The sequence below is a fragment of the Anomaloglossus baeobatrachus genome, chromosome 4 (assembly GCF_048569485.1).
Source record: "Anomaloglossus baeobatrachus isolate aAnoBae1 chromosome 4, aAnoBae1.hap1, whole genome shotgun sequence".
NCBI lineage: Eukaryota > Metazoa > Chordata > Amphibia > Anura > Aromobatidae > Anomaloglossus > Anomaloglossus baeobatrachus.
In genome coordinates, this window is record NC_134356.1 from 571,433,836 (window position 1) to 571,505,924 (window position 72,089).

Genomic DNA, 72,089 nt, shown 5'->3' on the forward strand with positions numbered 1-72,089 from the left:
TAATAAACACCCCTTATAATCTATAGAATTATACATTTTACACTGACTGACATTAATATTCAGAGAAAATACACAATTGTTAGCATTGGGCTGAGAAAAGAAGATGTAAGGTATTTGCTTTATCTTGTGATATTACACTTTAGTACAGTGAAGAAATACAGTGAGATAGAGAGATGGATAGATAGTTATATAGCTATTAAATATACATATTTAGATGATATATTAGATAGATAATAGATATTAAATATACATAGTAAATATATATATGTATATATATATATATATATATATATATATATACTATGTATATCTAATATCTATCTATTATCTATATATTATTATTTATTATATTATATATATTATTTAATATATGTTAAAAAGATATTATATAAATCGATAGATTTCAGATAGAGGAAGAGATACAGATAGACAGATAGATAGATAATAGATAGATAGATAATAGATAGATAGATGGATGGATAGATAATAGATAGATAGAGAGAAAGAAAGAAAAAAAAAGAAAGATAAAACATAGGAACAGATTATTATTATTATTATTATTATTATTATTATTAATAAATTATATGGTGGGTGCAAAGGCCTCCAGTTAACCAATATCCAGCAGCAAATAGTTAAAAACAAACACAACAATAAACAAACAAACAGTAGACTTTAATAGCCACCCACATGGGATATTAAAGTCCACTTTTTTTTTGCTTATTTTGGAATTCTTTTTTTTTTTTGCTTTAGATACGCTTATAGATAGATTAATAGCTTCATAGATAGATAGATAGATAGATAGATAGATAGTGGATAGATAGATAGATAGATAGATAGATAGTGGATAGATAGATATAGATAGTGATAGTTCTGTACTCTATCACACTATACTGCCATGTGTTACTGTATCACGCCATCCTGTCATTATATACTGTGCTGGAACATTTTCTGCCCCATTAAAATAAAATAAAGTGATGTTACAAAGCAAGCTTTCCAGACATCTCAGGTCCCTTCTGGAAAGCTTGCTTTGTAACATCACTTTATACCATGCCTGATGAAGGGACCTGAGAAGCTCGAAAGCTTGCTTTGTAACATCACTTTATTTTATTTTAGTTAACCATTAAAAGGTATCACAAGATTATAATTTTGTTTCTCTCACTGAGAACATTCAAGAATTTTTCAACTGGCTAACACGGTACCAAGCCCTTTTCACTTGTAATTTCCTGCCCTGCACATTGCTGTGATTTCCTGGCATGTTCTCCATATCTGCTCTCGGGCCTCCATTCTTCTCTCGGCTCCTGTTCTCGGGGCTGGGGAGCAGCAGCAGTGCTGCCCGAGGCTCTGCTGTGACCGATATTAACTTGTGTTTGATTAGTGTAATTGTTCGCATTTACTCCGGACAGTATGATTAATTACAGTTTAATTAACGTGTCCATTAAGAGCTGTTAATGCCACAGTGTTGTATAAAACGCCTGGGGGGCAACTCTGAGAAACCTCAAGCTGGACAGCCAGTGATGACTAGGGGGGGATCATATATAACACAATGTACAACTGGAAGACAAAAGTAAATATCTGCCAGATATGTATAGAGGATTATACATGACAAGGCTTGGAGAGCTGTGATCATCCCAGGTAGCAAATGTGCATCACATGGATCACAACTGTACACAATAACTAGATTGGATTATATATACTAGAGAGAAAGAGAAATAAGTATACAACTAAATAAATAAGTGAATAGATATACAACGATGATAGATAAATTATGTTATTGATATAGAAATATAGTTACATATAGTAATTAAATAGATACATAAGTAGCAACGTCTGGATGTGCTCAATCTATATATTAAATGCGTTCAGTGTAATAGAATGTATACTTATTGTAAATAGTTACTTTACAGTCATTGTCCTTGTTGTTCCCCATGGAGCACACCTTTGCTCTGGAGTACTCCATGTATCTGGTTATATATGAGGGCAGTTTACCATCTCTTAGACAATTGTATAAATCCAAGAGACAGATTTGGAGCAGTTTGTGGGGATTGTGCAGGCACTACCCTTGTATGATCCGGGACCCTCAGCCATAATATGCAGGGAGTATATTACAGGGGCACTGGGGCTTGATTATTATTTAGTAGTTTTTTTTACAGCCTCAGTAAGCTGCCCCTTGATATAACACCACTTGCCGCAAGAAAAAGACACCGAGAGCCTATAAATGCATTATGGCTGCACTACTGTTACAATGTGCCACCAGGCTCCACTTTCTAGCTGCCACTCTTAAATATGAAACTAATTTCCCTCACTGCTAAACTCTGGGAGAAATCCTGGGAAATGGATCGAATCCTCTTATGTTTATCCAGCAATTAATTAGTAATAATTATCATCTTCATGATTACACTTTTCTCACACATCAGATTTAAAGGGTCCCCCCCCCCTACAACACACAGAGCAGAGAGGAGGTGGTGGGAGGAGGAGGGGAGGGGAAGGATGAGGGTGGTATCTGCTAGTAGTAATAGTAATAAACACTCACAGGTGAAGAGTAATCCCCCCACTTACCTCTGGTATCTTCTACACATCTCACTCTCTGGGAGGAAGGAGCCCACCAGCCAGTGCTGTGCAGCACACAAGGGGTTAAAGGGAACATGTCAGTGCTAAGTGGAGTCGCCTCCCTATTATTGTAGCTGTCACTGGATCACTGGGAGCACTCAGATCAGCCGCATCCTCAGTGATTGTGGACCCCAAGCCCATGGTGCCAGCCTCAGCCTCCATGTCCTGCCACCCTCTGAGCCCATAAGGAGGGTACAGAAGAAGAGCAAGCTCCTAAACTGGAGGAGAGAGCAGCAGCCCACAGCACACGAGGGTAAGTAACACCCAGCCTTGTATGTAATGTATTATCTATCTATTATCTATCTATCCATCTATCTATCTATCTATCTATCTATCCCTCTATCTATCTATCTATCTATCTATCTATCTATCTATCATCTATCTATCTATCTATCTATCTATCTATCTATCCCTCGAATCTATCTATCCATCTATCCCTCTATCTATCTATCTATCCCTCTATCTATCATCTATCTATCTATCTATCTATCTATCTATCTATCTATCTATCTATCTATCTATCTATCTATCTATCTATCCATCTATCTATCTATCTATCTATCTATCTATCTATCTATCTATCTATCCCTCTATCTATCTATCTATCCCTCTATCTATCTATCTATCTATCTATCTATCTTGCATTCAAACGGTTTTATATCATCAATATAGTCAATTATCAGAAATCACTACATCTATTTGGAATGAATAGTGCTTTCACCCCCCATGACACCCCTGGCAGGGTAGACAGAGGACACCCCATTTTTAGCGAGGTCTGCTCCTCGGCTTATTATTCTGTGTAATTACAATGCAATCCCTTCATTAGGTGATCTCTTTAGGATAAGCCGCTTTCCGGGGCTCCTTGTGCAGGACTTGTACAGTAAATAACCTAATCTGCTCCAGGATTATCCAATGTCAAGACTTTACCCAAAGACCAAGAGCTGGATTTGGAAAAGCACAAAAAGGATTATTAGTAGAGAGAGAAAATAAATATGTACAGGGGAATAAGAATTCACACGAAATCCTCCCCGGTATATGGATGACACAATATACACGTCACCTGCTAAAAACTAATATAGAGATAAACACTGGTACGAATAAAAGCAAAGGGTTAAAACTTCAAAGCAGAATAATTAACACACACAAAGACAAAGGGTAAAGTGAATATATATTTAATTACAGATAATCAAGAATATATATGTATTTACATATAATCATATATGGATAATATAAACATAACACAATGCATTTATAGTATAGTAAATACTATTGTGCAATATTTAAATAGATAAAGTAAAAAAAAACTGGAACAGTAAAAAACAAATATGATATAGTGATCGTAAAACCCCTCAAAACAGCTTTATCCGAGGCAAATTGATGACAAAGGTTGGTTAACAACTGAAACGTTGCGCATGGGCTAATAAAGACCACATTGTTTTCCTTTTTGTTACTTTTGTAACGCTGTTTTTTTTTTTTTCTCAGTTAGATAGATAGAATGTTTTGGGACTTCATAGCAGTGGAGAACATTTTGCAGGAATAATTCCCATGTCTTCCTAGTCCTGTGAGGACCCCACACATGGTCCTGGGGCAGCCTGAGCCTGTGGTGTTTGTGGTCCAGGCTCTGCCCTACACTGTAAGCAGGGTATAGATAGGAGAATGAAGGAAGATGATGGTCTGTTTGCTGTGTATCCAGGTCATGTATCTGTACTGACAAGTAGTGAAGAGATCCCAACATTCAGCTCTGAGAAACAGTGGGGCAGGACGGTGTAGCCCTCAGAAGGCTCAGAACTTTATTCTGTGTAGCTAGTCCAGTGTAGCCTGAAAGGTTACCAGCAATCTGTACATAAGTCTGTATCACACCCTGATAAACACACACTAATGTTTTATTTATTTTATATGGATTAAAGCATGGATATTCTATGTTTGGACCTAACTGTGTTAAGGTTTTTTTTATTCTGCCTGAAATTAATATAATATTTATTCAGCTTACAAGTCAAATGAGTGATTGAATCAATAAATACATAAAATAAAAAAAACCCAAACAAACAACAAATTAAATAATTTAGGAATTTGTACATGTTTTAAACATTGTATAAAGTGTATTCCTACTTTGAAAAACCTTAAAATAAAATCCACAGAACTAGTGCACAGACTAATCCACAGACAATACAAACAAGAGAACCGCACACAACTTCACGAGCTTCCATATAGCAGATATTTAATTATTTATACACACATAACATATCGGGTGATACCTACATGAGAATATTATGTACACAGAATATACTTGTGATGCATACATGAAAATATTATATACACAGAACATACCTGGTGATACATACATGAAAATATAATATACTCAGAATATACCTGGTGATACATACATGAAAATATTGTGTGTATCTATCTATATATATATATATATATATATATGTATCTATATATATATATATTTATATATATATATATATATATATATATATATATATATATATATATACACCCAGAATATAACTGGTGCCACATACATGAGAATATTAGAATATTATTTACACAGAATAAACCTGGTGACACATGCTATTTACACAGAATATACCTGGTGATACATACATGAAAATATAATGTACACAGAATATACCTGGTGATATATACATGAAAATATAATATACACAGAATATACCTGGTGATACATACATGAAAGTATATACACAGAATATACTTGGTGAGGCATACATACTTGACAATATTACATACACAAAATATACCTGGTGATACATACATAAGAATATTATATATACCGAATATACTTGGTGAGGGTACATGAGAACAACTGATGAGACATACATGAAGATATATATACACACAATACATGACCTTATTATACACAAAGCAGAAACATTTCTTACACGCAATGACATTATCGTGCACGATGTCTCACACAAACCAACTGCTGTCTATATATTCAGAAAATATATAACCTAACACACAACACTCGGGAATATTAAACCAAACACAGCATAGAAGCTTTAAATTCATACATACTGTAATCTGTAAATTAACGTTATAATATATATATATATATATATATATATATATATATATATATATATATATATATATATATATATATATATATATTTTACAGTATCTGTGACTTTAACAAATAGAAACTTGTTGACACTGGACACCTATCTGCCAATTTCTGCCCTTCACTTTCTCCGCCTTTCAATCAATGTGTAGGGACAGACATGAAAGCTGATCACACAGATGTTTTTAATAATAAGTTTCCTACAAATACACCTTTGCATCAGATATAACGCCCGACATTTTTTCCAACTAATAGGGGGGCAATCAGTGATCATCTGTATTTCTGTAGCTGTCGGGATGTGTTTATGTGTTTAGGCAGAGCACAGCACAGTGTCAGCAGCAGCCGCTCCTCCAGCGCCGGAGGTGGTTCTGCGCTGTCCAGTCCTGCCGTGTGTGCATATTACATGTATATTATATACACCTGCTCCATATTGTGACCCGTGGTGTGCAGATTCCTCTAGGAGTGTCCCGGCCCCCATACATTATGAGGCAGTGATGTCTGCGCTGTCTCCTCCAGTCATTTATTATTGAACACATCCGGACTGTTCTCTGCAGGAAGAGGGGAGAGAAAACTACAAGAAATCCCTACAGTGGATATTGGGGATGGGGCCTGGTCCTACAAGCTTACACTCTAACATCAGAAATGATGACGGCTCAGGCGGTAAAGTAGGAAAGCGGCCATTAAGGAACAGAACAGAGCAGCACAGACTGATTTTTCCCGATAGATAGATTAGATAGATAGATAGATAGATAGATTCTATCATTCCATGTATCTATCTATCTATCTATCTATCTATCTATCTATCTATCTATCTATCTATCTATCATTCCATCTATCTATCTATCTATCTATCTATCATTCCATGTATCTATCTATCTATCTATCTATCTATCATTCCATCTATCTATCTATCTATCTATCTATTTATCTATCTATCTATCATTCCATCTATCTATCTATCTATCTATCTATCATTCCATCTATCTATTATCTATCTATCATTCCATCTATCTATCTATCTATCTATCTATCATTCCATCTATCTATTATCTATCTATCATTCCATCTATCTATCTATCTATCTATCTATCTATCTATCTATCTGTCATTCCATCTATCTATCTATCTATCATTCCATCTATCTATCTATTATCTATCTATCTATCATTCCATCTATCTATCTATCTATCTATCTATCTATCTATCTATCTATCTATCATTCCATCTGTCTATCTATCTAATCTATCTATCTATCTATCAATCCCTCTATCTATCTATCTATCTATCATCTATCTATCTATCTATCTATCTATCCATCCATCCATCTATCTATGTGTCTATCTATATCTATCTTTATGATAAAACAACTGTAAACAATGATAAATGTGGGTATATTGGTAACACAGGAATCATATTTGTATAAACAACTTTTTCGAATACAATATGCGGAAATCTGAAATTCCACTAAAAATGACGTCACGACACTAAATCTCCTGACCTGTTAAATAATGACTGTAATAATACCGGACACGGTGACGGTATAATGATCACCGATCATACAACAACTGATACCAAGAGAACTGAGGAAATGAGACCTCATCAATGGCCCCTACAAGCAACATTAATTGAACTTTTCCTTTTAGATTACAAACACAAATCCCAAACTTACAGAAAATATTTATCATATTTTTTATTTACTCATAATATACATATGTATACTGTGATGTCAGAAGTGATGAATATCCGCGGGATATATATATATATATATATATATATATATATATATTTACTATGAGTTTAGATCCTGTGACATTAGAAAGAGAATTGTCTTCTGTTAAAAATTATATGGCACACTGGATATTCTATAATTCTATCCGTTCTATCCAATTCTATCCATCCAGTTATATCTATATATAGAACTATATATATATATATATATATATATATATACATACATATATATATATTAAATACATAAATATATGTTTTAATAATTATGTGTATAGTACTATACAATATACTTTGAAAGACATACAACTTGATGAATAGATTATCCGGTGCAGCATATCTGTATATATTTATTTACTACAGGTGCTTCTAGTTACTACTGTATATATTTATTACTGATGCTTGGTTATAATTATAATGTGTGCGTGTGTGTGTTTATATATATATATATATATATATATATATATATATATATATATATATATATATATATATATATATGTGCACACAAATATTGTACCTATACATATATACAACAGTTGCTTGGTTGTAATGATACTCTCTCTCTCTATATATATATATATATATATATATATACATATATGTACACACATACACGCATATAATACAGGACTGTGGCCACCTATATGTTATTATGGTATATATATATATATATATATATAAATATATATAAAAATATATGTATATATATATATATATATATATATATATATATATATATATATATATATATATATAAAATGTATCCATAGCTCTCTCTCTCTATATATACACCCACACGCATGATACAAGACTGTGGCCACATGTCTGTATACACACACACACACACACACACACACACACACACACACACACACACACACACACACACACATATATGATACACGAATGTGGCCCCCATGTGCTGACTTGTGACCTGTGCCCGTTTCTCTCCCAGGGGAGCCACCATGGAGGCCGTCAGCGCCCAGAGGGAGCCCGGCTCGTCGCCCAGCACCAAGGCCCCGGGCCCGGACAGCCAGCCCTTCTCGTCCCTGAAGCCCAACCAGGTGGGGGAGACGTCCCTGTACGGCGTGCCCATCGTGTCGCTGGTGATAGACGGCCAGGAGCGCTTGTGCCTGGCGCAGATCTCCAACACTCTGCTGAAGAGCTACAGCTACAACGAGATCCACAACCGGCGGGTGGCGCTGGGCATCACGTGCGTGCAGTGCACCCCGGTGCAGCTGGAGATCCTGCGCCGGGCGGGGGCCATGCCCATCTCGTCCCGCCGCTGCGGAATGATCACTAAGCGGGAGGCCGAGCGCCTGTGTAAGTCGTTCCTGGGGGAGCACCGCCCGCCCAAGCTGCCCGAGAACTTCGCCTTCGATGTGGTGCACGAGTGCGCCTGGGGCTGCCGGGGCAGCTTCATCCCCGCCCGGTACAACAGCTCGCGGGCCAAGTGCATCAAGTGCGGCTACTGCGGCCTCTACTTCTCCCCCAACAAGTTCATCTTCCACTCGCACCGCGCCCCGGACTCTAAGTACACGCAGCCCGACGCCGCCAACTTCAACAGCTGGAGGCGGCACCTGCGGCTCAGCGACCCCACCGCCTCCGACGACCTGGCGCACTCCTGGGAGGACGTCAAGGCCATGTTCAACGGCGGCACCCGCAAGAGAGCCTTCCCCTCCCCGGCCTCCAGCAGCAGCAGCTCCCGCCAGCACCTGGAGCTCCCGCCGCCGCCGCCGCCCCCGGCCAAGAGCCTGCGGGGGGACGAGGAGCAGGCGGCCCGCAGCTTCCCGCTCATCCCCGTGCCCAGCAAGAGCTTCTCCGGTGTGCTGCACAAGATGACGCCGCCGCTCTTCCCTCCGCCGCCCTATGGCTTCCCGGCCTTCGGTCTATGCGCCAAGAAGGATGACGGCGGCCTGGGGGACAAGGGGGCGCTGCCCGGCGTCTTCTGGCCGGCCGCCCCGGCCTCCAAGGACTCCGTATACCCACCTTTCCCGGTTTTCTGGCCGGCAGCCGGAGCGCTTCCAGTCCCCTCTTACCCCGCTTTGACCCAGCAGGCTGCGGCGGCAAAGACCGCGGGGGAGGCGGAAGAGCCGGAGAGCAGCGGGGAAGCCCAGGAGGAGCAGTCCGCCAACCGGGAGGAAGAGCGCTCCGGGGATGAAGGGAGGCCCGGGGAGCCGCTCACGCCCAGAAAGCTCCGCTACATCTCCGCCTTCAGGCCGGTGGTGAAGGCTGCGGAGAGCCTGGCCAAACTGTACGGGAGCAGAGAGGTGTACGGGCCCAGCCGGCCGCCGGGATACAGCTCCCCCGACCTGCTGAGCGACACGTCCAGCTACCGCTCCGCCTCCCCCGGCCCCGACACCGCGGATGAGCCCGAAGTAGACGTGGAGTCCAGCCGCTTCCCCGAGGAGGACAGAGGAGCCAGCGGAGGGCCGGGGCCGGGCTCCAGCGCCTCCTCCCCGGCATCAGCCCGGGACACGGACGACAGGAGGGAGCACAGCCCCAGGGAGGACAGTCCGAGGAGCAGCGGCGGGTACGAGGTGAGGAGGGGCCAGACGGTGTATATGCACATAGACCGCATGGTATATAGACCACTGGTGTAAGATATATTAGACCACAGGTATAAGATATACATATAGTCCACGGGTGTAAGATATACATAGACCACAGGTATAAGATATACATATAGTCCACGGGTGTAAGATATACATAGACCATGGGTGTAAGATATACATAGACCACAGGTATAAGATATACATATAGTCCACGGGTGTAAGATATATATATATATATATATATATATAAAAAAATATATATATATATATATAGTCCACAAGTGCAAGATATACATAGACCATGGGTGTAAGATATACATAGACCACAGGTATAAGATATACATATAGTCCACGGGTGTAAGAGATATATATATATATATATATATATATATATATATAAAAATATATATATATATATATATATAGTCCACAAGTGCAAGATATACATAGACCATGGGTATAAGATATACATATAGACCATGGGTGTAAGATATACATATAGACCACGGGTGTAAGATATACATATAGACCACGGGTGTAAGATATACATATAGACCACGGGTATAAGATATACATATAGATCACAGGTATAAGATATATATATAGACCACGGGTGTGAGATATACATATAGACCACGGGTGTAAGATATACATATAGACCACGGGTGTAAGATATACATATAGACCACGGGTATAAGATATACATATAGACCACGGGTATAAGATATACATATAGATCACAGGTATAAGATATATATATAGACCACGGGTGTGAGATATACATATAGACCACAGGTATAAGATATATATATAGACCACGGGTGTGAGATATACATATAGACCACAGGTATAAGATAAACGTAGACCACAGGTATAAGTTATACATATAGTCCACGGGTGTAAGATATATATATATATATATATATATATAGTCCACAAGTGCAAGATATACCTAGACCATGGGTGTAAGATATACATAGACCACAGGTATAAGATATACATATAGACCACGGGTGTAAGATATACATATAGACCACGGGTGTAAGATATACATATAGACCACGGGTGTAAGATATACATATAGACCACGGGTTTAAGATATACATATAGACCACGGATGTAAGATATACATATAGACCACGGGTTTAAGATATACATATAGACCACAGGTGTAAGACAAACATAGACCACAGGTATAAGATATACATATAGTCCACGGGTGTAAGATATATATAGTCCACAGGTGCAAGATATACATAGAACATGGGTGTAAGATATACATAGAACATGGGTGTAAGATATACATAGACCATGGGTGTAAGATATACATACCGTATTCTATGGGTTTAGGATATACATATAGACCACGGGTGTAAGATATATATAGACCACGGGTGTAAGATATACATATAGTCCACAGGTGCAAGATATACATAGACCATGGGTGTAAGATATACATAGACCATGGGTGTAAGATATACATAGATGTAAGATATACATAGACTATGGGTGTAAGATATACATAGACCAGAGTATAAGATATACATAGACCACAGGTGTAAGATATACATAGACCACGGGTGTAAGATATACATAGTCCAGGGTATAAGATATACATAGACCACGGGTGTAAGATATACATAGACCATGGGTGTGACATAATCATGTAGAGAACATGCTGTAGAATATACTTATAGATAGAGCACATAAAGCATACATATAAAAGATACGTGTAGTTCACAGACACACAGAGTACAACCACTGAGGATATAGATGTGGAACAGACATTTAGGTTAGTAATAAATATAATTTCACTGATAATATGTGTACACATAACGTACATAGATCCCACATACACACACAGTGAGAACATGTGTAATGTAGTATAAGTATAAATATATATATATATATATATATATATATATATATATCCCGCACACCGTGCACACAAGTTATCCATGTACCATGCACTTATAAATGCATAATATATATGTGAAGGAAAAACAAGTGATCTAGCTCAACTGGGGCAAAGTCCGGCATGCATATATATGTACAGCACATAGATCACATACACAGTATTCATATACAACACATGGTGTACATGTACCATACACACATGATATACATGTACCATACACATAGCATACACACATGATGTACATATACCATACACATAGCATACACACATCCAATACACATGATATACATGTACAGCACACATACCATACACACATGATATACATGTACAGCACAAATACCATACACACATGATATATATGTACCATACACATACCATACACACATGATATACATGTACCATACACATAGCATACACACATGATGTACAGCACACATAGCATGCACACACATAGCATACACACATGATATACATGTAAAGCACACATACCATACACACATGATGTACATGTACAGCACACATACTATGCACACATGATGTACATGTACAGCACACATACCATACACACATGATGTACATGTACAGCACACATAGCATGCACACACATAGCATACACACATGATATACATGTAAAGCACACATACCATACACACATGATGTACATGTACAGCACACATATCATACACACATGATGTACATGTACAGCACACATACTATGCACACATGATGTACATGTACAGCACACATACCATACACACATGACATACATGTACAGCACACACCATACACACATGATGTACATGTACATCACACATAGCATACACACATGATGTACATGTACAGCACACATAGCCTACACACATGATGTACATGTACAGCACACACCATACACACATGATGTACATGTACAGCACACATAGCATACACACATGATGTACATGTACAGCACACATAGCATACACACATGATGTATAGCACACATAGCAGGCACACACGTAGTACATGTACCACACACATACCATACACACATGATATACATGTACCACACACATACCATACACACATGATGTACAGCACACATACCATACACATATGATATACATGTACAGCACACATACCATACACACATGATATACATGTACAGCACACATACCATACACACATTATATACATGTACAGCACACATAGCATACACACATGATGTACATGTACAGCACACATAGCATACACACATGATGTATAGCACACATAGCAGGCACACACGTAGTACATGTACCACACACATACCATACACACATGATATACATGTACCACACACATAGCATACACACATGATGTACAGCACACATAGCATACACACATGATATACATGTACAGCACACATAGCATACACACATGATATACATGTACAGCACACATAACATACACACATGATATACATGTACAGCACACATACCATACACACATGATATACATGTACAGCACACATACCATACACACATGATATACATGTACCACACACATAGCTTACACACATGATATACATGTACCACACACATAGCATACACACATGATGTACCACACACATACCATACACATATGATATACATGTACAGCACACATAGCATACACACATGATATACATGCACAGCACACATAGCATACACACATGATATACATGTACCACACACATAGCATACACACATGATGTACCACACACATAGCATACACACATGATGTACAGCACACATACCATACACACATGATGTACAGCACACATACCATACACACATACTATGAATGTACACCACACTATTTGTGCTCTTGTGCTCCAGGACAGTCTGACACAATTATTCATGACAATGAACTGATAAATTCCATTATTATCTGTTATAGAGTGACAGCAGCGGTAAATAGGGCACAGGTTGCATCGGCCGTGCACGGCTCCCATGGATGTATCATGTATAGATTGTGCTGTGTATTCTGCGCTCACCAGTGTTATATAAGGGGCAGCTATAGTCTGATGATTTGTTGAGTTCACAGCCATCATTCCTTACACATTGGCTGAGCACACGTATATCTCAGTAGTTAGGGGAATAAGTCGTCATTCTACACCCCTGATTGCAGATATTGGGGCATGTTTGCTCCACCATGAAAAGAACAATTATGATCAACATTGATTCTATACGTATGCCGGCTATATGGCTATTACATGATTGTCTAGCTGATCCTTCAAGAAGTGATGGAATTGGTCCCCAGTCCTTATGGCATAGGGGCTCAGTGCTGTAGTCTTAATTTAGGGTCCCCACAAATGAAGACAATTCTGGCCTGAATGTCTCAGCTTTAGTACTCCGCACCACAAAATCTTAACTTTAACCTATAAGGACCTGGTGCGAAAAAATTTACTGAGTTCCTATGTGATTTATAGTGCTATTCTCTGAGGTGGCAGAAGGGTTGTTGGGCATCTTAAGATTTCTGGGCCTGGATTCCATTCCATCCCCTGCCAACCATACTGCCGTGCTATGGATGACTTTGCACTGGTTTCTGTACTATGGCAGACAAATGGCCGTCTATACATTTAGTCTCTGCCTAGTGTCTCAAGCAGTGGGAACTGAATCTCCTGAGTACATTGGTGTTGTCAGATATGCTGTATGTACTGGATTGACATACTGGTACTGGGATGCTAATGGTCAGCATGTCCATAGTGGTTGCTATACACCATGAACCAAATTATTATGCAAACGATATTTTTCTCTGATTTTCCTAAATGGTCGGTGCAAATGACAGTCAGTCTAATAAAAGTCATCACTCGTTAGAGTATACATCGAATATTATTGAAGAAACCTCCCAATGATAACAGGATAATTTTCAAAATAAAAAACCCCTCAAAATGCACTGTTCCAAATTATTAGGCACAGTAGTTTCTAAACATTTTATATGTTTTAAAGAACTGAAAATGCTCATTTGTGTAATTTGCCTCATTAGGTCACATTCACTGAAATTAAAAGCAATTTAAATCCAAAACATCCTTACAGGCTAAGTTACATGTTAACATAGGAACCCTTCTTTGATATCATCTTCACAATTTTTGAAACAATTGAACTTGTGAGTTTTTGGAGAGTCTCTGCTTGACTTCTTTGCATGATGTCAAAATAGCCTACCAGAGCTGCTGTTTTGATGTAAACTGCATCCCACCCTCATAGATCTTTTGCTTGATGATACTCCAAAGGCTCTCTATAGGGTTGAGGTCAGGGGAAGATGGTGGCCACACCATAAGTTTATCTCCTCTTATGCCCATAGCAGCCAATGACACAGAGGTATTCTTTGCAGCATGAGATTGTGCATTGTCAGGCATGAAGATGATTTTGCTCCTGTAGGCACGTTCTGCTTTTTGTACCATGGAAGAATGTTGTCAGTCAGAAACTCTTTACTTTGCAGAGGTAATTTTCACACCTTCAGGAACCCTAAAGGGGCCTACCAGATGTCTCCCCATGATTCCGGCCCCAAACATGACTCCTCCACCTCCTTGCTGACGTCACAGCCTTGATAGGACATGGTGGCCATCCACCAGCCATCCAGTACTCCATCCATCTGGACCATCCAGGGTTGCTCGTCACTCATCAGTAAACAAGACTGTTTGAAAATTAGTCTTCCTGTATGTCTGGTCCCACTGCAACTGTTTCTGCTTGTGAGCACTGGTTAGGGGTGGCCGAATAGTAGGTTTATGCACCACAGCAAGCCTTTGAAGCAGCATCCTACACCTTGAAGTTCGAGGGACTCCAGAGGCACCAGCAGCTTCAAATATCTGTTTGCTGGTTTGTAATGGCTTTTTAGCAGCTGCTCTCTTAATCCGATGAACTTGCCTGGCAGAAACCTTCCTCATTCTGCCTTCATCAGCACCAACACATATGTGCTGTGAATCAGCCACAAATCTCTTCACAGTACGATGATCACGCTTAAGTTTTCGTGAAAAATCTAATGTTTTCATCCCTTGTCCAAGGCATTGCACTATTTGATGCTTTTCGGCAGCAGAGAGATCCTTTTTCTTCCCATGTTACTTCAAAACTGTGGCCTGCTTAATATTGTGGAACATCCGGTTTTCCTTTTATTGGGATCACCTGGCAAACTAATTATCACAGGTATCTGAGATTGATTTCAGTGATCCAAAGAACCCTGAGACACAATACCATCAATGAGTTTCATTGAAAAATAAATAATCAATCGCTATGACACTTAAATCCAATTTGCATAATAACTTGGAACATGGTGTAGATATCTAACAGTGCTAGTCCTGGATACAGGTCTTGGTGTTTACATCGGTGATGGTTATTTTATACAAATGGAAATCCGAATAAACAATTTGAGACTTGGCATAAGAGAGTCAGACAATAGTGTAGTGTCTAATAACCAACAATATAGGAGAATTAGACCGTAAACATTGTGTTACCATAGCAAAATATTTTTGTATGTATAATATCGTAATTCTAACTCTGCATATCTGATTATTTAGCCTTTTTGTTACCCATATCATGATAATATATTACCCACCAGTGAGTGCAGCATTAACAGATCTATCTAACCATATCTCATGTGCTGCGGTGATTGGTATATAACCCTCCATCAGGACTGTACTGTTATATGTACGAATATTGTGTATATCAGTACTCCAATTATGTATGTAATAATTACATTTCAATAATAATAGAAACCTACAGCAAACACCAGTATTGTGCAGATGTAGTAGTTTGTACCCTGTAAACACCAGTAATATGCGGGTGTAGTAGTCGCCTGTACCTAGTATACACCAGTATTATGCAGGTGTAGTAGCCTGTACCTAGTAAACAACAATATTGTCCAGATGTAGTAGTCTGTACTCAGTAAACATTAGTATTATGCAGGTGTAGTAACCTGCCTGTACCCAATAAACACTGGTGTTATGCAGGTGTAGTAGTCTGTACTCAGTAAATACCAGTTTTATGCAGGTGTAGTAGTCTGTACCCAGTAAACACCGGTATAATGCAAGTGCAGTAGTCTGTACCTAGTAAACAACAGTAATATGCAGGGGTAGTAGCTTGTACCCAGTAAAAACCAGTATTGTGAAGGTGTAGTAGCTTCTACCCAGTAAATACCAGTATTATGCAGGTGTATTATGCAATTGTATTAATCTGTATCCAGTAAACACCAATATTGTACAGATGTAGTAGTCTGTACTCAGTAAACACCAGTATTATGCAGGTGTAGTAGTCTGTACTCAGTAAACACCAGTATTATGCAGGTGTAGTAGTCTGTACTCAGTAAACACCAGTATTATGCAGGTGTAGTAGTCTGTACTCAGTAAACACCAGTATTATGCAGGTGTAGTAGTCTGTACTCAGTAAACACCAGTATTATGCAGGTGTAGTAGTCTGTACTCAGTAAACACCAGTATTATGCAGGTGTAGTAGTTTATACTCAGTAAACACCAGTATTATGCAGGTGTAGTAGTTTATACTCAGTAAATACCAGTATTATGCAGGTGTAGTAGTCTGTACTCAGTAAACACCAGTATTATGCAGGTGTGGTAGTCTGTACTCAGTAAACACCAGTATTGTGCAGGTGTAGTAGTTTGTACGCAGTAAACACCAGTATTGTGCAGGTGTAGTAGTTTGTACTCAGTAAACACCAGTATTGTGCAGGTGTAGTAGTTTGTACTCAGTAAACACCAGTATTGTGCAGGTGTAGTAGTTTGTACTCAGTAAACACCAGTATTGTGCAGGTGTAGTAGTTTGTACTCAGTAAACACCAGTATTGTGCAGGTGTAGTAGTCTATACTCAGTAAAGACTATTATTATGCAGGTGTAGACTGTACACTGTAAACACCAGTATTATGCAGGTGTAGTAGTCTGTACACTGTAAACACCAGTATTATGCAGGTGTAGTAGTCTGTACACTGTAAACACCAGTATTATGCAGGTGTAGTAGTCTGTACACTGTAAACACTAGTATTATGCAGGTGTAGTAGTCTGTACACTGTAAACACCAGTATTATGCAGGTGTAGTAGTCTGTACACTGTAAACACTAGTATTGTGCAGGTGTAGTAGTCTGTACTCAGTAAACACTAGTATTATGCAGGTCTAGCTTTTTGTACAAAGTAATAAAAACAGTAACAAATGTGCAAAAATGATTTGAGTGCCTGGGTAAGGCCCTTTGTGCAATTATCTGCCATGCTTTCTGACTGTAGTGTTCGCTTTCCCTAATACAATTGATGTTGCAGGGAGAATATATTGTAAATGTCACTTCCAATCCTGAAGCCTCTGTCATATACTCTGCATTAATAGTTATTGCTTTTTCATCACTGATGTTTTGTGTGTAATTGTATGTGTTCAGTTCTGAAGAGGGGATAATTACAGACCATAACATTTACCTTGGAAATACACAGCGAGACCCCAGGAGTTTAATTCTGCTTTGTGTTTCCCGCTCCCCCCTGTAGACTGAGAACACCTGTAAGGTTCCATGTAAGCACATTAACATAGAGTTAATTATCCTGATTAGAGAAAGTCCTTTCATGCTCGGAGGCTGCAGTGTACCATGGCGGCCCTTTGAAGAGACTGTGCATATTGGCCCTCTTCTAATGTGGGCAATTTTCTCTGAAGCACTGGTAATTCTATATAATAAAATGCTTGTCCTCTTTAAGATCTTGTATTATTTACATCTGCCTGATCATCCAACAAAGGTGCAGGATATGGACAGTACAGGAGGGGGAAAATAGGAGCCTTTTATGGACAATTTGGGGGTGTTTATGGAAACTACAGCTAAGTGGGAGTGGGGAAAACGTTCCCGATCGGAACCATTTTTGACGTACAGTTATGGCCGAAAGTGTTGGCACCCTTGAAATTATTCCAGATAATGAAGTATTTCTGCCATAAAATTATTGCAATTACACATGTTTTTTAAACACAAGTTTATCTCATTTGTTATTTCCCTTTTGATAAAAGGTATCAACCACTAGTTCTTTTAAACAACTCAAAAAATAGAAAAAAAGGCAAATTGAACATAATTTCACATAAACCCCTCAAAATGGGCCGGAAAATTGTTGCCACCCTAAACTTAAAGGGAACCAATCACCAGGATTTTCGTATATAACCTAAAGCCAGTGCTATACTGGCACTATCAGCCTGATTCTCTACATACATTTAGTGGTCAGCTCCGATGTATAGGATTTGAAATCCAAGAAAGTAAAGTTTATAAAATCATCAGCTTCTTGAGTGACAGCAGCTGAGGATGAGATAATATCTGGGGGATATTCATAGTTATCCCCTCCCCCTGTTAGAATCAGCATAAATATTATACAATCGATTTAACTTTTCACTTTTCGGACCTGTGTGAGGTCATACCCATGTGACCAGAAGGGGCGGGGCCTCAGCCAACAAAGCTAATACAGTACTAGGAAACAACATTTTTCTGTTTGTTGAGGCCCCACCCCTTCTGGTCACATGGGTATGACCTCACACAGGTCCTACAAGTGAAAAGTTAAATCGATTGTATAATATTTATGCTGATTCTAACAGGGGGAGGGGATAACTATGAATATCCCCCAGATATTATCTCATCCTCAGCTGCTGTCACTCAAGAAGCTGGTGATTTTATAAACTTTACCTGCTTCTGTTTCAAAACCTATACATCCGAGCTGACCACTAAAGCTATGTATAGAATCAGCCTGATAGTGCCAGTATAGCATTGGATTTAGGTTATATATGAAAATCCTGGTGATTGGTTCCCTTTAATATTTGTTTGCACATCCTTTGGAATAAATAATTGCAATCAATTGCTCCTATAACCATCATCAAGCTTCTTACATCTCTCACCTGGAATTTTGGACCACTCTTCTTTTGCAAACTGATCCAAGTCTCTCATATTTAAAGGCACCTTCTCCCAACAGGAATTTTAAGATCTCTCCACAGATGTTCAATGGGATGTACATCCGGACTGATTGCTACCACTTCAGCACAATCCAGTGCTTTGTTTCCATCAATTTCTGGGGGCTTCTTGAAGTATGTTTGGAGTCATTGTCCTTCTGAAAGTCCCATGACCTAGGATGCAAACCCAGCTTTCTGACACCAGGCATTAGATTGTGACCCAAAATCCTATGGTAATTTTCGGATTAGATTTCATGATACCTTGCATACTGCCAAGACACCCAGTGCCAGAGGCAGCAATACAGCCCCAAAACATCTTTGAACCTACACCATATTTGACTGTAGGTATTGTGTTCTTTTTTTTGTAGGCCTTGTTCTGTTTTTGGTAAATGGTAAAATGATGTGCTTTACCAAAAAGCTCTAACTTGGTCTCATCTGTCCACAAGACGCTTTACCAGAAAGATTGTGGCTTACGTACATTTTTACAAACAGCAGTCTAACTTTGTTTATGTCTCTCTGTCAGCAGTGAGGTCCTCCTAGGTCACATCCATAGCATTTCATTTAATTCAAATGTTGACGGATAGTTTGCACTGACACTGATGCACCCTGAGCCTGCAGGACAGCTTGAATTTCTTTGGAACTTGATTGGGGCTGCTAAGCCACCATCCAGATTTACCTTTCATCAATTTTTGTCTGTCGTCCATATCCAGGGATATTAACTACAGTGCCATGGGTTGTAAACGTCTTGATTATGTTGTTCATCGTGGACAAAGTAACATCAAGATCTCTGTAGACGGGCTTGTAACTTGAGATTGTTGATATTTTTCAGCAATTTTGGTTCTCAAGTTCTCAGACAATTCTCTTCTCCTCTTTTGGTTCTTCATGCTTAGTGTGGCAAACTCATCCACACAATGCAAAGATTGAGTTAGTCTCCCCTTTTTATTTGGTTTCAGGTGTGATTTTCATATTGCCCATGCCTGTCAATTCCCACAGCTGAGTTTGAAGTAGCATCATATGCTTGAAACAAAGTTGTTTACCCACAATTTTGGAAACATTCCAACAATTTTATCCAGCCCATTTTTGGGATTTTTTTGTTAAATTATGTCTAATTTGCCTTTTTGTCCTCTTTTATTTTGTGTTGATCTAACAGACACAAAGGAAATAAATGTCTATTAAAAAGCAATTGTACTTGCACTCATTTTCTGGGAGAAATACATATTTTTTCTGGAACAATTTGACGGGTGCTAACACCTTCGGCTATGCCTGTATCTTTGCAACATGACCTCTTATAATACCCACTTAGTATTACTAACGGAATCTGGAAGCCTTGATAGGGATCCGGTGTGCCAAAATATATTGTCAGATAGAAACATTCTACAAACACCTAAAATACCTCGATAGTCCTTTTCTCAGGATCCCCGTACTGAACCCTGTATACCACATTTCAACATCAACATACGATTGGGCTCATGTATCAATATTCCAGAAAAATGAAGCAGTAGAAAACACGTAATTTACTTCATAAATTATTTTATACCAATTTCAAATTAATTACCAATAGCTCAGATGATTTTCCTTTTCTATAAAATGGATAACAAGTTTAGAAACCTACCGTAGTTCAGCAGCTTTGCTAAAATCAAAGCATGTCTGGCAGGTTAGACCTTTTGTATATAAGTTTGCCTCCTCCCCTAAATCATATGGGTTTCCTTAGGGTCAGCACACATGGCAAGTAATACGGAGCGAGTGGAATGCGATAGAAAAAAAAAATCGCATTCCACTCGGACCAATATTACTCTATGGTGCAGCTCCCATGAGCGATTGTTTTTTCAGCCCTAATCGGACCGAGAAAATAGTCGCAGCATGCTGCTGGTGGAATGCGATCTTGTTCCACTCGCACCCATACAAGTCTATGGGGCAAAAGAAACATTGCATTGGTCTCACATTACACCGGTGTAACGAGAGAGCTGTGCAATTCTCGCATCAGCTGGCAACGGGGGAGATAGGGAGATAAATCCCTCTCCTCCGCAGCGCCGGCCCTCCCCTCCGCAGCGTCGGCTCTCCTTTCCGCAGCGTCGGCCCTCCCCTCCGCAATTGTGGTCTAATCACACGATCGGACCACAGTCGCATGACACTTGCATAACACTCTGCTCCCGCTGTGCTGCGAGTATGAGCCGAGTGTCATGCGAGCACTAACAGTAATCCCTGTGTGGCCTCAGCCTTAATGTCCTACTTAAGTGATGATAGACTGATTTCAATCTAAATTTACCCTTTTTTTGGTCAGTTTATCTGTCCTGTTCATTTTATAGATTCCTTTTGTAATAGTATAATAAATTTGCACTGACACTGATAGTACTGGAGAATGCACCTGTCAGAACCATTAAGAGATGATCACTTTTAGTCCTGGTTCTCCTAATTGGTCAGCTCTTGTGGCACCCTACAACAGATGCTCAGGCCCCTTCCCTTTCGTAACAAGTGTGAATGAGAATAGGTAATATGATGATTTTCATATAATGTTATGTTCTAATTTGCTCTCCCTTTTAGAAGGTTTTCTGGACAGTCAAAATGACACAATAAAAACTAGAAGTAAAGTGTTACAATATCTATTATCTTGTATTCTGCAGGTTTACACAAAGCAGATGGCAGATGTTCCTCAGACCCTGAAGACGAATGCCCCCCATCAAGGCCTACCGGCGTCTTATCTCTGCAGCCTAGACCCAAATGGTAAGAATTATAACTTGAGTTACTAAGTTCAGCTATGGAAATTGTCTCTTCAGGGAGGAAGAAGGCAGACTCTAGTGCCACCTATTGGAGGTAGCAATCCTAAAAGTCAAAAGTGACTCTTTAATGAGCCTTTTCATATGACTTAGGATTTATACCAGATCAGGATCTCAATTTACAGCCACCGTGTTTCAGGATGGTTCACCCTCGTCAGTGCAAAGTATGAGATCTGATTTGGCTGTCTAAGATGGGATCTAAAGGGAAAATTATTCTCCCTGCGGAGACAGTCACACCATTCCAGCATGCCAGTGGTGAGGAGACTTTAGGCCGCAATGTTCCTCTGGGAAATATGCAAATTGTCTCTTCAGGGAGGAAGAAGATGATTTCTTAAAAGTCAAAAGTAACTCTTTAACGAGCCTTGTCATATGATTTAGGATTTATGCCAGATCAGAACCTCAATTTGCAGACACAGTGTTTTGGGATGGTTGTGACAGCCTCCACAAGGAAAATAGTTTTCCCATTAGACACTAATCCCTCTCTCTCCCTCCCTGAAGAGACAATTTGCATATTTCCCCTATGCTCATTGCGGCTTAAAGTCTCCTCACCATTGGCATGCTGGAATGGTGTGACAGTCTCCGTAAGGAGAACAGTTTTCCCTTAAGTTCAACCAGGTTTTTGAATACCAGATCACTTCTGGCATCCACAGAGATTAATGTCCAGAAAGCTGTACAATCAAAATGTATAATCATAATTAAAATGAATGTAAAAAGGACAGAATATTGAAAACGGACCTCTGGTGCCTAGAACCTTCATAATCATCACTGTTGAGGATGAGGGGGGTACACATCCTGGCTAGCAATCTTACATTACATTACACACTGCTATGAAGGCGATGGAAGCCAGCTTTATTTGTCTTTCCATCAGTTGAGAGATACATTGGTTTAGTTTGAGGGTGCTCATACACAGAAGGTGAACGTCAGCATAACACCTCGAAGCTGACAATCTAATGTGTTTTGGAGTATCACATGTTTCCCAAATGGCTAATGTTATGCGGAAAAAGTCAGGCAGGCATGTTTCATTTCAACATGTTTGAACCTTTTTCATTGTTTTATTTCCTTCTCAACAACGTATGGATATGATGGGAAGAGTAGATGTGACGACTACCATTGAAGGTGTGATGGCATCTTAAAACAATTTAATCCCAGATGGTTGTTTTCAGTGGAGAAATTGGCTTATGATTTCCTATACTTGAAATTTTTTATTTATTTTATTCACTGCTATTAATTCTATACAGCTGTACAGATGTAATCATCGCTGTCCCTATTTGGGCTCACAATCTAAATTTCCTATCAGTATGTCTTTGGAGCGTGGGGGGAAAAGCAGAGAACCCGGAGGAAACCCACACAAACACGGGGAGAACATACAAACTCCTTGCAGATGTTGTCCTTGGGGGAATCTGAACCCAGGACCCCAGCACTGCAAAGCAACAGTGCTGACCACCGTGCCACCGTGCACATGGTACAGTTAGGGTATGTGCACAAAGTCAGCATTTACAGCAAAAAAATCTGTGGCAAACACTGGAGTGTTGCATGGAAAAACGCTGCGTAAACTCATCTTTTTGCATGCGTTTTTATGTTTTTGGATTTTTTTTGTCATTAATTTGACTGGGTGAAAAAGAATTAAAAAATGCTGAAAGAATTGACAATCTGCAAGAAAAAAATAGGAGCCATGTGCATGAGATTTAAGAAATTTAATTCACTTTGTTGGTAGAGTAAAAGGCTGTTTTTTTTAAGGGAACCTGTCAGCAGAAATTTTGCACAAAACCTAAAAGATTCCCCCTCTGCAGCTCCTGGGCTGCATTCTAGCAAGGTCCTGTTGTTATTGTGCCCCCTGTGAGACCAAAATAAAGACTTTATAAAGTCTTACCTTTTTGTATGGCAATCTTTTTTTATAGTCACGGGGGCGGGCTTTCTGGCGTCCGGTATTCTCCCTCTTGGTCCTTTATGCCGTCTCCCATCGCTCCTTTCAATAGCTGATGACGCTGCCCAGTGCTCCAGCGGTCCCCGCGCATGCCCAGTGCCAGTCTCACGGGACTGAGCACTGAGCACAGTGTGACCGCTGGTGACGTGTGCGCAGGCAAGAGATTATGGGCGGCGCTGTGATTGTCATCAGCAAGTACCCGCCCATAATCTCGTGCCCGCGCTTTCCCCTCTGCCTCCACCGTTCTGCGCAAGTGCTGGCCATTCTAATTCTGCACACAGTGTAGACACCATCCGTGAGCTGTATGTGTTTTTAACAGACACAAAGACATGTGAACAGCCCATTTGACTATAATGGTAATGGGTACGTGTTGTATGTGTGAAGAAAATGGATAGGACATGTGTGAAAGTCTGAATGAGGTCGAACGTGAGTCTTGAAGAATTCTTTACAATCAGACAAACATTCAGATATGTTTTTTCTGTTGTTCGGATGCTAGAGGATGTTTGCCAATGCAAAACTGTTTTTTTTCCCCATAGAGATGTGTTCAGATTAATGAAGCTTTTGTTCACCACACATTTCTCTCTCTTTCCTTCTCTCCCTTTCTCTCTTTCTTTTTCTCCCTCTCCCTCTTTTTTTTTATACTATTGAAGTTAGGATTAGGGAATTTTAAAGCACCCTTACATACAATGTACATTGCTGAACTAAAGTAATCTCCCCTCTTCCAGATGTGGTTGCATATTTGTCACTATGAATTGTCTCTTTGCATTATAGTGTAATATTAAAAATAAATCAAAACATTAAAATTTGCCAAAAAGAGGTAATATAATAATATCTGCACTCACTAAATAGGAATGCTGAATCTGGGTTAACATACATGTTATAATGTGTGTGACTTGAGGTATCCCTTGTGACGCTGCCTGAATGTAATTCCTAAGCAGCATGCAGATGATGAAGCGGAAAGTGGAGATTGTCCGTCTAGTGTCAGGAAATGTGACTAGCCCGATGTCTAATAATCTGCTGTAATGGATACATCCAGTGTCGAGTGTTGACTGTTGAGTTCCAGATCAGTGTGGTTATGGAGATCCAGGGGCTCTCCGGACGGTAACATTGCATGCTCGTGTTCCTGGAGGTCGCATGTGATGTCACCTAATCACAGAGTGGCCTATAAGAACCAAACGGCCTATGTGTTTTGGAAAAAATAACTTTTCTAAAATGCGTGGGATGTTTGGTTCTCACCAGTTACTTTACTCTGTGGTTAAGTGATGTCACACGCCAACACCAGAAACATGATCATGCTATCATCAGGAATGTTACCGTCCGTAATGTCTTAGGATCTCCATAGATCAAAAGAGAACGTGGCACACCCAAGATTTCTTTTTATGTAATGATGGGTTTGAAACCTTCTTGAGCACCCATATTTTCTAGTGTACCATAAACCCTATCCTTGATCTCCATAACTACACTGATCTGGGACTCCACACTCATTGACATTGGATGTACCCGTTACAGCGGATTATTGGACATCGGGCTAGTCACGTTTCATGTCACTAGATGGACAATCTCCACTTTCTGCTACATCATCTGCATGCTGCTTAGGAATTACATCTGTACAGCGTCACAAGTGACACCTAAAGTCACACACATGGTAACGTAGATTTTAGGGGCACTTTGCACACTACGACATCGCAAGCCGATGCTTGCGATGCCGTGCGCGATAGTCCCCGCTCCCGTCACAGCTGCGATATCATGGTGATAGCTGGTGTAGCGAACATTATCGTTACGCCAGCTTCACATGCACTCACCTGCCCTCCGACATTGCTCTGGCCGGCGACCCGCTTCCTTATTAAGGGGGCGGGTCGTGCGGCGTCATAGCGACGTCACACGGCAGGCGGCCAATAGAAGCGGAGGGGCGGAGATGAGCGGGACGTAAACATCCCGCCCACCTCCTTCCTTCCGCATAGCTGGTGTGAGCCGCAGGACGCGGGTAGGAGATGTTCCTCGCTCCTGCGGCTTCACACACAGCGATGTGTGCTGCCGCAGGAACGAGGAACAACATCGTAAGATCGGTCATTTCCAATTATGGAAATGACCGACGCTACACCGATGATACGATTACGACGATTTTGCGCTTGTTAATCATATCAAAAAGGCTTTACACACTACGATATCGCCTGCGACGCCGGATGTGCGTCACTTTCAATTTGACCCCACCGACATCGCACCTGCGATGTCGTAGTGTGCAAAGTACCCCTTAGTGTTAACTCAGATTGAGCTTTGCTATTTAGTGAGCGCAGAATTGATTATTTTCCCTCTTTTTGGCACTTTATCTCTCCTGATACGATCCATACAGAGGTTTCAATCTAATCTTCTGCAGCCACACTGTTAAGGGGGCTTTACATGCTACGATATCGTTAATGTTTTGTCGTCGGGGTCAAGTTGTTAGTGACGCACATCCGGCGTCATTAATGATATCGCAGCATGTGACACTGACCAGCGACCTTAAGCGACCTCAAAAATGGTGAAAATCGTTCACCATGGAGAGGTCATCCCAAACTCAAAAATCGGTAAGGGTTGTTTATCCAGGTGGTTCATCGCTCATGCGGCAGCACACATCGCTATGTGTGACACCGCAGGAGCGAGGAACGTCTCCTTACCTGCCGCCGGCCACAATGCGGAAGGAAGGAGGTGGGCGGGATGTTACGTCCTGCTCATCTCCGCCCCTCCGCTTTGATTGGCCGGCCGCTTAGTGACGTTGCGGTGACGTCGCTGTGATGCCGAACGTCCCTCCCCCTTGAAGGAGGGATTGTTCGGCAGTCACAGCGACGCCGCCGACCAGGAAAGTATGTGTGACGCTGCCGTAGCGATAATGTTCGCTACGACAGCGATCACAAACAATCGCATGCGCGACAGGGGCGGGTACTTACACGCTCGCTATCGCTACAAATTGCTAGCGATATCGCTACCGTGTAAAGCCCCCTATAGACTTCAGAGGAACTAGGGTATCCTCTTGCTTTATTGCTAATTTCTTAAAATTTCCTATAATCGTTCACAGTTTTATCTCCATGGCTTCTGTACATAACTAAGCCATAACAGGCAAACGGAGGCAATCAAATCCTCATTGACTTATAATAGAACCCTTAAGGTTTCCTTTAGGGTTGAGGTATTTTTTTTGTAGAACATTGCAGACTGCGCTTTTCTTGTCTTTATAAATATATATAGTTGTGTGTCTGTGAATACAGTTGTATGTTCGCAGAAGTACAAAATACACATAAGCTTGTCAGTTATACGTTGGTGGTGAAACGCTATATATATTCCGGGGATCTAGTGAGGAGCGCCGCAGTGTAGAGAAGCTCCTGGTAATTTTATGTGGGTCAGATGTATATTGTCTGCTCGCCTACAGTTGAAACCTTGTTTATTGCTTTTTTAAGAGCAAGATTCAGAAGACAGTCATTCAACCGCTGAAGATCTGGAAAGCAGGAAGTCATTCCAAGACCAAAGGAGTCATATATCTCACACGAGCCCCGTACACACTGACAGAGGTAGGTGCTATCTCTGGCCCCGCGCAGTATATCTTGCTAATGTACCATCCTCACACATTGTGAATGTTCCTTTCCCACTTGTCGAATAAATGAGCAGTTTGTGCTCTACCTACCAATCCCATAAAATGTGCGCATTACCCCATCTTCCCGTTTAATGCCCACATTAATAATACATCTTTGGCACTTCTTATTCACAATCGATTTAAATCAGCAGTAAAACAGCTTGTCCCCTCCAGCTTTCACTGGATAAATATTTAAATAAGTAACTCAATTGTTTAAAGAATAACCTTTCATGGGAATATGGATCTTACTTGAGCGTGCTGCTCCTGCAAGACGTTTTTGCACCCAAACTATTGGACTTTGCCTACAGTGGTATACTAGGTCTAGACCGCACGAATCCACCAGACAATTCTCTGTGATTCGCTATTAAACATTTACGATATCAAAAAACAATCGACTAACGAAGCAAGAATTTCCTTAAAAGAAAAGAAAGACTGATGAAAATATGCAGAAGTGTATTCTGAGCAAAGCTGATTGTCTAATACCTCATCTGATGTAATGTACTAATGTAATAAACCTAATGGTATTCAACATGTTTATTTTTTAATGAGTCTTTATTACAGACTTTATAGGGAGATCATTTGCATTTCATAAATAGTATTGCTGCTATAAAATAATTATTAGAAGATATTTGTAACTTCTCATATACTGGGAAGTTGGAACACTAGGCAAAGGTTTTTGCAAAACATCCTTGCAGAAATATGTTTATGGTATCGACTTATTTTATGAGCTAAAATTTTCATCGGACATTGATTCAACAGACACTTTGGAATTTGTGGCCACCGGACCATAAATTTACTTTCCCATGATCAGTTAAGTTTTTGAAGCTGCAGAATTTCTCAATCATCTCCGCTGTTTAGTTTACTTGCATTTCTTATATTGTGTTTTTGATGCTGCATTTTTTGTCTAGTTTTTGATGCTGTTTTTTTTTATCTAGTTTTTTACGCTGCTTTTTTTGTCTCTGTTTGGTGTGTCATCCTTTAAATAAAGCGTTTTTTGATGCTGCATTTTTTATCTAGTTTTTTTACGCTGCTTTTTTGTCTCTGTTTGGTGTGTCATTCTTTAAATAAAGCGGTTTTTGATGCTGCATTTTTTATCTAGTTTTTGATGCTGTTTTTTTTATCTATTTTTACGCTGCTTTTTTTGTCTCTGTTTGGTGTGTCATCCTGTAAATAAAGCGGTTTTTGATGCTGGATTTTTTGTCAAGTTTTTGATGCTGTTTTTTTTTATCTAGTTTTTTTACGCTGCCTTTTTTGTCTCTGTTTGGTGTGTCATCCTGTAAATAAAGCGGTTTTTGATGCTGCATTTTTTAATCTAGTTTTTGACACTTTTTTTAACTAGTTTTTTACGCTGCTTTTTTTGTCTGTTTGTTGTGTCATCCTTTAAATGAAGCGGTTTTGTTTTTGAAACGTCCTGGCATAGACATCATTAGGTGCGGATTACATGCGTCTTTAGTGCATTTGCGCCATCCAAAAACACATACCGTATATCTTTTACCTGTGGATTTTCCACATCTAATGCAAATCTGTGGGGAAAATCCGCACAGAAAATTGAGCTTTCCCACAAAAATAATTACAGGCTTTGGCTTGGAAAAATGCACCACAGGTTAGTTTACGAGGCGTAAAAAAAGAAGCAAAGTGTGCAGGAGAGTTTGATTAATCACATCCACTTTGCTGGAACTGTAAAACACAGCACCTTGGATGAAGCGAAAATACACAGTAAGGCTATGTGCGCACAGTGCGTTTTTCGCGGTGTTTTTTGCACGTTTTTTGGGTGCGTTTTTGGCCTCAAAACTGCATGACTTTGCTTCCCCAGCAAAGTCTATGAGTTTTCCATTTTTGCTGTCCTCACACAACTTTTTTTTTAAGCTGCGTTTTTGAGCTTGAAAAAAAAAATGGACATGTCAATTCTTTCCTGCGTTTTTCTGCGTTTTCCCCCCATGCAATGCATTGGAAAAACGCAGCAAAACGCAGACATCAAAAACGCAGCAAAACGCAGCCAAAAACGCACCAAGTCGCGGTAAAAACGCATGCGTTTTTTGACGGGTTTGTTCGACGCGGGTGCGTGTTTGTGCGTTTTTATCGGCCAAAAGCGCACAAAAACGCAGCATCAAAAAAACGCAGCGTGCGCACATAGCCTAAACGAGTAACACCAATCATAAGAAAGTACCCTAAAGGTATGTTCACACATTGCGTTTTTGCATTGTGTTATTGTCTGTACCAACAACCAGAGGGGTGTCAGAAAAAACACTGCATACAATATGTGCATTTTTATCACGTTTTTACCTGTATTTATTTTTTTTACAATCTTTTGAGTGGAAAGCATTGCAAAAACGCAGAGAGAATTGACATCCTGTGTCTTGGAAAAAACACATCAGAGCTCAAAATACGCTCAGAAAACCCCCCAGCATGTGCATGAGATTTCAAATATTTTATAAATTATTAAAAATGCTGCATAAAATAAGCTGCGTAAAAATTCCCCTTTAAAAACACGACATGTGAACATACGCTAAGGCTGAAGTCACACGATCATATGGTATCTGATGCGAGAGCATCGGATGCGATGTGCCAATGACCCCCAATTCAGGCTGTGCTGCGAGCGTGAGCCGAGTGTCATGCGATCCGATCCGATCTTGCAATCGGGTCACAGCTGTGAAGATGAGGGCGGGCGCTGTGGAGGAGAGGGAGGGGTTAATCTCCCCATCTCCTCCATTGTCAGCCTGTGCGTATATCGCACTGCACTGGGACAACAGCCGAGTGCAGTCTGATGTTTCTCTCACAGCCACAGACTTGAATGGGTGCCAGGGATACGGCTCTCACAGAAAACGCGCGATGCATCGTCGGGGTCACGGTTTTCGTGACGCACATCCGGCATCGCTTGCGACGTCGTTTCGTGTGACACCTCCGAGCGACGCAGAATCGCTCACAAATCGTGAGTCGTGTACTCGTCGCTTATTTTTAAAAAAATGTTTATTTTTAATGGCACCGGTTGTTCATCGTACCCGGGGCAGCGCACATCGCTCCGTGTGACACCCCCGGAACGGTGAACACAGCTTACCTGCGTCCCGCGGCTCCCGCCGGCAATGCGGAAGGAAGGAGGTGGGCGGGATGTTTATGTCCCGCTCATCTCCGCCCCTCCGCTTCTATTGGCCGGCCGCTGTGTGACGCCGAACGTCCCTCCCCCTTCAGGAAGTGGATGTTCGCCGCCCACAGCGAGGTCGCTCTGCAGGTAAGTACGTGTGACGGGGTTTAACGTTTTTGTGCGCCACGGGCAACTAATTGCCCGTGACGCACAAACGACGGGGGTGGGTACGATCGCTCGTGCAATCGCACGATAGATCGTACCGTATGAAGCCCGCATAACATTGGTCAGAGTGCAATGCGAGATTTTCTCGCATTGCACTCGTCCGTTTTTCATGCTCGTGTGAGCGTACCCCAACCCTGAGATCCTCCACCTGTTGACAACCCTGCTGCCTCTTCTGATTAGTAAGCCTGGCCTGACAGCATCTTTGCAGGATAAGGCTATGTGCGTACTTTGTGTTTTTACCTGCGTTTCCGCAGCGTTTTGAACTGCAGCGTTTTAATGCCAAAAGGCATGCGTTTTGATTTTCAAGCAAAGTCTATGGGAAATAGGGATTTGCTGTGTGCACTATGCTTTTAAAAACGCAGCGTTTTAGTTGCAGAAATTTTGTCAAAAACTCAGTGTTTAAAGAAGCAGCATGTCAATTGTTTTTGCCATTTTGGCAGCGTTTTGCTAACATTGGAGTCAATGAGAATTTGCAAAACACAATCTACTTCAAAATTCTAGCGTTTCACAAGCTTTTTTGATGCAGAAAACATGCTTTTTGGACCAATTAAATGCATGCGTTTTTGACAAAATATTAATGGCATAATATGTCCCTTTACACACACACACACACACACACATAGTCCGACAATTAAATGTCTGAAAATCCTTAAATAAATGTAATTGTATGCATAAATATTTACACAAAGTTATCATTTTAATAAAATAAGCCATTTTTTGTATGATTTTAATATTGATATTTCTTATCATTTTTTTCCCTTTTTTTTTTATAGTGTTTGTATGTTTAAACTTTATTTAGCATTGTATTTGTAGTCAATATGGATCCGATCCAAATTTGACAAAAAAACATTTCTGCCAGAGGATGCGTTTAGAACTGCAACTACTTTGACGTAAAGTGCGCACATAGCCTAAAGCGGGCTTTACACGCTGCGACATCACTAGCCGATGCTAGCGATATCGAGCGTTATAGCACCCGCCCCCATCGTACAGCCGATATGTGGTGATAGCTGCCGTAGCGAACATTCTCGATACAGCAACGTCACACGCACATACCTGCTCTGCGACGTCGCTGTGACCGGCGAACTGCCTCCTTTCTAAGGGGGAGGTTCGTTCAGCGTCACAGCAATGTCACAGCAGCGTCACTGAACCGCCGCCCAATAGAAAAGGAGGGGCGGAGATGAGCGGCCGGAACATGCCGCCCACCTCCTTCCTTCCTCCTTTTCCGGTGGACGCAGGTAAGGTGATGTTTGTTGTTGCAGCGGCGTCACACATAGCGATGTGTGCTGCCGCAGGAACGACAAACAACATCGTACCTGCAACAGCAACGATACTTGGCAATAGGGGGTGATGTCACCGATGAGCGATTTTGAACTTTTTTGCGACGATTCAAAATCGCTCATAAGTGTCACACACAACGACATCGCTAAAGCAGCCGGATATGCGTCACAATTCCGTGACCCCAACGAGATCGCTTTAGCGATCTCGTAGCGTGTAAAGCCACCTTTCGGCACAAATGATGGTCATTTGCAGGCCTTTGGTCCAGTGGCCACAGAATGCCAATGTTCTTGTTGGACCAGGGTCCTTCAAATCTTCTTGTTTAACTCTTGTGTTCACCAAATAATAACCAGATCATCTTTGAATTTTTTTAGGCTTTTAGGATAATACAAGGGGGCCATAAAATAACCTGAGGTGTTTGGAGCTGTGTGCAGACTGACCCAGTGGACATAATTAGCTGAAAATTGGTATGTATGCTATTCAAGGCATGAGAAAACGGAAGGCATCTAAAGCATTTTTTTATACGAAAACTCCCCACCAAGTCAAAAAATGGCCCTGTATAGTGAGCGCACCTTCCAACTCAGTCTGCAAGATGTCTGTATCTTTGCCGGATCATGCGCTGTTAGTGCGGTTGTTTTATGAGAATGTCAGAAATGCTACAGCTGCACTGAGAGCCTTTCATTGTTTGAAAGACCTTCACACACATAGCGGTCCAATGGCTGTCAATTCGCTGAGGCAGATGATAACATGTTTTGAGGCAACAGGGTTACTGAGTGTTCAGCCAGGGAGCGGGCGACGGCCGGTAATCAGAGAGGTTGTGGAGGACATTGCCACTGCCATTGTGGAACAGAGCACGAACAACTCAGCCGGGAACAGCAGTGCACGCAGTGTTTCCAGGCAATTGGGCCCACGTACAACATAGTGTGGAAAGTTCTCCGAAAGGTCTTGCGGGCATACCCATACAAAATTAGCCATCATCAACAACTTCTTCCTCGTAACAATGATACCTGCATGACATTTGCATTCATGTTTCTGGCAAGAGTGAAAATGGATGGCAATTGGCCATGGAATGTTCTGTGGTGCGACGAAGTGCATTTTTACCTGAATGGAACGGTAAACACACAAAACTGTCGCATATGGGCTCTGAAAATCTGCATGCGGTGAAGGGATTTCCGCTGCATTCGCCAAAAGTTTGGTGTGGCTTCACCTCATCATTCATCCTCGGACCGTTCTTTTACAAAGAAATGAGACCAACTGGGGTTGCTACCTGTTCCATGACAGCAGCGAGATACCAGACAATGCTGGAAACAGTGGTTGTTCCGCAACTCCATCAGGGGCAGTGTCTTCAGACGACCACCTTCATGCTTGATGGAGCACCTCCTCACATCGCAAATCATGTGAAGAGCATTCTGCATACACATTTTCCCGATGACAGGATTTTGAGCCGCTCCTTCCCTAATGCATGGCCACCGCGTTCGCCCAATCTCAATCCTTGAGATTTCTGGTTGTAGGGACACTTGACAGAGTGTGTTTATAGAGGAAATGTTGACACCCTGGCTGACCTCAAAGACCGCCTCATTTTGGAAATGCTCAGCATCCCACCAGACATATTACATGCAAGCATCGAGCATGTTCTGCATAGGATGAACATGATCACCATGCATGATGGCGCCCATATTGAACAGTTATGCTAGTCTGCGGAACATGAGACATCTCCAATTATCGGCACACGGTTTTTGGGCCGCTCGCTCACTGTACAGCACCACTTTTTCACTTGGTGGGGAGTTTTTAATATAATTTTTTTTAATATGCCTTCCGTTTCCCCATGCCTTGAATAGCACACATACCAATTTTCAGCCAATTCTGTACACTGAGTCAGTCTGCACACGGCTCCAAACACCTTCGGTTATTTTATGGCCACCTTGTATTTCAGTTAAGTCGTCACTTTCACCTAATTTCATTAATTATATTTTAGCAGCTGGATTGTTTTGGAATTTCTTAAATTCTAGGATCCAGATAAGGAGTATTTTTTACCAGACTTTTACATGGCAGCATAAAGACATACCGGACCTAGAGTTTTTTTCTTAATTTTTTTTTTTAGGAAGATGAGTGAAAACCTAATGTCTTTATACAATGGTCTTCACAAGTCACATTAACCCCAGGAGACAGTATCTGTAACATTCAATGGTTTTCTTGGGACTTTGAAATTAAAACCACATTAAGACAGCTCGGATCTGCGGCACGTGAATGACAGGAGGACGCAGCCAATCAGCACGGTCTCGTCACTACAAACAGTGGCGCCCTCTACGCTGTGGTGCAGTACTACACGTCCTGTGCAGCTATATCCATTCCCTGGATGAGCGGCTGCTTCTGGCCCCAGCTGAGGGTGACTCCATGTTACTCTCCTGCCCGTTGTACTGGACCCTGAAAGTGGTTTACGGCTTTTTGCACTTTTTTCTAATGTCTGATATAAGGTGCTGACTTATTAATATTAGTTTTGTGTTTATATCTTTTGGGGCTTCTGAACTCATTTTTACAGTCAATATTATAAAGATACATTTTATGTAGCAATGTTCTTCCCAGAGCCAATTAATATCGTAACTCGGGGGATCCCGGTATTACAGGCAGTATGTGGGCGTTTCATCTATTACATCTGTATGGGATCGGGCTGTCGCGGTTTAATAAGACTGTGATGAGTAATCCTTATAGTGAATATGAAGCATGAGAGCAATCTAATAGAATGAGAAATAGTTGATATTATTTAGTGCACATAGTAAAGCTAGGAGGGTCTCCTCTCCGGAGAAGAGGCAGATGGGGGCAGATGTGGTATTACAGTTGTTGTAGCTGTTCTGTTTTGTCACAAGTCAGCTTATGGGATCACCAGTGAGGTCCTCTTGAGTTAGGCCTCTTCAGACCTAATCAAGATCGAGCGCTCGGAGAGAAAAGACCAGCATCCATGTGGGCATGATCAATTTCTTCTGTTTATTTCATCAAAGTACAGTTTATTTATACCATTTACAGATCAATGTGATATTGCAAAAGAAAAAGAAAAAAACTTCGAGCTGAACTTTACTAATTGTTCATATGACCTTTAAGTTTTAGCAAAACAAAAATGTAGAGTCATGCATATGAGATAAGAAGAACATTTAGAAACCATAATAATCCTTGAGTCTGTCTCTTATTCCGTAGGCTCCATAATGACTATGAACTACCATCAGATATACTTACTAATAACAATAAATCTTTAATAAAGAAAAAGAGAAACTATTAACCCTTCTATATCAATTTCCCCCTTTTGTAAATGGTTTAACCTTCACTACAGGGTCAGTAGGCGTCCAAACAGGAGCTGCTGGCTCATGGGCCTAGTACCCATGAGGGGTCTTCCTACCACTTCACCCATCCACCCTCAGTGTGGACACCTACTCCCGGTCAGCAGAGGCCATTTGGGGTCCGTAGTAAACTACAGAGGGTTCAATGCTGGGACTCTTAGAACATACATTATTCAATAGTTTAGGTAATGCATATATCAATGTTTTTACAGCTATATAAAGCAGTAGACAGAACAACAATATTTGCATACAGGTTTGTATAATGCCAGAAACCCAACCTGCTATGCCTTTAAACCAATTGGCTGGATTCATAAAAGAAAATGTATTTCCCCACCAGGAGTCCTTGTTGGCATCGGGCTCTTTTAACCATTTATCCCTAAGTTCACTTGTTTTCTGTATATCTGCTCTAACCTGGAGGTTGCCTGCAGGGTCAATGTAATGGCAACAGGCAGGACCAATTATTTGACACATTCCGCCGTCTTTTGCTGTCACAAAGTCTAGCACTATAGTATGCTGGTTAGTGACTACAATTAATTGTTTTTGTATAGCATTGGTAGCATTTAGAATCTCAAGAACCCGAAAAATTTGATCATCCAGGTAGTCAGTGGACTCTACTAGCTTGTCCCACATTTGCATTAAGAAAGGGTGTATGAAAATAGCACTAAATACCTTATTTGCTTTTCCCAATTCTACTACATGAGGCCTACCATTTGGCCGGGGTTTATTATCTGCTGCTCGTTTATACAAGGTATGAATTGGGACAGCTGCTACATCTACTTCACTATGAGGAACTATGAAAGTGGCTGGTGTAAGTCTGGCAAGTGTGCAAACCCCTCTCATGTCAGGGCTCACCCACTTGTGAGCACGATTCCCACAAACCAAAAACACTCCCTCTGGGAAAATACAAAAGTGAGTTTGACTTTGTACACAATAAAGCAGATTCAGAAGCCCCTTCATGACTTTATGAGCACACCACGTATTGTTCATTTGTTTTCCGGTCATACCCGAGATACAGCTACCCCGCTCCCTCCTAAAAGTCCGTCTAATAAATGATGATGTACAGCCCTCAATACCCTTCTGATATACTGTCTCATTGTCCTTGGTTGAGTCATGTGTATGTATATAGAAACAGTTATTGTCTTCTCCACAATTTCCAACACCATTGTATTGAAGACTGAACCATAATCCATCATGGGGAATGGGGCCCGAATGAGGAATCTTAGTCTTTATTTTGGCAATTATGCCCATGTCTGAATCGTATTCCATCCACCACGAGTATCCATCGGGTCGAGTGATATTTAGCTGGAACCAGGGTTTAGTGACCCATCCAACTATAGTCAATGTAGCAGATACATCACGAGGTACATCTTCTCCCAAAAATCTAGATTGAGTCCCTGTTAATCACTACGTCATTGGTAGGAATTGGATGATTTAGGCATGAGCCGTCTATAGACAGAGATCATTCATGATCTAAACAACTTTATAATTGTGATAACAATTATATTCATGAGACTAAAAGTGATGGAGCTTTTATAAATCTGTTCTGTTGGTCATACATGTACAACTCAAGCTTCAAAAACAAGTGTGTTATCATAGTAGATACTTTATTATGATTGTTTTCATCTACACCTTACTCTACACTAAATAAATCATCACTTACTACATCTTCATAACATTGTCACTGACAGCTAAATATAATGGTACGGCAGAATGGTAACACTATGAAAGGGCAATATAATAATACTGTGGTAGGGCAGATTGGCAACACTTAGGCAGGCTTTGCACGTTGCGACATCGCAAGCCGATGCTGCGATGTCGCACGCGATAGTCCCCGCCCCTGTCGCAGGTACGATATCTTGTGATAGCTGGCGTAGCGAAAATTATCGCTACGCCAGCTTCACATGCACTCACCTGCCCTGCGACCATCGCTCTGGCCGGCGACCCGCCTCCTTCCTAAGGGGGCGGGTCGTGCGGCGTCATAGCGACGTCACACGGCAGGCGGCCAATAGCGGCGGAGGGGCGGAGATGAGCAGGATGTAAACATCCTGCCCACCTCCTTCCTTCCGCATTGTGGCCGGCGGCAGGTAAGGAGATGTTCCTCGCCCCTGCGGTTTCATACACAGTAATGTGTGCTGCGCAAGAACGAGGAACAACATCGTACCTGTCGCAGCACCGGCACTATGGAAAAGTCGGAGCCTGCACCGATGATACGATAACGACGCTTGTGCGCTCGTTCATCGTATCATCTAGGACTTACACACTACGACATCGCAAGTGACGCCGGATGTGCGTCACTTTCGATTTGACCCCACCGACATCGCACCTGCGATGTCGTAGTGTGCAAAGCCGCCCTAAGGTAGGGGCATAAATAATAATATGGTAAGCTAGTATAATAATACTATGGAAGGGATATACACCATGTTCCAAATTATTATGCAAACTGGATTTAAGTGTCATAGCGATTATTTTTTTTTTTTTCAATGAAGCTCATTGATGGTATTGTGTCTCAGGGCTCTTTGGATCGCTGAAATCAATCTCAGATACCTGTGATAATTAGTTTGCCAGGTGAGCCCAATAAAAGGAAAACTGGATGTTCCACAATATTAAGCAGGCCACAATTTTCAAGTAACATGGGAAAGAAAAAGGATCTCTCTGCTGCCGAAAAGCATCAAATAGTGCAATGCCTTGGACAAGGGATGAAAACATTAGATATTTCATGAAAACTTAAGCGTGATCATGGTACTGTGAAGAGATTTGTGGCTGATTCACAGCACATACGTGTTGGTGCTGATGAAGGCAGAATGAGGAAGGTTTCTGCCAGGCAAGTTCATCGGATTAAGAGAGCAGCTGCTAAAAAGCCATTACAAACCAGCAAACAGATATTTGAAGCTGCTGGTGCCTCTGGAGTCCCTCGAACCTCAAGGTGTAGGATCCTTCATAGGCTTGCTGTGGTGCATAAACCTACTATTCGGCCACCCCTAACCAGTGCTCACAAGCAAAAACGGTTGCAGTGGGCCCAGACATACAGGAAGACTAATTTTCAAACAGTCTTGTTTACTGATGAGTGTCGAGCAACCCTGGATGGTCCAGATGGATGGAGTAGAGGATGGTTGGTGGATGGCCACCATGTCCTATCAAGGCTGCAACGTCGGCAAGGAGGTGGAAGAGTCATGTTTTGGGTCGGAATCATGGGGAGACATCTGGTAGGCCCCTTTAGGGTTCCTGAAGGTGTGAAAATGACCTCTGCAAAGTATATAGAGTTTCTGACTGACAACTATCTTCCATGGTACAAAAAGCACAAATTCCACAAGTGAGCATTTTCAGTTCTTTAAAACATATAAAATGTTTAGAAGCTCTACTGTGCCTAATAATTTGGAACAGTGCATTTTGAGGTTTTTTTTTTATTTTGAAGATTATCCTGTTATCATTGAGAGATTTCTTCAATAAAATTCGATGCATACTCTAACGGGTGATGACTTTTATTAGACTGACTGTCATTTGCACCGACCATTTAGGAAAATCAGAGAAAAATATCATTTGCATAATAATTTGGAACATGGTGTATAAGAACACTATGGTAGGGGTATTTAATAACACTATAGTAGAGCAAAATGGCAACACTAAGGTAGGAGTATATAATAATACTATGGTAGGACAATGTAACAACAGTACAGTAGGGCAATAAAACACTATGACAGGGCTATATGGTAACAGTATGGTAGGGTTGTATAATAGCACTATGGTAGGGCCATAGAATAATACTATGGTACGGCAGTATAATTACACTATGGTACGGCAGTAGAATAATACTATGCTAGGGTAGTATAATAACACTATGGTAGGGGTATATAATTCTATGGTGGACCAGTATAATAACACTATGGTAGGGCAGTATTATAATATTATGGTAGGTGAAAATGGTAACACTATGGTAGGGCAATAAAATAATACTATGGTAAGACATTATAATAAAACAATGATAGAACAATATAATAATATTATGGTAGGGGAGAATGGTAAAACTATGGTTGAAGAGAATGGTAACAATATGTTAGGGCAGTATGATAATGCTGTGGGGGAGCAGTATAATAACACTATGATAGGACAGAATTGTAACACTATTTTGGGACAGTCTAATAACACTATAGTGGAGCAGTATAATAATACTATGGTTAAACAGAAAGGTAACACTATTGTAGGGAAGTATAATATTACTATGGTACAGCGAATGGTAACACTATGTTAAGCCAGTATAATAACACTAGAGTAGGGCAGTATGGTAACACTATGGTATGGCAGTATAATTACACTATGGTATGTCAGTATAATTACACTATGATATGGCTGTGTAATACCATTATTGTTTGGCAATATAATACCAGTATGGTAGAGCAGTATGATAACATACTGTATAGCTGTATACTGTATAGCTGTATGGTAAGACTATGGAAGGTTAGTATGGTAACATTTTCCCAAAAATAAGACCTGGTCTTATATTATTTTTTGCCCCGAAAAAAGGGCTAGGGCTTATTTTTGAGGTAGGGCTTATTCTTAGGGAAACATTGGTTAGGGGTAAGTTTACCCTCCAAAACAGGCAGAACCGCCCTTCCCCAGGAGACTCATACTTACCAGTCTCCGGCTTGACTTGACTGCCTGTTTGTGTGAAGGTTACTCCTACTTCTACTCCAAGTGGTGCCCGCCCCCCAGGTGGTTGTCCTAGTGACCGGTTAAATCTCATGCTTCGTGATGGCCACCCCCTATCTACCCTAGTCCACTCCCCAGTGGGAAGGCACCTAAACTGTATGTAAAGTGTAAATGTGGAAACACCGGTGATTAACCCCCTCCTTACTCGAGATGAATACTGCAGCTTAATTGAGCTGCAGTACCCTGTGGCGACTTAAACTGCAGGGGCGCCACAGTATTACCATGGCAAGACCGCATAATAACATTATTTTAGGGCAGTATAATTGCACTATGTTTTGCAGTGTGGTAACACTACTGTATAATAGGGAAATATAATAACATGATGGTCGGGCAGTATATTAGCACAATATTATAGCAGTATGGTAACACAATGGTAGGACAGTATAGTAAAATATTGCTAGATCAGAATAGTAACACTATGGTAGGGGATGGCAAACTATGGTACACCTATATGGTGACACTATGGTAGTGCAGTATGGTAGGATTATGGTATGACAGCACTATGGTACAGCAGTATAATAATACTAAGATAGAGCTGTATGGTAATAACATTATGGTAGGGCTGGACACTATGTTAAGGCTATATAATACTTTGCTCGGGCAGTATAATAAGACTATGGTAGGGCAGTATAAAAACATTATGGTAGGGCAGTGTAAATAACACAATAGGGCAGAATGGTAACCTATTGTTAGGTTAATAATTGCAATGTATCAATAATAATCCGTATGGGATTTGGTTGTTTGTTATCCATCCTTAAGGCTGCTTTACACGCAGCGACATCGCTAGCGATGTCACTCATCAAAGCACCGGCCCCCATTGTTTGTGCGTCACGGGCAAATCGCTGCCTCTGGTACACAATATCGCTAACACCCGTCACACGTACTTACCTTCCTAGCGACGTCGTTGTGGGCGGCGAACAAGCTCTTCGTTAAGGGGGAGGTTCGTGCGCCATCACAGCAACGTCACACAGCAGGCCACCAATAGAAGCAGAGGGGTGGAGAGCAGCCACATTAACGACACGCCCACCTCGTTGCCGGAGGACGCAGGTAAGCTGTTGTTCGTTGTTTCCGGGGTGTCACACGTAGTGATGTGTGCTGCCTCAGGAACGACAAACAACCTATGTCCACCACGACCAATGAGATTTTGAAAATGAATGACGTGTCAACGATCAACGATTAGGTGAGTATTTTTGATCGTTAAACACTCGCTCGTAGCTGTTACATGCAACGACGTCGCTAACGACGTCGGATGTGCGTCACGAAATCCGTGACCCCAACGATTTATCGTCAGATAAGTCGTTGCGTGTAAAGCCCCCTTTAGACTTGTATTGGTGATTCTCATTCAATTCTAGTAGAATAGTGCAGGCTGCTATTTGTATTTGCAGACACTCTGTCTGGGGGAAAAACTGTCACCTAAGCAGCTCTACTGAATTACATTAGTCAGTGTGCTGTATGACTGTTACTCAGACAGCACACCTCGGTGTACACGAGTCTGCTTTTAAGATCTTTTTAAAGGTTCTGCATGTAGGTAGCATCATTATATTACTATGTAGATACAAATGTAACATCTATTATTGAATATTGCTGTTTGTTATATTTCCCATACATGTCATCTGGGACAAATCTCCATTCCCATCACTGTTAATCAGTTCAGACAGTTATTTTAAGTTGCCATAGTTTCCACTTAATATGCATTGGAAGAATTGGAGAGGGAATATGTTTTATTATATGCTGCAGGATACAATTACATTTGTTTTTCACTTCCATGTAATATTATGTGGATCATAAAGGTGATTTTTATAGTCAGCATTATTCTTACTGCTCTCGTTTATCGCAAACAGGGGAAGACAGTCCAATCGATGTCACTGGGACCCAGTTTGTAGAAAAAGACATTGAGAACATGGCGAAAGGTGAGTGCAGTTTTCTGCTGCTGACCCACCGACCTATTCATGCAAACACGATGTGGGACTCTAGATGTGATGAGAAACTGTACAGAGACTGTGTTCACGTAAATCAAGGCAGAGACTTTCTGTAATACCCTGTAAGGCCCCCTTCACATGTCTGTGATTACAGTACATGTGGTGTACGTTTTCACATGTACCAGATACATGTTCACGTTCACATGCATGTGTTGATATTCACAGCATTATGTTTTCACACAGACCATGTGTCCATGTGATCCACATATTTGTTTGTAAGCTCCCTTCAAAGAAATGTCCGTTTTTATCATCAACACGTATGACAAGGGCTTATAGAAGTCTATAGGTCTGTGCAAAACGCGTACAGTACACGGATGACATCCATGTATCATCCGTGTGCCGTTCATATGACACCGACCAGAATTAAATGCTTTCAAGAATTTAGATACAGGTAAAATATATCTTTGTATCTTTTTCAGGAATTTAAAGATTTTTATGTGTTAAAGATGTGTAAAAATGATAGCTAGATAGATAAATAGACAGATAAATAGATAGATAGATTTTACTGCTATAAGCCAAATAAATAATTAATTGAAAAAAATGACATGGGTTCCCCCCATTTTTGATAACCAGCAAAGGTAAAGCAGACAGCTGCGGGATGATATTATCAGGCTGGGAAGGTCCTGACACCCCAGAGAAGGCGCATCACATTAGTGATTCTGGCTCTTTGTCTTGGCTCTTCCCAATTGCCCTGGTGCAGTGGCACTCGGGGTATTGGTAGTTGGGGTTGATGCCAGCTGTGTAATGTCAGCTGGCATCAAGCCCTCGTGTTAGTATTGGAGAGGTGTTTATAAGACACACCCCTTACTAACCCAGTAATAAAAATAAAAAAAACACAGAGAAATAAAACAACCCTCACCCTCGTTCACCACATTATTAAAAAGAATACCAGCTACTCCAATGCAGTACATGCACTCTGATGAACAAAGCCTATGGAGCATCGTTCTGATATCCCATAGGCTTTGAGTACAGGCAATTCCGGGTCATGTTGCACTGTGTGAGACCCGACACTTCCAGAAGAGCAGTCATATCAGTGATGTTACCGCTTTTCAGGGTCACCGGATCACTAGGTCACTTCAGGTCACTCTGCTCTACGTGAGATGGATTTGGTGGTCTATGTCAGAGCTATATGGGGTTAATTTTTTATAAGATGGTAAACAAGGTAAAGTTTTGGGGAGTATTTATTTAAAAAACTTTTTTGTGTTTGTGTGTCTTTTTTTTAATACTGGATTAGTATTGGGGGTGCTGGTGGGATCTGATAGTCATATATCCATTGCTAACACCAGGACTTGATGCAGCTGACACTATACACACTATACAGCTGACATCAACCTCATAAACCATTACCCCGCTTGCCATCGCACCAGGGCAATTGGGAAGAGCCGAGGCGAAGCTCGAGAAGAATTGCACCTAATGTGATGCACCACTTCTGAGGTGGCTGCTATTTTTAGGCTAGGAACAGCCCAGTAACCATGGACCTTCCCAGCCTGATAATACCCCCAGTTGTCTGCTTTACCTTTGCTGGTTATCAAAAATAGGGGAGAACCCACAACTTTTTTTCAATTAGTTATTTATTTATCTATCTTTGCACATCTTTAATACATAAAAAAATAATTACAGTGTTTTTTTTTCTGGTACGTGGATGCTACACATGGATGACACATGCGTACACATGGATGGCCACACAGATGGTCAAAATGAGTTGTGCCACACCTGCGTTTTTTTAAATTGATGTGTAAAGGATGTCAAGCATATACTAATGCTAGTGCCAAGATTTTTCTGCTAAGACTCCCTACACCCACTGGATTACTGTCAGGAGAATACCCCCCCTCCCCCCCCCCAAAAAAAAACCCCAAAATTTTTTCTTGTGTGTTTTTAGATTTTTTCTCTATAATTGATTATTCTACTACAGATGAGCTGCAGAAATTATTGGTGGAACAGATGGATCTTAGGAAAAAGCTGGAAAGGGAATTTCAAAGCCTGAAAGGTATGATAACCAGCAGTAATAACATATTTCTACATGTTTCCTGTTTTGTGACGCTTTTCTTTATATATCCTGCTGATCTGTGAGCATGCATGCGACAGGGGCAGTAAGGCTATGTGCTCAGGGGAGATGGTACCTGGGGACTTTTCTGCAGGTATTTCCGCAGGTTCAAGCAGCAACTCTCCGAAATCCGCAGCTCCGTTGCGGTATATCTGCAGAGTTGTTGCAGTAAACCTGCAGAAACAGTGCGGATTTCGTGCGGAATTCCCGCCCTGTATCTCCATAGTGGAGGGTCTGGAATTCCGCAGATAATTCCGCATGAATAATGGACATTCAGTTACATGTGGCTGCGGGAAATCCGCAGCATTTTCTGTAGACTCAAATACCACAGCATTGATACAGCACTCCCCAAATCACATAGGATAACATGGGGAGTGTCTGTGTGTCGCCCAGGGATAGGGGGTACTCAGAGCTGGGCCAATGGGGTCGCTTCTAGAGGTATCACGGTGGCGTGACCCGGTCTGTGATCCCAGGCTCCACAACAAAGAAAAAGGGGAATATGTACATAGGAGATTGTCTGTGACGCCACCTGTGAGTTGCGGTGATGAGATGGTGGCACCGCCGCTGCCTCTGGGGACCGTGCCCAATTGGGAGTTGTGGTGGTGGCAGGGATTGCAGGGAGCAGGAAACTCACAGTTCGGTTGTCCTGGTGTTGGATGAGGCTGTTTTCATGTGTAGGGTCAGGAAGCACAGAGTCCAGTACTTAACCAGAAATTGCCGGTGTCCGTAGGCCTTTGGTATGGTGGTGTTCGGATCCCACACCCGGTACAAGAAGTAGGGCCCTCTCTCTCTCTCTCCTGCACTCCAGCTATGAGTCACCTTCTCCGTTTCGGATGGGGGAAGTCCTTCTCTACACAAGTCCGGGGTCCCTGGCACACTACCGGCGGGCCACTACCCTGCCCCGGTCCACTACGGGTACCCCTGAGCCTACTCTCCACTTCAGCTCCAAGACTCTGCCTTTTCCTTTCGCCACTTTCCCAGCAGCCCAGGAGCCACAACCCCTGACTGCTCTCTTCTCCTTCTCGTTCCACTGACTGCCTCAACTCCTCCCCTCCTGCTCCTTTTGTTACACTGGGGGGGAGGTAGGTGCGGCTGCTTCACTGGACCAGTGTGGGATCAGGTGGTACCAAGGAGGTTTAACTCTTTCTGTGACTACCTGGTTTTGCCAGGGCGTCACATCTGTACTTGCATAAACACGCGGATTTTATCTAGAAAATCTGCGGGTTTTCTGCGACAAAATCCACAGTTTCTTTCTGCCGTGGGCACATAGCCTTAGGGTACATGCTCACATTAAGTATTTGGGGCAGAGATCTCTGCACCAATTCTTCATCTGTTGGTAGGGAAAACGCAGAGTAAAATATGTGAGTTTTTGCCACATTTTTGATCTATCTCTGACATGTTCTTTCTGCGTTTTTGGTGCAGATTCTCCCATGGGTGAATCCTGCAGCAAAAATGCTGAAAGAATTGACATTCTGCAGATTTAAATCTGCAACAAATCTGCAAGGAGAAAATACTCAGCATGTGCATGAGACCTCAGAATTCTCATTAGCTTTGCTGGAAACAGGAAATCCTTCAGGTTTTGTGACAAAACTGTGCCCAAAAAAACATGAAATAAATTAGACAAAAACGCAACTTGTGCACACAGCTTAAGGGCTCGTGCGCACATTGCGTAATGTCATGCATTTACGCTGCGTTTAACACTGCAGCGTAAATACATGCGTCCTGCGTCCCCAGCACAATCTATGTAGATTGTGCATAATCCTTGCGCACGTTGCTTTTTTGAACGCAGCGATTTGGAGGATAACATTTGGACTAAAATCCGTGCGTTCAAAAATGCAGCATGTCAATTATTTTGTGCGCTTTGGATGCAGCTCCCACTCTGTATATAGTGGGGGCGGCATCCCTGGCGCATGAAATCGGCATGTAATCTGCTGAAACGCTGCATCCATTACGCAGTGTTTCTGCAGTGATTTGAAGTGCACGTGCTGTCAAATCGCTGCAGAAATTTCAGCATTTACGTGCGAACAAGCTCTAAGACTGATTGCTTACCAGGTAGCTTTGTGCTGTTTTTATTTCTATTTGTGACTATATGTGCAATATAAATGTGAAAGAGCTTCACATGCTGCATTGATCTCCTTTTAGGTGCTTGTGTCTGGGTGAGGAGTGATATTGTCTGCTAGCAATGGCTCTGGTATTGGGCAGCTACTTTAATTGAAATTTACATGTACAGCCCCAGGGTGGTTTTAATCAGTTCCTACGTCCCCATATATACTGCTCAAAAAAATAAAGGGAACACTAAAATACCATTTTGTTGTTTAAGTGTTCCCTTTATTTTTTTGAGCAGTATTGTTAGGGTGAACTCTTAACCAGAGATCACTAGTTGCCTACTGCCTGGCCTAATTGGTGTAGACCAAGTGCATGCGTAAAGAAATCACACCAGACACAGTCGGATGTGAAATGTCTTCTTGATCACAGTAAAGATGGCACCAAAGAGAGCGAGTACAGAGAATGTGTCCTCTTGATATAGGCTAGGGGCGTACACAAGTTCAGATATGCCCATTTAGTGGGACAGTTCATGGTTAGCCAATGGGGAGATCTGTGTTGCTGTTGATGGACGGGTCTGACTTCAGTGCATGAATCCATGGTGTCATCTGATCTGTGGGTTGGTCCTCTAGCTTGGCCAGTGGGTCTTTTCCTTATATGGTGGTCTTCTTACATCTGGACATTCCTTGCATTCCAGGCAAGGTGTATACAACTGGAAATGGCAGTCATCTTTATATCTGTGTCATGTGTATGATCTGAAACAATCCCTTGTCAAGAGGTTAAGTATTTCATCTTATGGCTCTCCTCAACAGTATATTTGTAGACTTTTAGTCCAGGAGAGGCCTGAAATTAGGATAGGGTCTCATCAAAGAAAGGCAACCTGATAGGTATATGCCACAACCGGCAGCGGTCGAACCGCTCGGATCCGGGGGTTGCTGCTGCTGTGGCTCGAGGGTCTCCGGACCCGGGGGCCTATGGCCATTTCAAATGAAAAGGGGGGATATTTACAGGGGATAATAGTTTGTGACGCCAACCGTGGTTCACGGTAAGGGGAGTACCGCCTCTGCCGATGGGAGTACCCGGGGGAGATGGAGTGGGGGAGCCAGATGACGTTCCCTCCATGGGTAGGGGAGGCCCCAGGACTCTGGATTGTGGGGTGGAGGGGAGTGCAGGGCTAGGCGTTAGCAGGGAATGATCATGTACTCACTCAGACAGTGTCAGTGATGAAAAAACAGACTCTGACAACAAGGTAAACCAAGTCTCTGGATGCCGCTGCCCTCTTGGGGGAGCCCGTCCAGGTATCCGTCCCCTACAGTACTGCCTGATGGTCCGGAGCCTGCCTCCGTGCACAAATTTGAAGTGTTCTGTAGGCCTGTTGGCATAAAGCTGTCCGGGCGCCACTCCCTACTGTTTGTAGTGGAGCTGTGCTCTCAAGGGCTCACGCTTGGGATTTCAGTGGGCTGCTTGGGTTGGAAAGCCCTATGCCCCTCGTTGCGTTAGTGCCCCTGATCTCTGAGCTTCTTGGGGACAGTCCATAAAGTCACTATCCTCCGCAGGTTAATTGCCGGGTTGCTTGAAGCTACTCCCTGACCTAGGGTTCAGTACCCCGCCGTGCTTTCGGTCCTGGACCGGTTATTAGACTCAGATGCCTCCCGTCCTCCAAGATCGGGTCCAGGGACCCAGCCTCAATACCCTGCGACCAGGTCTCCGACTCCTTCAGCCCAGACCTCCGTCTGCGACCCAACCTGTCACTCCCCGGGAGCTCCAACTCCCAGCTCCTCACTCTTTGGGAGCTACTACTTCACTAAGCTTTGCTTTCCACTTCCTCTCACTGACTTCCCCCCTCTCACCAGCCTGCCTGAGCCCTAGGTGAGTGGCCCTATTCCAGCTCAGCAGCCCACTGGTGTGTCTGACAGGGTGTGGTGTAAGGTGTGATTGGGATTTTGGATGCTGATGGAGGCAGTACTATAGGTTGGGAACCCAGAACCAGGGGGGGGGGTTAAGTCCTGCACTAGAGATAAAGAGCGTCCATTACCCTGTGACGCTCTGACTAGTCCAGGGGCGTCGTCACAGGTACACATGAATTGGCCAATTTGTGCACTAAGTATCTTCATTTTTCTAGCGTATATTCCAAAAGACAGGATTTGTGTAATTCACACAAACTATACATAAATAATTGATAAATACGTAATAGAGATAGTGGTAGAGCAGTGTGATCCTGCAGTCATGCTCTCATCTGTCTTTCTCATACTTTTCAATTTCGTTCCGAATATATATTTAGGCCACGTTCACACATTGAGTATTTGGAAATATTTTTACTTCAGTATATGTAAGTCAAAACCAGGAATGGGACAATCAGAGGAAAAATATAATAGGAACACAAACTGTTTACCCACTCCTGGTTCAACCTACAAATACTGAGGTAAAAAACACCCTAAAAAATACTGAACATGGGCACAGTGTCTTATAGAAACACGAGCACCATTTCTACATTTTTCACCCACTCTTGATTTTTGTCTTACAAATACTGAGGTAAGATACTGACCAAATACTAAACATTTGAATGTGACCCAACAAAAAGCAGTACACCGAATTGTGGGAACATGACTGCAGTATCAGGTTACTCAGATTATTTGTTGTCTGTGAAGATGTCTAGGCCTGTCTAAAAATTGAAGACAGGAAATATAGTTACATTAAAACTATAAAAACCGAGGTGGTAAGGTGTAAAATTTTGCAGGTATATCTGTTGTAGGCACTGTATCACTGTTACCATTTTTTATATAACTCAACGGTACATGAGAAAGTAAGAAACTTTATATAATAATAATAATAATAGTATTTATTCACTTATATAGCGCTATTGATTCCACAGCGCTTTACATACATTGGCAACATTGTCCCCATTGAGGCTCACAATCTAAGTTCCCTATCAGTATGTTTTTGTAATATATCTTATTAGACAAATCTACTCCCATCTGATCATGCAGGAGAATAATCGGAGAAAGTCCAGCTCACCTGTTCTTTTTCTGGAGACCAGGAATTCTGACCGTGAACGGACCAAAAAGGAGGAAGCCAAAGCTCCAAGATCATCAGATGAATGAAAAAGGGTATAGTCCAGCAATCAAGTCGACCAATTTTTTCTTTAAAAATATATAAATTTATTTGGTCATAAATAAAACTTCATTATGTCTGGCAGACATCAATTCGACTTGATTGCTGGACTATACCCTTTTCTCCCATCTGATCAGTTATTCTTAAAATTCTCAGTTGACTACTGCTAAAACAGTCTTCAGTGAACACAAACTTCCCCATTACTGAGATAGGAGATGACAGTTGGTGCTTAAAAAGTTGTATGGAGAAATGGTGTTTTCAGTAGAACTTGCAGCGGAAGGTCGGTGTCTGCCTCTTCTTTCCCATGCGCTCCATAGACTTTTAAAGACTCCAGCTGTCATTTCACATTGCATTGATGTGAAAAACTGTCTTCACTAAATACAGATTTTACTCAAGAATTGAGAATAAATGATGAGTCAGAAATGAAAAAGAGTGTTTCTCTGATAACATATATTACAAAATTGTTTTTTTTTATGTGTATTATTGATTTATCAAATAAATTTTAAGGACATAAACTGTTAACAATTCTAACAATTCTTCTCACTGATACCAAGGGCATGCACTTTGTACTGACACTGAACTATCTAAATTGCAAAACCTGACTTAAAAAGTCAACTTGGGAGAATGTAATTGAAACATCCCCTGGGCATGTACTGCTTCCTAAGCGATGTCATAGACAAGAAGAGCAAGAAAGCCGTGATTACCGCCTTTACAATGTGACCTTATGGTTTTTTGCCTCCAAGAACATAGTGGTTTGATGGCCCGAAACAGCTTAGCAGTGTCAGGTGGCTTACCGCACACACTGGCGTGGGAATATTCTTGTTCTTTTCATTTCACTAATATCCTGCGCTTGTTTTTGTCGGGAAATATTTGTTATTTTCATTTCCCTCTATTTTTTCTAGACAATTTCCAGGACCAGATGAAGAGGGAGTTGGCATACAGAGAAGAGATGGTCCAGCAGCTGCAGATTGTCAGAGGTAAGTTCCCCCGCAGTTCTGCCGTCGTCTGACGCTGCTTCCAATCAGCTCAGTCGCCTAGGTTTAAACGCAAGGTAATTTAACAATTATTTTTTCTTATTTAATATCCTCTGATTAGCCTGAACATCGCAAACAAGCCTCGCTCGGGCCTTGCAGGCACCATTACCAAACAGTGATTGAACTCCTCTGCACACTAATTTGCATGGGTTTCTAAATTAAAAATCGAGGCGTAAAATTACCTGCGTGTTAATGCCTGCGATTGTGTTTAATTCCACTCGTATCCATCTGCCTCCCAGCACAAAATCACAGGCAGTGTCCTTACTGTAACTCACTTCTAACAAAGTGCGATGCTTTTAACCCAGTCTTGTCTACGCCAGATACAGCGCTGAACACCTACATGTCTGCATTCTGTGTTATTTTATGTGTATTATACCTTCATGTTATATAGTGAACATGGATATTTGTCTACCGTGTTTCTCCAAAAATAAGACAGGGTCTTATATTAATTTTTGCTCCAAAAGATGTGTTAAAGCTTGTTTTCAGGTGATGTCTTATTTTTCTATGAGCAATAATCTAGTTCAGTGGGGTGACTAGCAGGACTACCCATTCCATGTATGAGAACCTTTCGGCATTCATTGGGTCTTTTGAGTATGATTCTTTTTGGGGTGTCAGTTTTCCTTGGTTAAGGGTCTATATGTCCTGCTGCATTCTATTGTCAATTGTTTTAACCTTTTTACATGTACAGATGCCTGGATACTATTTAAATTGATTTTTTTTAATGAACTATAATTAGGGCTTATTTTTAAAGTAGGGCTTATATTTCAAGCATCCTCAAAAATCATGAATAATCATGCTAAAGCTTATTTTCAGGGTAGGTCTTATTTTCAGGAATACAGGGTAATTGTACTATGGAGAAGGACATCAATATGGTGTATATATTTTATGATATATATAGAGATATATTGTTGATGCCAGAATTGTTAAAAATTGAGGACACTGATTTAGTGGCACCAATCAGGCTGGAGGATGTGTATATGAAGAGTGTGTCCTTACCGGCAAGGAATGGGTTGAGTTTTTGGAGAAGAGCCTGTCATTGAGCATGAGAAGCTAAAGTCTCTGTTCTTTCCCCAGACACCTTGTGTAATGAACTGGATCAAGAGAGGAAAGCGCGCTATGCCATCCAGCAGAAATTAAAAGGTATTAGCAAAGGATACCAGGAAAGTGTGTCACAGAGCAATTTCAACTGCATAAAAACTGTGAATACAGAGCAAGAGCGGCTGCACGTTTTCTGAACATATATATGTACATTAGGAGCATACATAATAGAGACAGTGCAATGGGAGAAGTATGGAGGGGTGCACATGTCGTGGAAGCAATGGGGAGGATGAGCTCAGCGTGGTCTGTGCCACTATCCTACAGAACTGGACTGGGCTATTGAAACATTAGCAGAGAAGTGAAAAATATCCCAAAATATTGTTTTATAATAAAATAAAAGAAAAAGGAAAGTGCTCCCTGTGTGTGATGCGTGGCTAACAGGTGAATAAAAATGGTTGGGTAAAATACCCGCTCACCTATTCACGTTGTGATGAACAGGCACAACGCTGAGTAAAAGCCTGATAGTGTCCACCTGCTTAACGCTCAGAGATCTAGTAGGTTCTCCTCACCTCTGTTCAGTAATACTCCAGATTTTCGGCCCCCAGTCCTGTACCTCTCTGTGTGTGACAAACGATTCGAGTGGTAGAACCGATCTGAGTGGGAGAACGATACATTCTCCCACTCAAGACCAGATCAAAACCAGGGACATCAACAGAGGGGCAGAATAGAATAAGAGGTGTCTCACTGATTGTGTATATCACCTCCACAAAGAAGCGGTCTCAGCTCCTCACTTGCTTTCTGCAAGTTAAGGTGGTGTCACACATAGTGACGACGACAACGACGTCGCTGCTAAGTCACCATTTTCTGTGACGTAGCAGCGACGTCCCGTCGCTGTCGCTGTGTGTGACATCCAGTAACGACCTGGCCCTTGCTGTGAGGTTGCCGGTCGTCGCTGAATGTCCTGCTTCATTTTTTGGACATTGCTCTCCCGCTGTGAAGCACACATACGAAATGAAGCGAGCAGGGAGCAGGAGCCGGCTTCTGGCAGCCTGCAGTAAGCTGTAACCACGGTAAACATCGGGTAACCAAGAAGCCCTTTCCTTGGTTACCCGATATTTTCCTTAGTTACTAGCGTCCCAGTGCCGGCTCCCTGCTCCCTGCACACGTAGCTGGAGTACACATCGGGTAATTAACCCGATGTGTACTCTGGCTAGGAGTGCAGGGAACAGGGAGGCGGCACTGGCAGTAACTAATGTAAATATCGGGTAACCAAGAGAAGTGCTTTCCTTGGTTACCGATATTTACCTTAGTTACGCTTCCACGCTTCGCTGCTGGCTGGGGGCTGGTCACTGGTCACTGGTCACTGGTGAGATCTGCCTGTTTGACAGCTCACCAGCGACCATGTAACGACGCAGCAGCGATCCTGATAAGGTCAGATCGCTGGTCGTGATCGCTGCTGCGTCGCTATGTGTGACACCACCTTTATGGACAACCGCTCCTTCCACCCGGTAATTGCCGGACAGTTCACACACCTGGCCACTGATGCAAGACCGCCCGCTCCACCCAATATTGGGAGCTAAATGAATACACAAAGGTCAGAGAAAAATGGTCTCCAAATCCTGTGCTGCAGATCAGGAGAAAACTAGAAAAATTCATAAAAAATAAAAGTTATTTATTAGAACACTAGAAAACATATAACAGCACTACGCGTTACGGGGGCGATCCGCCTTCTTCCTTGTGTGCATCTCATAAAAAATAGGTCTCCAAGTCTTGCGCTGCAGGTCAGGAGTAAACCAGAAAAATTTCAGAAAGAAATGGGTCTCCAATAGGGATGATTGAATACCATAAATATCCAACTTCGCGAATATCCGACGAATAGGTCGCCGCTATGCGAACATTCAATGTGCAATGTAAGTCTATGGGAAGCCCGAATAATTGTTATTCGGGTTTCCCATAGACTTAGATTGCGCATAAAATATTCTTGAATAGTCGAATAGCGGCGACCTATTCGGCGAATAATCATGAAGTCGGATATTTGTGGTATTTGATCATCCGTAGTCTCCAATTCACCAGAAAAACGTCAGAAAGAAATGGGTCTCCAAGTCTTGCGCTGCACCTGAGAAAGGAGATGGACCGCCCCCGTAATGTGTAGTGCTGTTATATATTTTCTAGTGTTCAAATAAATATATTATTAATAAATAATAATAATAAAAATATTATTGATGACTTTTTCTGGTTTACTCCTGACCTGCAGCACAAGACTTGGAGACCCATTTTTTTCTGACCTTTGTGTGTTTTGTAATAAGAGGAATAGAAGTGGTATTGTGGGGGTGCAAGGTCTTTCTGCCCTACGATAATGGGGAATGAAAATATGAAACATCACCAGATGGGAGACCCTTTTGGTGACCAACTCGCCACCGTGTTGGCTACTGATTGGTTACAGGTCTGATATCTATACATTAGAAAAGTGTACATTTTAATGCAAAAGGGACACTTTGGACACATGTGTTTACTGTTCATGGTCCAGTGCATGCTGACATTTTTTATATACATATTTTTTTTTTAAGATGCCGATACCAAGACGTTGCACAGAGAACTGTTCCTTCAGTCTTCTAATCCAGCACCTCTTAGCTATATCTGGGCTCCAAGGAAATTGATGTACCCTCCAGCTCCCTGAGAGAAACACCGGAAATAGTTTCTGTACAAATGAAGCCATTCGCTGTCTCCAGTGGAAAGAAAGCACAAGCGTGACCGACCATATCAGAGTGTCCCCTCGGAACAATAGGCGAACTTGTATATATTGTAAAATGAGCAACAGGATGTCTGTGCACTGAGGAATCTGAGCCAGGAGTGATCCGCAGATCGACTGTGTAATATAAGGCTTTTGTGAATAACCAACAACTATATATAATATAAATATATATAAATATATATATAAACAACTCTTGCAAAAAAAGTCCAATGTATTATTGTTTTACGATTTATTTCCTATTCTGTATGTTTCCACTAAACCTCAGTAGAACCAATGGGGGTGTCCGTCTGGCACCAGAAGTGTTACACTAGGGGTCATTGGTGGTAGAGTGGCCACGTGCAATGGATATCTATGTACTGTGATTCTTATTAAAGCAGTATTTTTTTAAGTTATTTGAATTATTTTCTATATTTGATTGATTTTACCCATCTTTTGTATTTTGGATGATGTAATAACAGCACTTTAAGGAGAAATCCGCCAACTTGTGTACAAAAAAAAAAAAATCAGTTTGTTCTAAAGGTTAAAAAAAATCTGTACAAGTGAATTTTGTTCTTAAATAAATCAAATTTGCAGCATATTTTGGATTTGTACATCAGCAGTCACAGGAGACGTTTCTTTGTAGTAGGAAGATTGTGCCAGGAAGATTTTTCTTAATGTTCTATGTATATTACATATTGTAGAACATACAGTGGATGTACACCCCCCCATTAAAATGGAAAGTTTTTGTTATGTAAAAAAAAAAACCCAAACATACAAATAATAATTTTATAACTTCTACCTTTAATGTCACCCATAATCTGTACAAGTCAAGCGAAAAATAAATATTTTCGAGTGGAAAAAGAAAAATAAAGAACTAAAATAATGTGGTTGTATAAATATGCACACCCTTAAACTAATATTTTGTTGAAGAACCCTAGGAATTTATGTCAGCATTCAGTCTTTCAATAGCACTGCACATATAGGATTGGCAATCTTTGCCCACTCTTCCTTGCAGTAGCCCTCCAAATCTCTCAGGTTGCAAGGGCATCCCCTGTGTACAGCGCCCTCTTCAGATCACCCACAGATTTTCAATTGGATTAATGTCTGGGTTCTGGCTAGGCCCTTCTAAAAATCTTTACCTTCTGTTGATTTGCAAACATGCTTAGGGTGGTTGTCTTGCTGAAAGGTGAAATTCCTCTTCAGCTTTTTAGCAGAGACCTGAAGGTTTGGTTACAAAATTGTCTCATATTTGGATGTGCATAATTCCCTCTACCTTGACTAAAGCTCCAGTTCTAGCTTCCAAAAAACAGCTCCAAAGCATTATGCTGCCTCCACCATGCTTCACTGTGGGTGTACTGTTCTGTTGGTGATAAGCAGTTTTGGCTGTGCACCAACTTACCTTTTGGAATTTCGGCCAGAATTTGACCTTAGGCTCGTCAGACCATAACACTCTTTCCCATGTGCTTTTGGCAGACTAGATGTAGGTTTTGGCAAAGTATAGTTAGGATAGGATATAAGAAAAGAGTTCTATCTTGCCACACTACTCCATAGGCCAGAAAAATGAAGAATATGGAAGATTGCTGTCACATGTAGTACTTGCCAGAAATTCCTGCAGCTCCCTTAATGTTGCTGTATGCCTCTGGGAAACTTCCTAGACCAAATTTCTCCTTGTTTTTTTTCATCTAAATTTGAGGGACATCCAGTTCTAGGTAATGACACTTTTGTGGCAAATTTAAGCTACTTCTCTACAGTGTTCCATGGTAAATCTAATACGGTTTTTTGTACCTTTCTCCTGACTGATAACGTTTAACAGTGAGATCCCTTTACTGTGTTGTAAGCTGTTTATAGATCATGGGCTTGAGGCATCCAAGCTTATATGCCAGTATTGTGGTGTAAAAATCTTTCAAAAGTCTCAAAATTTTGATGGAAATGGAGGCTGTGCTAAAAATTACTTTTGGTGTTTTCACACCATTTTTGCCCAGTTCCAACAAAGCAGGGACTGGAGTAGGATTTTTGTCGAAGTGCACACTCATCCGGCGCTCTTGATTCATTAATCAGGAAAGTTTTACTCCAGCACGGCTCCTCATCAAGACTGGCATAAACAAGAAAATGTCAGGAAAATTCTACTAGAACCGCTAACCTTTATGTGAAGTTAATCAGAATCACTATGAATGATGGTAACTGTGTACTCACTATTATGTATTATGAGTTTAAGAGTTTGTTCACGCTGGTGATGATTCTCACATGCGAGCGAATCGGATTGATAATGGTAATGACACTTTGCTCACGCTCTGATCAGCCGAATGTCATTCACTGTTCTCCAATACTCTCGCATGCACGCATTGGAGCAGTGGTTCGGAGAAGATGTAGAACTTAATTACTCCATCTCCTCCATTGTCCATGTCGTTGTATATCAAACTTCAGTCAGATGACATCTGAGTGCAGTTCGATGATTTGCACGCACCCATAGATTTGTATGGGAGTGCGTGAGCCGAGATACGCTGTGAATCGCAGCATGCAGCAATTTTTTTCTCATGCCAAATTGCCATGAAAAAAAAGCGCTGGTTGGCACTGCTGTATAGTATAACATTGGAGCGAGTTTTCTCCAATAAAACATCGGATAGCTCTCATCCGTGTTATACGCCAGTGTGAGCGAGCCCTAAGGCCATGTGCGCACTAGAAATTGACTTTTTCTTAAGGAAAATCCTGTCCCACTGAAAGAATCTCGCACCTGCGGTAAAAAAACTCAACGAAATCCGCATGCAGTTTTACCGCGGTTTAGTGCGGTTTTGTTGCGTATTTGCTTCGGTTTTTCCGCAGGTTGGTCCCTGCGGATTTTTACCATTATCTATGGCAAAAACCGCAGGTACCTGCGTAAAATAAGTGACATGCTCATTAATTCTGCAGCGGAAAATCCGCGGGTATAAAAAAAACGCAGTGTTTTATACCCATAGGTTTTGCTGGGGAATGACTGCAGAAATGTTAGACACATTTTCTGCAGCAAATCCGCCGCAAATCCATGGTAAAATCCGCTGTCAGTCCACTGCGTGCGCAGATAGCCTGAATGTGATTGGCTAAAGGGTACTTTACACGCTGTGATATCGGTACCGATATCGCTATCGAGCGTACCCGCCTCCGTCGGTTGTTCGCCACGGGCAAATCGCTGCCCGTGGCGCACAACATCGCTAACACCCGTCACACGGACTTACCTTCCCTGCGGTGTCGGTCTGGCCGGCGATCCGCCTTCTTTCTAAGGGTGCGGTTCGTGCGGCATCACAGCGACGTCACACGGCAGCCGTGAAATAGCAGAGGAGGGGCGGAGATGAGCGGCCGGAACATGCCGCCCACCTCCTTCCTTCCTCATTGCCGGTGGACGCAGGTAAGGAGATGTTCGTCGTTCCTGTGGTGTCACACATAGCGATGTGTGATGCCGCAGGAACGACGAACAACATCGTACCTGCAGCAGCAACGATATTTTGAAAAGGAGCGATGTGTTAACGAGCAACGATTTTTCACGTTTTTGCGCTCGTTGATCGTCGCTCTTTGGTGTCACAAGCTGCGATGTCGCTAACGGCGCCGGATGTGCGTCATTAACGACGTGAGCCCGTCGATATATCGTTAGCGATGTCACAGCGTGTAAAGCACCCTTAACTCTGAACACAACAACATCCCGATTATCAGAGAGTGTTCCCACTTATGCAACCACATTATTTTATTTTTGTTATTTTTCCCCTCAAAATGATTTCAAATTCTTTCTCAATGGATTTGTACAACTTATGGGTGTCATTAAAAGTAGAAAAAGTGCTGAAATTATTATTTGTGGTGTGATTTCTTTTACATGACAAAAACCTGGCATTTTAACAAGCGTGTGTAGACTTTTTATATCCACTGTAGATCTCGGAACATTCCTATTCAAGTAGTTATAGCTTCAAGGTTGGTGGTTGTGAGCACTGTCATGCAGGAGAAATCCCTCAAGAAGCATCTTTATTTTAAGGTTTCTGATGGACTTCGAAGTCCAATCCGCATTACTCAGTAGGTAATAGCATTTGGTCATGAAAATCCATTTAAGAACTGATCACATTTATAGCAGTTGTATGGTACAGTTCATATGCCAAAACGAGAAGTGGATTCAAAAGGAAGGACTTAGGGTACGTCCCCACGATCCAGACATGCTGCGTCCTGGACGCAGTGCGTCTTCACGTACGGGGCCGTGAGTTTTGTCTGCAGGAGATGGCAGCTGTCCGTGCCCATGATCAGGGTTCGGTCTGCTGCGGACTTTAGCTCTATGCTGCTTTCAGAGAATACGCAGCATAAATTGACATGCTGCGGCTCGGGATTCCACGCTACAGGTCATTTTACACAGTGCCAGGAGATTTCTATAAATCCCATCCATTGTACTTGTACTGTACAACGCAGCCTTTTGGACACAGTGAAAACATTTTGATTCCAATACGCTGCAAACCCTGATTGTGTGCACTTGCTCTGATACTTCTTGTTTCTTCTTAGGCTATGTGCGCACATTGCGTCGTGTCCATGCTGTAAATTCTGCAGTGATTTGGTAGTGCATGTGTGTGTCGCCCAGGGATAGGGGGTACTCAGAACCGGGCCAATAGGGTCGCTTTTAGAGGTATCACGGTGGCGTGTCCCGGTCGATTCTTTCTGTGACTACCTGGTTTTGCCAGGACGTCACATATGCGCTTCAAATCACTGCAGAAACACTGTGTAATGGATGCAGTGTGCCTGCAGAAAAGATGCAGAATTCTTGTGCTCGGGATGCTGCCTCTCCTATAGACAGAGTGGGAGCAGCATCCAAAGCGCACGAAAGAAGTGACCTGTTGCATTTTTGAACGCAGATATTTTGTCAAATTTTTGACTCTGAAAATTCTGCGTTCAAAAAAGCAATGTGCAAATGGATTATGCACAATCTTCATAGATTGTGCAGGGGACGCAGGACGCATGCATTTACTCTGCAGTGCTAGATGCAGCTGTGAGGTAAATCCGGAGATATGACGATAAATCATGATATTCAAGTATGTCAGGAAGCCCTCTCCTGGTGTCACCCCCCCTTTCCTTCACACAACTGGTTTAGCAACAAATCCCATGGCCATGTCCTGTGATATGGAAATTAGGTGGCTTTAGGACAATGGACACAGGATGACTCCCTGCCGTCACCCTGTAGTAGGAGCTGCTAGCTAGTTAGCAAGGCTATGGAAATAGCCAGACAGAACGACTCCAGTAAAAAATGGTTCATATCTCGCAAGCCATATTTCCGATAAATATGGCAACCATAAAAATGGTGTCTCCGCATGTGGACGATGCCGGCACCCCCTTTTTATGGGAGCAGGACATTGGGAAATGCCCCAGGCGTGATATCAGCCAATGGGGAACTGGCAGACAGGTCATGAGTCCCCTCGTTCTGTAGCTAAATTCATAACTGTCACAATGAGAGCATTGGCGTCTGCCTACGACGCTCCCAGGCAAAGTTATGGCCAATATCCCCTTTGCTGGATAATTCTGATCCATGCAGGGGGAGTGGCAGTGCTTCCCTGTGAGGTCACTAAGGTAGGAGGGGACCTGGATTGCCCAGGTTGATAACCCTACTTCGGCCATTTTCCAGGGTTCTTCTGCTCGGGGGCCTGGTTGGGAAAGACCTGTGAGGGAGTTCCTGGAAACCTGGTCTACAGCGCCCCCCTGTGGCCAGACGCAACAAGGTAACTGCTGGAACTGTGTATGCCTGTTTGTAACCCATGCTTTGATTGTAACTGTACTCTGACATATGTATATTCTGTAGATTCCCTATTGTATATATTGTAGTTTCTAGTGTGCTTTAGGCTGATTAAATTATATAATTAATCTTGGGCTGTTCTGTTATCTCGATCTTGAATCCCACGTCTGTGTGTTCGGCTAATAGTTACCGTAAATCGGTTGGTGGCAGCGAATTGTGCCAAGGATTATTGTGGGGAGGCCAGTGAGATTCGGGGAGATTTTATATATTCCGCCCGCGGAGGTCGGGGGAATATATACCTTACTCTCACCGGGGACCCTTCAATAATCGGCATAAGTAGTATAGCGGCCTCCTTGCTTATGGTCGGGCAATTCCATAATTGGCCTGACTATAAGAGGGGCGCTAGAGAGCGCGTCACGTGCTCTGTCGGTCGGTCGGGAGGTATAAAGGAGGGGTGACCCCACTTGTTACCCCCCGATTGTGACGTACTGGTAGCCAGCGCGGGGGATTTCTGAGTGACCCCCCGGTGGTTTGTGACATATTGGTGGCATAGCGGTGGGATCGAGATAATAGTGTGTGTGAGTGTGAGACCCATACTCCCAGACACTAAAGACTGCCTGCAGCAGCTGTGGCTGCTGGGGTCTTCAGACTAGCTCAACACTAGAGTGTCAGAGTGCAGATACTGTAAGGTGTGTGGAGGCATCAGGTGTCAGTTCTGTGTCAGTGACCAAAAGTCTGCAAGAATGGCTGATGGCACCAGGAGCAGAGCTATGCAACTGGCCAATGCTAAGGCAGGAGCCGAAGAGAGGGAGGACGGTGCTGTGGACAGCAATGAGGAGGTTGCCCACGAGTCCTCCAGGAGCTCGACGCCAGAAAACCGTTCTGCCGAGGACATTGCGCAACCTGGCACTGCTGGACAAGATGAGGAGCAGCTCACCCAAGGTTCCTCAACGAGCCAGATGCCAGCCCTCCGCTCTGAAAGGGACAGTGAATCGCCTAGCTCTGCAGCGTGCCGCAGATCACCACGTGCCATTCCACCGAGCCTGGGAGGCTCGGATAGCCTTCTTCAAATGGCTATGGCCCTTCTCCAGGCTGGAGACCAGAAGGGCTACAAGGAACTCCTGGCAGAGCGCAGGGCAGAGCGGCACGCAGAGCGTGAGGCTGCGGAGCGATAGCGGCAGGCAGCGCGTGAAGAGCGAGAGCGAGAGCGACAGGCAGACCGTGACTACCAGCTGCAGCTAGCTCAGCTCCGGCCCTCATCAGCCACATGTGACCTTCAAAACACCAAACTTCCAAAGGTCCGTGTTGAGGACTTCCCAGTGCTGGAGAAGGATGGAGACTTGGACTCTTTCCTGACTGCTTTTGAACGGACTTGCTTGCAGCACCATCTGAACAAGGACCAGTGGGCCAAATACCTGACCCCCCGTTTAAGGGGTAAGGCCCTGGATGTCCTTGGGGACTTGCCTGCTGAGGCAGATCAGGGCTACGACACCATCAAGCGGGCCCTGATCCAACAGTACAACCTCACTCCAGAGTCCTACCGCAAGAAGTTCCGGAGCCTACAGAAGGGACCAAAGGACTCCTGGGCTGACCACCGGCGGGCACTTGCCCGAGCTGCCGACCACTGGACCCAAGGCCTGCAGCTTTCCACCGGACCGGAGATCCTGGACTTGTTCATCACGGAGCAACTCTTGTGGAACTGCCCTGAGGATCTCCGCCAGTTCATCCGAGACCAGAAGCCAAAGGGGTCCACGGCTACAGCTGCCCTTGCCGATGACTACACCAACAACCGGGCCCCTGAGGCCAGGAGAGCGGCCACCAGCAGCACCTGGAGAGGGGGTAAGATGAATTCTGCGACTGCCCCACCTGCCCCTAGACTGCAGGGGGTGTCCCCCTCAACTCCCCTCTCCAGGCCCGTGGCAGAACCAAGACGGTGCCACCAGTGCAACCTACCTGGACACTTCAAGGCCATGTGCCCTCAGCGTCCCAAGGCCCCAGCTCCGTCCCCGTCCCAAGGGCCGCCCAAGGTGTATTGTGTGGGTGGGGGTGGTGGTAGGTCCCTGGACAGCTTCCAACCTGTCACCGTCGGCCGGTCTGTGACCATAGGACTGCGAGACAGCGCCTCGGAGGTGACTCTGGTGCGGCCTGAGATGGTGTCCCCCCAAGACTTGATCCCTGGAAAAACCCTCGCTGTCTCCGGGATTGGAGGCACTGACCCGGCGCTGCCTGTTGCTGACATTTATGTGGACTGGGGCGCAGGGCGAGGGGTGAGGGAGGTGGGGGTAACTGATCGGATCCCTGCAAATGTGCTACTTGGGACAGATTTGGGGCAGATAACCTCCCAGTTTGGGCCCCCCCCAAGGGCTGAACCTTCAGCCCGTACTGACATGACTCCTAACAATGTTAATGTGTTATCTATGAATGATGTAAGCGAGGAGGGAGTGAACTCTGATATTTCTGCTTGCATAGACACCAAAGACACACACTCAGCTGCAGCTGTGACAGGGGAGGGGGTCAGAGAAAGGTGTGACAATGCCTCTACAAGTAACCAGCCTGTGAGCTGGGATCTGTTGCCCTCTGCAGGGATAAGCAGAGAGCAGGGTGCTGCAGGGGGAGGACCAGTGTGTGGGGTGGGGGCTACCACAGCAAATGTGGGGTCCCCAGAGATTTCACAGCGGGGTTCTGTTGCTGCAGGAGGGGAACAGGCAGGTGAGATTGGGGCCGGTCCAGGAGCGGAAGTGCTCCCAGGTAAGATCTCGGTGCATGGTTCCCCCACAACCGGGGTGTCAGGAAGCCAGGTAGGTCTGCCTGAACCGGCGACTTGGTCAGGAACGGAGGAGGAGCAGGCACGACCCACGGTCGCAGCGGCCGTGGCCGCTGTCACCCGCAGTGGGAGTGCTGGAAGCCAAGGGGCCTCCCGGAGGTCCGATAGCTCTTCCCCTTCTGACCAAGTGGCAGCCGAGTCAGGTGGAGGCCAGGACACAGGTCCCGGGGTACTGACCGAAGATGTGACAGTCTCGTCGATTCTGGCCACATCTAGTCAGGGGTTTCAGGCAGCGTTAGAAGCTGACGACAGCCTGAAAGCTCTAAAGGAGCAGGCGGCACAGCCTCCCTCGGACTCGGACCCGGAGCGAGTGGTCTGGGACCAAGGACGGCTGTACCGGGCCACGGTCCAGCAGGGTTCACCGGAGGCGTGGCCCAGGGACCGACAGTTAGTGGTACCCTATCCGTTCCGGACGGAGTTGTTGCGGATCGCACATGAGATTCCGATGGCCGGACACCTAGGGATCGCTAAGACCAAGGCCAGGTTGAACCAGCATTTCTACTGGCCAAAAATGGGTGCCGATGTGGCTGCCTACTGCCGTTCGTGTGAAACCTGTCAGAGAGTGGGGAAGGCGGGGCCACGCCCCAAAGCCCCACTAGTATCTCTGCCAATCATCGATGAGCCTTTCAGGAGGGTGGCTGTGGATCTGGTCGGCCCGCTGGCCATCCCCAGCAGCTCCGGGAAACGCTTCATACTGACGGTAGTGGACTATGCCACCCGGTACCCAGAAGCAGTGGCCTTGTCGTCCATTCGGGCTGACAAGGTGGCCACCGCATTGCTGGAGATTTTCTCCCGAGTGGGTTTTCCCCAGGAAATGCTCACTGACCGGGGGACCCAATTCATGTCCCAGCTGATGGAGGCCCTCTGTAAGCAAGTCCAGGTGCGACATCTGGTGGCCAGCCCGTACCATCCACAGACTAATGGCCTGTGCGAGCGGTTCAATGGCACCTTAAAGCAGATGCTTAAGATGTTGGTCGACTCCCATGGGCGTGACTGGGAGCGGTATCTCCCACACCTGTTATTTGCTTACCGGGAGGTTCCACAGGCCTCAACAGGATTCTCACCGTTTGAGCTCCTGTACGGGCGACGTGTGCGGGGCCCCCTGGCTCTGGTGAAAGAGGCTTGGGAAGGGGATTTGGCCACCCCTGGAGTGTCGGTTATCGAGTATGTCATGCGCTTCCGGGACAAAATGCAGGCCTTGACGCAACTGGTACACGACAATATGGCTCAAGCCCAGGCCGATCAGAAGCGTTGGTACGACCAGAACGCTTGTGAGAGGACCTACCAAGTGGGTCAAAAGGTGTGGGTACTGGTCCCCGTACCACAGGACAAGCTTCAGGCAGCCTGGGAAGGCCCATACCTCGTGTACCAGCAGCTCAACCCTGTAACGTACCTGGTCACCCTGGACCCTGCCCGTGGAAGGCGGAAGCCCTTCCATGTGAACATGATGAAGGCACATCATGAGCGGGAGGCATGTGCGCTCCCCGTGTGCAACCTGCCCGAGGAGGGAGAAGCGGAAACCCTCTTGGATATGCTAGCCCAGGTTAGGGCAGGCGGATCCATTGAGGATGTGGAGGTTGGCCACCAGCTCTTGGAGGACCAACGGTCCCAGCTGTGGGCCACCCTACACCCCTTCCGGGGGTTGTTTACCAACCAGCCCGGAAGGACTGACTTGGCTGTCCATCACGTGGACACTGGGGATCATCCCCCGATCCGGCGTTCAGCATATCGGGTCTCCCTGGAGGTGCAGCAACACATGCGCCAGGAGATTGACGAGATGCTGAAGCTGGGGGTGATCCAGGCATCCAACAGCGCTTGGGCCTCGCCTGTAGTCCTCGTCCCTAAGAAGGACCGAACCACTCGGTTCTGCGTGGACTACAGGGGGCTCAATGCTGTCACGGTCGCCGATGCGTACCCAATGCCACGCATCGATGACCTGCTCGATCAGTTGGCCGGGGCTCAGTACCTGACCATCATGGATCTGAGCCGGGGATATTGGCAGATCCCCCTGACTCGCAAGGCCAGGGAACGCTCTGCCTTTATTACCCCATTTGGACTATACGAGTCCACGGTGATGCCATTCGGGATGAGGAATGCCCCTGCCACTTTCCAGCGGATGGTCAGCACCCTGCTCAAGGGACTTGAAGGGTACGCGGCCGCGTACCTAGATGACATTGCCGTCTTCAGTCCCACCTGGGAGGACCACCTAGAGCATCTAGCACAGGTGCTCCGGCGGATCCACCGGGCAGGTTTGACCATCAAGCCGGGAAAGTGTCAGCTGGCCATGAGCGAGGTCCAGTACCTCGGTCACCGGGTAGGCGGGGGAACACTGAAGCCCGAGCCTGAGAAAGTGGAGGCCATCGCATCCTGGCCCACCCCCAGGACCAAGAAGCAGGTGATGTCCTTCTTGGGGACCGCTGGGTACTATAGGAGGTTTGTTCCATGCTATAGTAGCCTGGCAAAGCCCTTGACGGACCTCACCAAGAAGAAGCTGCCCTCTGCAGTCGATTGGACAATGGACTGCGAGACAGCCTTCCGGGCCCTAAAGGACGCCCTGTCCAGCCCGCCCGTGCTACAGGCAGCCGACTTCACGCGGCCGTTTGTAGTACAGACCGACGCCAGTGACTTCGGCCTCGGTGCGGTGCTCAGCCAGGTGGACTCTGTGAGCCAAGAGCACCCAGTCTTGTACCTGAGCAGGAAGCTGTTACCAAGGGAAGTTGCCTATTCCACGATGGAGAAGGAGTGCCTGGCCATAGTGTGGGCCCTGCAGCGTCTGCAACCCTATCTATACGGGCGCCACTTCATCGTGGAGACGGACCACAATCCCCTCAGCTGGTTGCACACCGTCTCTGGGACGAATGGGCGATTGTTGCGATGGAGCCTTGCGCTCCAGCAATACAACTTCACCATTCGCCACAAAAGGGGCCGTGACCACGGTAACGCAGACGGGCTGTCCCGACAAGGAGAGGTCGCGGACGGGCGCACGGGGGAACACCGGAGTGTGCTGCCCCCTAGCGCCCTCAAAAGGGGGGAGGTGTGAGGTAAATCCGGAGATATGACGATAAATCATGATATTCAAGTATGTCAGGAAGCCCTCTCCTGGTGTCACCCCCCCTTTCCTTCACACAACTGGTTTAGCAACAAATCCCATGGCCATGTCCTGTGATATGGAAATTAGGTGGCTTTAGGACAATGGACACAGGATGACTCCCTGCCGTCACCCTGTAGTAGGAGCTGCTAGCTAGTTAGCAAGGCTATGGAAATAGCCAGACAGAACGACTCCAGTAAAAAATGGTTCATATCTCGCAAGCCATATTTCCGATAAATATGGCAACCATAAAAATGGTGTCTCCGCATGTGGACGATGCCGGCACCCCCTTTTTATGGGAGCAGGACATTGGAAAATGCCCCAGGCGTGATATCAGCCAATGGGGAACTGGCAGACAGGTCATGAGTCCCCTCGTTCTGTAGCTAAATTCATAACTGTCACAATGAGAGCATTGGCGTCTGCCTACGACGCTCCCAGGCAAAGTTATGGCCAATATCCCCTTTGCTGGATAATTCTGATCCATGCAGGGGGAGTGGCAGTGCTTCCCTGTGAGGTCACTAAGGTAGGAGGGGACCTGGATTGCCCAGGTTGATAACCCTACTTCGGCCATTTTCCAGGGTTCTTCTGCTCGGGGGCCTGGTTGGGAAAGACCTGTGAGGGAGTTCCTGGAAACCTGGTCTACAGCGCCCCCCTGTGGCCAGACGCAACAAGGTAACTGCTGGAACTGTGTATGCCTGTTTGTAACCCATGCTTTGATTGTAACTGTACTCTGACATATGTATATTCTGTAGATTCCCTATTGTATATATTGTAGTTTCTAGTGTGCTTTAGGCTGATTAAATTATATAATTAATCTTGGGCTGTTCTGTTATCTCGATCTTGAATCCCACGTCTGTGTGTTCGGCTAATAGTTACCGTAAATCGGTTGGTGGCAGCGAATTGTGCCAAGGATTATTGTGGGGAGGCCAGTGAGATTCGGGGAGATTTTATATATTCCGCCCGCGGAGGTCGGGGGAATATATACCTTACTCTCACCGGGGACCCTTCAATAATTGGCATAAGTAGTATAGCGGCCTCCTTGCTTATGGTCGGGCAATTCCATAATTGGCCTGACTATAAGAGGGGCGCTAGAGAGCGCGTCACGTGCTCTGTCGGTCGGTCGGGAGGTATAAAGGAGGGGTGACCCCACTTGTTACCCCCCGATTGTGACGTACTGGTAGCCAGCGCGGGGGATTTCTGAGTGACCCACCGGTGGTTTGTGACAGCAGCGTAAATGCATGAAATTACGCAACGTGCGCACATAGCCTAAATATTAGTATAGACTCCAAAGCTGTGAATCCCACTTTTCAGAAAAATGTTGCTTTTCTGTGTTTTATTTTACCTCAAAATACTACAAGAAGATGTCACATGAAAGTCTAATTGCGCCACATAAAATGCTATTTTTTAGGGTATGAGGCAGGGGTTTGGTTGCGTTTTTTTTAGGAGAGGTTGTAGGGGGCTGGCTACTTTGTAAAACTTTAACAAAATCATTTGAAAAAATTACAGGTACACGTGTAATAAATGAGAAAAAATACAGTTAAAAGCACAGTTTTTTTTGCAGGCAAAGTAAAAATATGCATGTGTAAAGAAGACCTCACACTGACTACTAAAAGAACAGCTGTAACTGCTGGTGGAAATATACACTTAACCCTTTCACGACCGGCCGATTTTTCGCTTTCCGTTTTTTTTTTTCGCCATTCTTTTTCTGAGAGACGTAACTTTTTTATTTTTCAGTCAATATGGTCATGTGAGGGCTCATTTTTTGCGGAACGAGCTGTACTTTTAAATGAAACCATCAGTTTTACCATATTGTGTACTAGAAAATGGCAAAAAAATTCCAAATGCTGAAAAATTGCAAAAAAAGGGCGATAGCACTATGGTTTTTGAGATATTTTATTCACTGTGTTCACTATATGGTAAAACTGATGTGTGGGTGTGATGCCTCAGGTCAGTGCGAGTTCGTAGACACCAAACATGTATAGGTTTACTTTTATATAAGGGGTTAAAAAAAAATCGGAAGTTTGTCCGAAAAAAGTGGCGCACGTTTTACGCCATATTCCGTGACCCGTAGCGTTCTCATTTTTCGGGATCTTAGGCGCAATGACGGCTTATTTTTTGCGTCTCGAGCTGACGTTTTTAACGGTACCATTTTTGCGCAGATGCTACGTTTTGATCGCCTCTTATTGCATTTTGCGCAAAAGTTGTGGCGACAAAAAAACGTCGTTTTGGCGTTTGGAATTTTTTTGCCGCTACGCCGTTTACTGATCAGATTAATTGATTTTATATTTTGATAGATCGGGCGTTTCTGAACGCGGCGATACCAAATGTGTGTATATTTTTTATTTTTTTAACCCTTTAATTTTTAATGGGGCGAATGGGGGGTGATTTGAACTTTTAGGTTTTTTTGTTTTTTTTTAATTTTTTAAAACTTATTTTTTTACTTTTTTTTTTTATTTTACTAGTCCCCCTAGGGGGCTATTGCGATCAGCATTCCGATCGCTCTGCAGTATCTGCTGATCACAGCTGGAAGGCTGTAAACAGCAGATACGCTGTCTTTCTCTTTTGCTGTGCCCCGGGCACAGCGAAAGTGAAACCAATTCATGTGTAGTACAGGAGTCATCACATGACCCTGTACTACCATGACAACTATCGGGAGTCACGTGATCGCGTCACGTGACTTCCGGTTTCGGCGGTAAGTAAAACTTTACCGCGATTGCGCTTATAATGGCGCTGTCATGTATTGACAGCGCCATTATAAGGGGTTAATCGGCACGAGCAGATAACGATTCTGCTCGTGCCTAGCAGGCACACATCTCAGCTGTGAAAATCAGCTGAGATGTGTGCCGATCGCGGCATGCTGCCGCCGGAGGACCGCGGGCAGTAAGATTATGTCCTTTAGGACGTAATTTTACGGCCCGCGGTCGTTAAGGGGTTAAGAGGTCCGCGGTAAAACGGCACGTAGTATAATGGTTCCCGCAGTCACTGTGTGTGTGCATGCCCTAAAACTAAAGCGGGCTTTACACGCTGCGACATTGCTAGCCAATGCTAGCGATGCCGAGCGCCATAGCATCCGCCCCCATCGTACGGCCGATATGTGGTGATCGCTGCCGTAGCGACCATTATCGCTACGGCAGCATCACACGCACATACCTGTGCAGCGACGTTGCTGTGACCGGCGAATCGCCCCCTTTCTAAGGGGGCGGTTCGTTCAGCGTCACAGTGACGTCACAGCAGCGTCACTGAACTGCCGCCTAATAGAAAAGGAGGGGAGGAGATGAGCGGCCGGAACATGCCGCTCACCTTCTTCCTTCCTCCTTTTCTGGTGGACGGAGGTAAGGTGATGTTTGTCGTTCCAGCGGCGTCACATAGCGATGTGTGCTGCCGCAGGAACGACAAACAACATCGTTACTCCAGCAGCAACGATAATTGGGAATAGGGGGGAATGGCACCGATGAGCGATTTTGAACGTTTTTGCGACGATTCAAAATCGCTCATAGGTGTCACACACAACGACATCGCTAAAGCGACCGGATGTGCGTCACAAATCCATGACCCCAACAAGATCGCTTTAGCGATATCGTAGCGAGTAAAGCCACCTTAAGGGTATATTCAGATGTGTCAGATTTGTGAGATTTGTGCAGACTATCCTGCAATTGAAAATCTGTTCTTTACATACAAATGGTTTTGCTTCTGCATCACATGAATGGATTTCTGCAATCCACAATCAGATGTATGGAACAGTTGTAGAAATTTAGGATCATATCTGATGCATGTGTATATACGGTACCCTAAGGTTATGTGCGCACTTTGCGTCGTCGTAGTTGCAGTTCTAAACACATCCTCTGGCAGAAATGATTTTTGCCAAAGTTGCTTTTGACCACAGAAATGCGATAAATACGCGTGCGTATTTACCACGTTTTAGCCGCGTTTTTAGCGCTTTTTACATGCTTTTCCATTGCGTAAAGACAGATGCATTTTTATCAAAAGACACTGCTAAATAAAGTTTAAACAGTCAAACACAATGAAAAAAGGAAAAAAAAAGAAAACAAATATAATTATTTAAATCATAACGAAAATAATTATATTTAATATAATTATAGCAGTTTTATACTATTTATGGCTAAAATAGCAATAAATTAATATTTTTCATTAATTTAATTGTCGGACTGTATGTGTGTGTGTGTAAAGGGACATATCATTCCATTATTTTGATGTCATAAACGCATGTTTTCTGCAGCTAAAAAGCAGGTAAAACGCTGGAATTTTGATGTTTCTTGCTTTTTGCACCTTCTCATTGACTTCAATGTTAGCAAAACGCAGCCCAAATGGCAAAAACAATTGACATGCTGCTTCTTTGAAGCTGAGTTTTTGCACAAAAATCTGCAAATTAAACGCAGCGTTTTGAACAGCATAGTGCGCACAAGAAATCCACTTTTCCCATAGACTTTGCTTGAAAATCAAAACGCATACATTTTGGCATGAAAACGCGGCAGTTCACAACGCAGCTGAAACGCAGGTAAAAACGCAAAGTGCGCACATAGCCTAAAAGTCTTGCTACTGACAAAGCTTTATTGGCAATTAGACTTTAGCAAACAGCTGGAGAGCCTCGGATGGCTGACTGCTGCCTTAATCAGTGACGGATCCCGGAAGAACAACTCAAGAAATGATTATGCCCTTGTAGATAGTAAGTTGGTTGCTATTATGTGTACCGTATGGGGACACAATGTTGGCACTATATCGTTGTGCTATTTGTTATCTTTATGCAACATTTTTTATGAATTTTTAGCAATATTTGAGCTCTTTATGTTGGTATTACATAGGTATTGTATAGCAAGCACTTTTTTCAGAGATACCAAATGGGTAGGGCGGATGTACAATAAGGCAATGATATTGAGGGTGACTAGGATGGCACTTTGCCAAGCCAATAATTTAAAAAATAAATAAATAATGACAGAAATTCAACAGCAACAGTGGTGGGAGCTATGTTGGCATGTATGTAATGCGCATGCGTACATGTATCAAGTATGAGTATTAGACCTTGTTCATACATTCACTATTTGTCAGTATTTGTAAGTCAAAACTAGGAGTGTAACAATCAGAGGAAAAGTATAGTAGAAACACGAGCACTGCTTCCGTATTTATCACCCGCTCCTGGTTTTGGCTTAGGTGTTGCATATAGTAGATTTTCGATCTTCCTGTATATTATAGAGGCAGCACTGGGGATGAGGGTTGGTCCAAGTATAATGCAGTTTTTTTTATCAGATTGTACTTGTTGTATAAAACAACTGTGAGTGAATCCTTACACTGCAGACTTTCTCCGCAGCTCTTGGATATCGTATTGGCAGAGGAAGCCCATTGATTATTATGGAGCCCATCTGGGTTCCTTTAGGTGTCAGTTTTTATCACTTAATTTGGAAGGTGTCATCCAAAAGCAAAATTTCAATAACTGAAAAAAATTTAAAGTATTAATGTTTTATTTAAATATTATTATTTGTTTTTAATTGTGCAAAATATAAAAAAAAATAAAAAGTTTGATATTTTCCACTCTTAAACACTATGGGGAGCAGCTGCTGAAATCCTACTGTAGAACTACTGTAGAAATAGCTCACATTACAACTGCAGTAAAAGTGGGTGTAATCTGCTCTCATGTGTGTGATGTGACGTCCACCTCCCCCTCCCAATCTGGGTGTTTCCAAAAAGTTAAGGGAAGATGAAGTTTAGGATTACAGTACGGAGCCATTTTGTTGGTGACCACAAAGTGATCCT

General features: G+C 43.2%; 1 protein-coding gene across 1 annotated transcript; it reads left to right on the forward strand.

Annotated features, from left to right (window-relative positions):
• The first annotated feature begins 2,569 nt into the window (after window positions 1–2,569).
• Window positions 2,570–55,099, forward strand: SKOR1 (SKI family transcriptional corepressor 1). The gene is made up of 9 exons (XM_075342867.1): window positions 2,570–2,860; window positions 8,382–9,966; window positions 22,417–22,516; window positions 27,922–28,032; window positions 42,548–42,616; window positions 44,598–44,672; window positions 50,786–50,860; window positions 51,992–52,057; window positions 54,523–55,099. Exons 2-9 carry the CDS (start codon window positions 8,392–8,394, stop codon window positions 54,630–54,632), a joined length of 2,181 nt encoding a protein of 726 aa, XP_075198982.1. The 5' UTR covers window positions 2,570–2,860; window positions 8,382–8,391; the 3' UTR covers window positions 54,633–55,099.
• The last annotated feature ends 16,990 nt before the right edge of the window (window positions 55,100–72,089 follow it).

Excerpts from the sequence above, each read along its gene's own strand:
- SKOR1 (XM_075342867.1), top strand. The coding sequence starts at position 8,392 with ATGGAGGCCGTCAGCGCCCAGAGGGAGCCCGGCTCGTCGCCCAGCACC. Across the intron at positions 28,033-42,547 it reads CCCCGTACACACTGACAGAG|GGGAAGACAGTCCAATCGAT; the intron begins GTAGGTGCTATC and ends TATCGCAAACAG. Across the intron at positions 42,617-44,597 it reads CATTGAGAACATGGCGAAAG|ATGAGCTGCAGAAATTATTG; the intron begins GTGAGTGCAGTT and ends ATTCTACTACAG.